Source organism: Miscanthus floridulus, chromosome 14, assembly GCF_019320115.1.
Source record: "Miscanthus floridulus cultivar M001 chromosome 14, ASM1932011v1, whole genome shotgun sequence".
Taxonomy (NCBI): domain Eukaryota; kingdom Viridiplantae; phylum Streptophyta; class Magnoliopsida; order Poales; family Poaceae; genus Miscanthus; species Miscanthus floridulus.
Window position 1 is genome coordinate 5,739,851 of NC_089593.1, and position 71,389 is coordinate 5,811,239.

Genomic DNA, 71,389 nt, shown 5'->3' on the forward strand with positions numbered 1-71,389 from the left:
CAGTACTTAATTAAGCCACCTAGAGTCCTTAACTGGGCATAAAGGATCTGATCACTGGCACACTTTATAGTTTTAAAATCACGTTTTCCAATGCCTTTTTGTTTTAAATACACTTGTGAACAGTAACACGCTAAACCATGCTCTGATACCAGCTGTAACAGAACCGACCAATTATACGAAATTAAGTAAGAAAATCATCCGCCAGCGCAGACGCTTTAGCAAACTTAAGCCCGTATAACCCGGTAGTCCGTGAAATCACGAAGGATTTCAAACCAACTCATGTCCCAGCCATGATCGTAATAAGTTTAGTGGTCACCATCACATATTACATAAAAGTTTGCGATCTCAAATACATCAGAGTTTAAACATAGTTATTACAAAACAAGTTCGAATAAAAAGTAGCGGAAGTCATTTGTTTAAAACCACACACACTCACACGGAGTTCAAATATAGTGCCAGCAAATGATCATCTCCAACAAAAGCATCAGATGAGACGTAAGGAATGACCATGCCCATGGTCCTAAGCATCACCCATCGCAGGATACAGGCAGTTGATACAGTAGCCATAGTACATCTGCCCATCTGCAACAAGTGGGAATAAAACCCTGAGTACGAGAAGGTACTCAGCCAGACTTACCCGACATAACCGAAAATAAATGACACCAAGGATCATGAAGGGCTTTATAGTAGGGTAGCTGACTCATTTGCAAAAGAAGCATTTTTAGCATTTCAAGAACCTTTCTAAAAGCATTATTGCCAAGTTAATTATTATTAACCTGTCCACTAGATTTGCACCTAAACTAGAGTAAACATGTGATTAAGCAGATAATGATAACCAATGATCATTAAGCAACTTCCATACCATCATATTCATTATAACTGTCCAAGTGTTCCATAACATTTACTACGATGAAGTCACTCAAGTCAAGTGCTCACTATCCAGGAGCGATGGCGATTCGAATCGATTCCTAACCAGCTGGTGATTTATTCCTTACACAAACCTCACTCACCCGCTAAAGTGAGATATTGATCACCGAGCCAACTTTCCAGGTATCTCGAGTTTGCCAGGAACCACATGTACCCGGGGGCCGACCGACTGCACTTTGGTCTTATCATCTCGCCCCCGTGTCCTACCACACCTGCTCCGGCACAGTGCGCTGCGGGCAATCTACTCGGCCCGAAAAATCTCCCAGCTTCGCGGTCGGAAGGTACTTTATCCGGCCAGCTAAATGTAAGGCATGCGTTCAACATGACTCGAGGCCCAACAACGGTCGGTCCTTAATCGACACAGACGGAAACACTACAGTCCAAAACTCTGTAAGTCTCCGTCCGGTCTCAACTTCATTTAACACTTAGTTATACCATGACTTCATAGTCATCCAAGCAGATCCAGGTAACCACCTATAGCTCGCAGGTGACAGGAAATCACCCGACTTCTACCGGTCTAAGCCAGCTAAGCATTGACTCGACTGCGGATACCAGGGTAACAAGGATATAGTATAACAAAGGTAAACAAGGTATAATGCAGCAACGGTTGCAAACAACTCCTGAACGTAATGCATCAATTTAAAGTAAAGCATTTAATTAATTAATTGCAAACCGGGAGAAAGATGCTCCGGGGCTTGCCTCTCTCGAAGGAGCTCGGACGGTGATCGGGGCACTCCGGAAGTTCCTCAACGTCCTCCTCGTCGGCTTCTGGCACTTCCTGCTGCTGCGCCTCGAGTTGCTCCTCGGGCTCCTCGGGTATGACGACCGGGTTCTTGGTTTGCGATCCTGTATGATGCAATGCGCGTAAGTGATTTTGCAAACGGTGCATCGAAGGAGATGAATGCAATGGATATGTTTAAATGCAAGGTAGTCAACATCATCCACGAAATTATAATACAAGCACATGTCATCTACTGCATTCTCTTCTACTACTAATAGGTTAAGTTAACCTATCTTATGAAATGCTTCAAAGATACACCAAAGCTTTACTAATTTCTTAATCACACTTAAAGCGACACTTGCTTAAACCCTAATTAATAATAGGTTTGAATAGCAACCTATATTTCTGATGCTCCTAAAAATCTGAGAAAATTACAGTAGCATACTACTACCCTAAACAGACTACCATAAAAATTTCATGGCATTTGGATAAGTAAACTATCCTACACAAAAATGACAAGCTATAGCATGAAAATGAGCATGAAATTACTTTGTACTATGAAAAGTGTCAAACAACAGAAATAATATTTTTCCTAGGTTCTTCATAGTATATAATCACTGTGCAAAAATTGTCACATGCATGTTTTATACAAAATTTGCTCTCTCGCAAAAATAACAAAAATCAGCCATTTAAGGTACTTGAACTACACCTCAAAATTTTCCCACAGCACATACATGAAATATATTTTTCCTAGGAAGTACATGACATAAGAAGATTAACAAACTTGGAATCATATTTTTCTGAAGCCTATATATTTTTCTACATATTTTTCAAGTTATTAGCAATATTCAAGATTAAATAAAATCCTATAGGAAAGTATATCAAACATGACATGCAATAATTTTCCCAAGTAGATCTGGTAATAAGGAACCTAGAAAAATTTGTTTCAACAAATTTGAAGCAACTTTGAGTATCCAAATATTTTGCAAACCATTTCTGTTTTCAAATAAGAATGAATAAATGGAAATCAATCCTTCAAAACTCTACTGGGCCGGCCCGAAGGGAACAGCTGGCCCACGGCCGCTTTCGGCCTGCGCGGCCCGAGCGAAAAGGAGGAGCGCGGCGGCCCAACAGGCGCCAACCCCCGGCCTGGCTCGGCCTGGCCAGCCGAGGCGAGGTGCCTCGCCGGGGCGCGCGCTGGCGCGGCGGCGCGGCTCGGCCAGCGGCCAGCGGCCGTCTCCGGCCACGGCAACGCCAGCGAGCGAGCACGGGAGACGTGCGAGGAGAAAGCGAGCTCGGCAAGGTAGCTATGCGAGGCTGGAGAGGGAAGGAAAAGGGCGCTCCACGGCGGCCGTGCACGGCGGCGCCATGGACGCCGGTGGCGAGGCGCGGGGAGGTCCGACCTGTGCTCGGAAGGCGGAGCAAGTTCGAGCACGACTTCGAGGAAGGCGAGGCGGAGCTCGGGGCACGAGGAATTGGAGAATGGCGCGGTGGTGCGTGAGTTGGACGCCGGCGGAGCTCGAGCGCGGCGACGGCGGAGCTCGAAGCTCGCGGCTGTGGAGGAGAAGGGGAGGAAGTGCGGGCGTGAGTGAGCGAGCGCGCGGGCATCGGCAGGTCAAGGCGGGCGCGTGGGCGCAGTGCCAGGCCACGGTTGCCGCGCGGCGGTTGACGCCGGCATGCGGTCGCCACGCGGCGGACGCCTTCTGCCGCGGTCGGGACGCGCGGCGCGGCGCGGCGCGGGCAGGCGCGCGGAGGCAGGCCGAGCGCGGCGCGGTGCTGGGCCTGGGCGCGGTGGAAGCGCGAGGCGCGCGGGGGCTCTGCTGGGCCGGCTTGCGGGGCTGGGCCGGAAAGGAGGCGGCGGCCCGGGAAAAAGGAAATGAAGATTTTCAATTTATTTTCAAGAAATTTTTAAATGCCACCACTCAAACATTATTTTGAGCAAGAAAATGACCTCTTTTGAAAATGTACCAAAAATGAAAATTGCTTAGAATTCAATTCCCTACAACTTTGCTTTTATGACCAGAGTCCAATCCTATCTAGATTTTAAATTATAGAGTCAAAGTTAAATTTTAACTCAAAACCCTAATTTTGGGAATTTACTTTAGAAGCAAAATTTTGAATTAATTTAAATACAAACCTTGCTCCAAAAATTGTGCTAAACAATTCTAGATGATTTACAAGCCTAACCAACAATTTCTACTCAACTAGCAAGCAAGAATCAGGGCAAAACAACTCTAATAAGTGTATGCATCATTTTCTTTTCACAAACATGTTTCGTATGTTTCGAAGAAATGTTTCAGTTGTTATATGCAAGATCATGCATGTAGGATTAGGATGCTTGATGATGCATGACATGTATGATTTAGCAGTGCCTAGATGCAGGCATAACACCGGGGTGTTACAGAAGCATCTCCATGTAGAATCCAACTCCGTTTGTTCTAATTTATAGGTCATTTTGGCTTTTTGAGATACAACTTTTATTATATATCTAGACATATGGTATATCTAGGATTCTAGGTGCATAGCAAAAGCTATGTATTTAGGAAAGTCAAAATAACCTATAATTTGGAACAGAGGGTGGTAGTTAGCTAGAGTTGTGCCATTAGATCGACACGATGATATCACAGTATCACACACAGTTCTTCTCCCACACTCTATCATTTTCTGCTGAAATGAGGAGGTAGTGTCCTGTCTGTGTTGGTGCTCTTTTTATTTATTTATCTGTAATGGACTTCAGAATGAAAATAGCTAAATGCCGCTCAATTTTCCAGTTTACTCCATCCATTCAGATGTCAGATTTGTTTTTTTTAAATAGTATCAGGACGGCATATTGAATTAGTTTTGTAGCTAAATTATTCTAAGAAAGTTGTGGCAAAGAGCTGAAGAATTTTTTTGTTCATAGCATAGGTGGTAGGAGCAAGTGAATATATAGGACGAGTAGAATAGAACGACGTGAGAAGGAAAAGAAGAGTGGCTGGGGCTGGGAGACGGTGACTGTCACACTCACACTCGAGCTAGCGCTGGCTCCATGAGGAGGAAGAGGAATCCATCATCCATGGATAGATCACCAGACGGACCGGAGCCCATTCTTCTCCAACACAGGTCGTCTGTGACGTAAGCTCTCACATGTGTATGCAATCGCACACTGACGTTGATTACTGCCACTTCAGGTTCCTCGATCCCAACACACCAGTATAAATTCTGGGACGAACAAGCTCGTGTCACCGAACATTCTGAAGCAGCAGCTGAAGAAGTAGAGAGAGAGAGCAGAAGAACCATACATACCATCTCGGCATCTCATCTCGCCATGGCTGCTGCTGCTCCGGTAGTGTCGCCGCCGGTGGTGGTGCCGCGCATGAAGCTGGGGTCGCAGGGGCTCGAGGTCTCGGCGCTGGGCCTGGGCTGCATGGGCATGTCCTTCGCCTACGGCCCGCCCAAGCCGGAGCCGGACATGGTGAGGTTCATCCACCACGCCGTCGCCGCCGGCGTCACCTTCCTCGACACCTCCGACACACCAACGAGCTCCTCCTGGGCAAGGCGCTGCAGCTGCAGGCCGCCTCCGGCGCCGGCGGCGGGGTTATCAGGGACAAGGTGCAGCTCCTGGCCACCAAGTTCGGCATCTTGTACGTCGACGGCAAGCAGGAGGTCCACGGCGACCCGGCGTACGTGCGGGCGGCGTGCGAGGGCAGCCTCCGGCGGCTCGGCGTCGACTGCATCGATCTCTACTACCAACACCGCGTCGACACCAGGGTACCCATTGAAGTCACTGTGTGTACTGTCCTCCTGCTCCTGTCTTTCGTTCGTTCTAACAAGAGAATACTAAACTTAGTTTTTGAATGCGTTGTTGCTAGATTTCTGAGCTCAAGAAGCTAGTTGAAGAAGGGAAGATAAAATACATAGGTTTATCTGAAGCCTCTGCTTCCACAATCAGAAGAGCTCACCGCGGTGCAGGCGTGCAGCTGGAGTGGTCAATAATATGGTCTATAGACGTGGAAGAAGATATAGTCCCTACTTGCAGGTATTTCATTTCATTTAATTCCGTGCTCATTTTACTACCGTAATACTTGAATTAATCACCAGTGACAGTGACATTGCTAGTAGTAAGCTTATTTTCGATTGATTTATTTATTTATTTATGACGTTATTACCCTGATCATGTCATCAGAGAACTTGGAATCGGGATAGTGGCTTAGGGGCCGTTTGGTATGGATTCTTCGACGGCTCCTGGAGCTGTTTTTCGGCTCTCTCTACCAAACGGCAAAAATGAAAGGGCTCCTTGCGTGAAGCTCCGGAAATCGCGCTCAGACAGACGGCAGGCGCGAGGTGAAGCTGGAAATAGCAACTTCCGCCGGCTCCCTCTGACACCACGCGGGCCCGGACTCTTCTGCCCCGGTGCGGGGCGGCGAGGCTGCACCGGCGATGGTGAGGCGAAGCGCAGATGCGACGTCGAGGTGGAGGCAGAGCGTGTGTGCGCTGGCGCGTCGGTGAGGCGGCCGTGCACGTGCACGCCAGCGAAGAGTGCGGGCCGCGCGAGCGTGCCGAAGAGGAGGGGCCCGGCAGCCGGCGCAGCTTGGGAGGAGCCATGGAGGAGGAGGGCCGACGACAGCCAGCGCAGGTGCTGAGCTTGCATATGTGCTTTCCGGTTCCGGCGATGGAAAGTCGAGAGGATAAGGAAGATTGGAAGAGTGCAGAGGATGGAAAGCGAGAGGATAAGAACGACGCCACGCTTCTGTTGGGTGGAGAGAGAAATACTAATAAGTGATATAAGGGAGGAGAAAATAAAATAAAGGAAGAAACAAATGAAAAGAAAAAAGAAATAAGGGTATAATGGACATTTTTCCTTTTTTTACTGTCGAGTGAAGCTGTTTTGCCAAATGGTCAACAAATCTGCTTCAGCTCTCCGAATGAATCTGCTCTACAGATGAAGCCACAACTAAAACTGTTTTGGTCGGAGCCGGAGCTCTACCAAACGGACCCTTACAGTCCGCTAGGCAGAGGCTTCTTGTCTGGTGGGGCAAAGCTGATTGACTCGCTATCAGAACAGGATGCCCGGAAGGTGACGTCGCATTACTGCTACCTATATATACAACTTTGCTTGTAAATTCTCCTTTTGAGGTTGATTTGAGCTGGAAATTTCCTTAAGGGCCGTTTGGATCTCTTCATTTTGGAATAATTGAAATCTACTTAATGGATTATGCTATTTGACTTAGATTTTGACATTTCATAACTTTCCCAAGCTTACAAATAAGCCTATCTCAAATTCAGAGAGTGAGAGATAAAAATGGATTCTATAGATCACTATGCTATAATTCTACTCTCCAACTTATAGCAAACTCTTAAACTCACTTTCCTACAATAGAAATGCAACATATAAGTATGTCCCTTGTATGCCTAATAATAAATATACAAATATATTCCATATACAACTATATTAGCTTAATTAATCTATATCTAAATTGTAATTATTAGAATAAATTCAATTCCAAAGATCCAAACGGGCCCTAACTGTATCTTGATTGCAAGCTAACTAACCATAATCTCCAGAATAATTTATTCATCTTTTGATTTACATCTAGAGTAATTTTGGTGCAATTTAGGGGTTTTTTAGATTATCAATCATAATGGTAGGGTGGGTAATTTAGATGTAAATTTAGGCGTTTACTTTAGATTGACTCATAATGGTAAAGGTGTGTAATTTAGACATAGATTTAGGGATTAAATGGCAAATGAGGGTAATTTTGTTTAGGAAACAAAGTAGATCGTATTGCTCTTATTATCGAGTCTAATGTAGTGTTGGCCAAATCTTTTTGTTGAGAGGTCTCTAATTAGTAATAGTAATATGCATGATTAGTTGTATCTTTTCATTGAGAATTTTATTGTTCAGTAGATTTTCCTGAGATTTCAACCGGAGAATCTTGACAAGAATGCCCAAATATTTGAACGAGTTAATTCAATGGCGACAAGAAAAGGATGTACGCCATCACAACTTGCATTAGCTTGGGTTTGCCACCAAGGCAGCGATGTTTGTCCCATACCTGGCACAACAAAAGTCGAAAATTTCAACCAGAATATTGGAGCATTATCTGTGAAGCTCACACCAGAGGAAAAGAACGAACTCGAGTCATATGCTGCTGCTAGTAATGTCCAGGGAGACCGATATCTTCAGATAGGCAACACCTGGAAGTATTCTGAGACTCCTCCACTGTCGTCCTTGAAATCTGAGTAGCTTGATGTCCAACTTTTGTATCTTCGTATACAAGCAATTTCTGGTATCTTCAACTATGTCTGATGTAATGGTTCCATATACTTTGCTTGCAGAAGGCACTGCTTAGAGGTTATCAGATTAACATAGCAATCATGTCCTTTAGATCCGCTTGGTGTTGTTACCTACACCAGCATGCCTATGACTAGTACTCATCGTAGCAATAAATAAAGTTATGTAAGTAAGAGCAATATGTGTTGAATTGAAACTAGGGTAATAGTATTGTTGCATCACTCCTTGGTAGTGGCGTGCTCTTAAGAAATAATGTTTCTCTCCCAAATCCACCTTTTTTGTTCAAGAAAACACTTAGGTAATGCAAATGGATGGTTTCTTCTCTATTCATTTTATTTGCATAACATCCCAAAAATTAGGGCAGTTGTTAGCATCAAAAAAGGAAACATCATACCGCTCTATTCAGTTTGTTCCTTTTCAAACCATACTAGTTATTTCACACAAACTGTGGGTGCCTATGTGTAATTATGGAGAACTATCTATTTTATATGCATGGCAATGAGCAAAAGAGCTTTAGGGGTGTCAGTGTTTTTGACCTCTGACGATTAATCCAATGAATCACACGCCATAGGTTAGATGGGTTTCACACAACACACGAGTGCATACTGGTTTAGATACAGAGTACCCTACATCCGGTCTATGATGAAAGCTTTATTAAATTGCTTGTGTGTTGCGTGCATGGGTTTGCAGGGGCATTGGTGTTGTGTGTTCATGTTACCACACTCTCTACCCCTCTTTATATAGTTCGGGAGCATAGGGTTACAAATTAGTTTCCATGATCGGATACAGATGTCGATGACAAGGAAATTTAGTCAGATAAGATTACATGCATGCATTGTTTTTATCTACATCTTGCATGCCTTGTTCGCTAAGTAAAATGAGGCACCCCAGGCCGTTTCCTCCGTTGATCGGTCGACCCAGTCCACACCTACTGGGGGGGTGTCAGTTTAGGCCGTGATGAGGGTACTTGCGGCTCGTGTAGTCGACAGGGGAGGCCCATGTAGATAAAAAAATCACTTTTGCTACTTTTTATTTTTTTTTAATTTTCATGGCCATTACATTCTCAATTCATTGAGGACCAGCACAATCCAAAAAAGTTCAATCTAATCGAAAAGAGTGGACGATTCACTTATATTTCAACACTCTGTGGGTGTCTAACAATTGCGAAGTATAGGCTGACCCCCTAGTTGTTTGGAAATATCTATGAAGACTCCAGTGTCAAATTGAGTACCATTGTCAACCTTTAGTGCTTTAGGGAACTGAATGGCATATAACTTGTTGCGAGAACTATTTTTAATTGATATCGAGGTGATAGTTCACAATGCTTTGGCATCAATCCATTTGGTGAAATATTCTACCGCTACCATTACAGAGCGAAGGTCTCCGACCACTGTTTGGAGGGGTCCAACACCATGCCCCATCATTTCAAGGGCATGTGTGACAAATCAACATTGTATGATGCTCTAGGGATTGAAGTTGCATCTGCTATCATCTGGCAACCTTCACATGTTTGAACAATTTGCATAACATCTGCTATGGTTGTTGGCCAATAAAATTCTTGCCTTCCTGACTAGTGCTCTAGGACAACTATGAGATCCACACGCTCCACTATGGATCTGGTAGATAAATACCTTCTTGATGAGCGATGCATTTGAGGAGTGGTGTGCAGACCCGTACCTCGTAAAGGTCTTTGACAATGAATCATATACCCTCTAGCTCTCTATTGCATATGCTTCGGTTGTGTAAATGATTAAAAGAGGCATACATTTTCCTGAGACCCGCGCGTGACCATTTATAGAGGTTGCTCCCAAAAATGCATGCCTCTATTAATCAGGGGACATGTCTCCTAAAATTATTTTTTTAGTAATGTTCAAAACAGATATAAGAACACAAGAGCTCCAATATTGAACGCATGATACTAATTCACAATACTTTATCTTCCACATACATGTACAATACATCACTCTTGCTTTTGGTTTTTTGATACGCATTCATGTGTAGCAACTGTACAAAGTTGTAAACTCATGGTTCAGTTCGATCAGTAGACTGGAATGTTTGCATTGCGCTGGTCTCTTCTCCAGTCCCATGGCTTCTCAGGGTTCTCTGATGCAAAAAGCCCTCGATGTGCAGCTCTTGCCTCTCTCTCCCACTGCAAAATATCATAGTGCTAGTGAAAAACTTCTAGGAGCAGCAAATTTGGATTACTGCAAATAGCTATAGTTCAGATCAACACATGTGCCCTTAAAATTAAATGACAAATGACATAGCTCAAGGATGTTCACATAAAAAAGGATACTCTAGGCTTTCTGAGATTGCAATTTGGGATGTTTCATAAATGCACTTTAGGTACAATGGAATTTCTTACCTGCGCAAACTCTGGGCGCTTATCGTAAGTCTTGAAATGCCATACATGACCACTCTTTAGCATTTGCTCCTGAAAGACTCGAGAGTCCAGAGACACATTGATCATGTCATAATTGAAGCCATAAAACAATAGGTTGTGTGAACATAGTTTATTTTTCACCTGGATGAACACATTATCACGATATATGTCACCCACATAACGCCCAAACTGGTCCTGTCCATACACGTAAATTGTGACCCTTTTCCCTCCAATTAGCTTCACCAATGCATTCCTCGATTCCTTCCCACTAGCCATTTTAAGCTCTGGTGCATCGATGCCCCTTCAAGTCATGAAGAACATGCACTTGAGGACAATATTCCTAGTTATTATTGAATGCACAAGTTCAATTTGGAGAAACACTCACCTCATTCTGATTCTGTATTTCTTTGCAAGTATCTCTTCTCCTAAAATGGTTATTATCCTACTCATCAAAATTCTTAGTAAGTTTTGCTTTTGGTGATACCATAAAAAAGCAATTATATCAAAATTTATTTTCCCATGAGATATGTTAATGATATTTTCCCGATTACTTAACAAACTCCTGCATTGCTAAAACATCACAACATTTCCAAATTTTCAACTAATGAGATCTAGTTTATTATCCAAGTAACTGAGTATATCTAAACTTTAAATCATAAATATATTTCAAATAATATATGCATTTATGACATGTAAAGGATTGTGAAGGTTCAGTTTGAGTACTTATATCCTGCTTCATTGAGGCTCCTAAGAAGTGCATCGGCCGTCTGGTAATCCCTATCAATGCGTGCTTGAGTCCTTTCAATCACCATCTCATGGACTTCTAGTGGCACATTCGCAGACTCCCTCGGGTCTGCTGTGTCAACATAGGCAGTAAATCCATCGCCATCTCCAATGCACTTGTTGTGAACCTAATAGTAGTTGAGGTAACACATTGTTCAAAATGTGACATCGTTGGTTAAGGGTTTTGTTTGCAATGGTTTATCATATCTGACCGGCAAAGTGTTCAGCACAAACTGTATGCCCTCTGGTAGTGAGGATGGTTGGTGGTCCGAGGATGTTGATGCTGAAGAGAATGATGGGATCGGGAGGTTGTAAAATGCAAGAATACCCTGAGAAGAAAACATTGTTTTTGGATAGGATGAGTTGAACATAACCATTAGTAATACTAATAGTGTAATGCAAATTGTAGTAAATTTCCTAGGGTTTCTAATCTTTGTCCAATGTTACTCCATTCTTTTATAAGGTATAGTTTCACTACGCAAAATCAATCTTTGGCTGTAATTTTCTTGTCATATTTTATTAGTAGTTATAAATAATAATCATTAGCAAGTGCTTGTAAATGCGAATCCAATTGTACTGATTTTATGGTATATAACTCATATACTACTGGACTAATTATTGGTCAAAGGTTAACTCAAACAGTTAAACTACACCTTGTACGAATGAGCTGAGGACTAGGATGCGCAGACAAACCCGCTTGCATCCATACTACTCTAGTTTATAAAATAGGTTTGTTAGTTTACATGTTCAAGCATTTTAAATATATATCATTGCTAATCTATACATTCGTCTTGTACGGTCCCTACAATTATTTAAGTAAAAAGGCAGGAAAAATAAGGTTACCTCCAAATCAGCTCTCTGAATCCTGCTTAGAGCAGCTGCAACTAGTCGGGCGGCCTCGGCTGGTGTTTTTGGTGGGGGACTGGAGTTCTTATATGCCTCCAAAATATTCCGGTACCTAGCATTGTGTAAATTAGAAGATCAAAATAGTCATAAGTTTTGTTTGTCTAAAAGACATTCAGGTTCTTCAATGTGTTTGTTATGCTTATTTTACTTCTCCATGTCGAAGCATGGCTTGTTCTATGTTTGGATAAGTATGGACAAACAACATTTCATTGAGGGCCCCTTTTCCTTTTGTACTACTCCTACAGTCCTACTGTCATATGCCTTTAGTCCTTGACTCTATTGAACTAGGGGAGGAATTAAAGCAACATTGACATCATTAGGTACACCAAATGTACTGATTATTAAAAAAAATCATCAAGTGTACAAGTTTTTTGAAAGGTATCCCTACCATTTAACCTGGGCTTTCTTGGACGATGTAACATTATTTCTGAGCGCTTCAGGTACCTGAAAGTGTAACAAATAAAATTTATTTATTGTATCTCATCACTGCAAAACATGTCGCGGAATTTTGGGAAAAGAAGGCTGTGAAACTGACATGATAAATCATCACAATCTTATTAATATCTGCAAGTGTTTTCATAAAATATGCCAGTAGTTGCAATGTCGCTTTACTGCTGCAGTTCAGCATTGCTAATGTACATGTCCATCCAAGTGCTAAAAGAATCAGAGATCAAATGGGTCGTTGGAGGTAAGTTGATTAGCAATTAATTTGTTCCTACCAAAAAAAAAACCCCCGCATCATGCGAATGAAGCTGAATACAGCGATGCAAGTGAAGATAAATCTTGAACTAGTGAACTCAGTAAAAAACATATTTGTCCAGGAGAGGCTTTATAGAGCACAAGCATATTTCATCAAGACATAATTTAATTGCTTATAGTACAGAGCTTTATCTCCTTTTGTTTCATTTGGCGAAATATAACACATGCTCAACTTGTCAGAAGATGATTATGCGTGCGCGCTGATAGAGATTGCATTGCTATACTTACTCTCACGGATATACTAGTTAATTAACCTTAGATCTTCAGAAGCTGAACTTTTAATGGATAAATGTGAATTTTGCTTGTGCAATTATTCATAGGTTGTCAGGGACTTTCTACAAAAGAAATTACTGTCAAGGACTTACAGTAACTGAATAGATGGCAAAATGAAGACAAACAAGCAGACACAATGGAATCAGCGACGGAAGGGAGAGGATAGCAGTTTACCATGGATGTGGATTCGAAGTTGAGGAGGTCCTGAACCAAGGAGGCGACGCCGCCATGGGGACATAGCTGGTGATGATCAGGCTGGAAACGAGGCGGAGAGCCCCAGCCGCCCTGTAGTACGATGCCAGGCTCGGAGGTTGGATGATAGTGGGGACGATAGTGATCATCACCATGGTTGTCTCCCCCCGTTAAGCACCTGAGGATGTTTCCCATGGATCCCTGCCTTCTTCAACCTCTCTCCGATCCTCTTCTTCGTGGTCACTCTCTGCAAAGCTGCTGCTGCTGCTGCTTCGTCCACTTCACTTCTAAAGTTAAAGCTGGCTGAGGCGAGGGAAGGTGAAGAGGAAGTTGGTGTGGTGGCCGGTGGGACCGGCGTAGCACAAGACTACAAGTGGACAAGAAAAAGAAGCAAGACTAGGCCGTAGACCATCATCTAGGAGAGTGACCGGATTGACTTGAGAGTTGAGACGACCATTCAGTCTTGTGTGCTTTTTTCAGGAAACACTCTGTCATTATGTTCCGCACCTCCGCATCCAACTCGTGTTGTCTCCTATGTCACCCCTAGCGTGGCTCCCTTCCCTAGCGACCTCCCTCCCCCCTCCTCATGGCGGCCTCTGGCGTGGCTCCCCTGACACGGCCCCTTGGGTCGGCAATGGCTCCTCTCTCCCCAACCCCTCTTCTCTCGACAAACCCATCCTCGGTGAAGCCCTCGTCCCTGGCAAACCCCTTCTCCATGAGACCCTCCACACTGGCGCAGCTCCCCTCCCTGTTCCTTCTCCGACGACCGGCCATAGCTCACGAGATTGGGCGACTGTAAATATGGGTTGTTGGAAGAGAATGACAAGTGGCCTGGGTCCAGTGTGTCATTGTCTACCGGAATACATTTGAGGGTTGCTAACGCTGGAGTAGATGAAAAATAATTAGACCCTTAAAAATAGGAGGAGTCCTCAAATAAAAAAAAATAGAGGCCATGATTTGAGCGTTCTTGCTGAAGTTACTCTCAATGCGGATAGCGCTCCATCGACATGATATTCCATAGCCTTAATAAGAAACATTATACAATAAATCTAAGAGCACAAATTTGTGTGTTTGAATCTGTGTATAAAAAATTAAGTACTGATGATTAAGGTAAACGAGGAATTTACCACAACGATCATAAATGAGTTTATATATACTTGTGATAACATAAAGTGCCCTGCTTAGATAAATTTAACATTATTATTTTTATCCAACCAGTAGATGTTCAAATTAGTAGCATTCTACACTTTTGTAGACGGCTAAAACGTGTTTGGTACCGAGCCAACATGGCGTGAATCTCAAGTGGAGAGAAAGTTTAGCCGCTGCACAGTCAATCAAGCAAGCCACACTGAGAGTGACAAACAAAACAAAGAAGTGTGCAACTTGTTGGCGCCAAGCAGAGTTGTTCGACGAGTGCCGCGCGCTAACGTGTTCTTCGTTGTGCTTTGTTTTGCCTTTAAAAGCATCAGGAAACTAATCCCTCCTAGCTGACGACCTAATTACAAGAGAATGCTTGACAAAATTAAATTAACAAAAAATCAGCCATGGATGGATCCTTCTAATCATTGACGGAGCTTCCGGCGGCGACGGTTTTCTTGGGCGGCTGCTGCTGGATGACGAGGATGGAGACCTTGGACGCGAACTCCGCGGAGGCGAGCATGTCCCCCAGCACGCCCAGCTCCGGGAACTCGCTCCACTCCGACAGCCCGCTGGTGAGCGCCGTCGACTCCTCCGGGTCGCCTTCGCTCTCCCCGCCGCGGCGCCCCACGATGAGCAGGTCGAACTTCTCGCTCATGGCGCGCACCGCCGACGCGGTGCCCTCCGCGTCCTCCACCGTCTTCTCCACGTACACCACCCGCTCGTTGTCCCTGTGCCTGGCCCAGAACTCCTGCAGCAGCTCCTCGTCCCGCGCCTCGTCTTGCCCGCCCATCCCGACCCAGTCCCGGAGCTTGAACCGCACCACCGTCAGCGACATGGTCCCGGCCTCCGGCATCCGCGCCGCGTACGCCAGCGCCTCGCGGTCGTCGGTGCGGCCAAGGAAGTAGAGCGCCGCCCGCTGGAGCAGGCTGTTGGCGGCGGTGGCGCACGCCGACCCTGACGCGAGGCCGTGGTCCACGAGGATGGCAACGGAGCAGGGCGCGTACTGCAGCACGCTCCGGTTGATGGAGCGGATGGCGTTGTTCGCAGTGCTGCGCGCGCCGTCGGAGGACTTGTGGAAGGGGAGCAGGATGAGGTTGGCCTTCCGGCTGTGCGCCAGCGAGCACACGTCGTGGTGCATCGAGCTGAAGGGCGCCTGCGCCACGTACGGGCTCACCGTCACCGCCTGCTGCTCGAAGTATCGGAACGAGTTCACGATGCGGTCCGACGGCGTCGGGTTGCCGCCGCTGTTGGACGACCTCGTGCTCTTCCGGTGGGGCTTCAGCACGGACGCGGCGCGGCCGACGAGCTCCGTGAGGTGGAGCACGATGAGAGACATGGGCGAGTCGCGGGACGAACCCGACGCCTCCAGCAGGTCGATCAGCGGCGCCGCGTGGTCCTCGCTGTAGAGGCAGGTGAGCACGCGGAGGTCGGCGCTCAGCCGCGCGTGCTCCAGCGATCGCCGCTTCGCCCGCGCGAACTGCCCCGACGGGTCGTACAGCAGCTTGATCAGCGGCGTGGACACGGCGGTGATGAGCCCCATGGACATGGTCAGCCGTCAGCGTCGAGTAGTGCTCCGCCGTGGCCTTCATGGTGTCGCCCCAGTTGTTGATGGCGGCCACCTCCACGATGCCCCGGATGTTGACCAAGAGCGCCAGCACGATGGCGTCCCGGAACGGCATGGTGAAGAAGAGCCCCGCGGCGACGCAGCTGACGAGCTTGCCCGACACGCAGAGCGCCACGAACAGCTCCAGCGCGCACCACTTTTCCGACGCCTCGGACTTGGTGAACTCGGTGAGGTCGGTGCGGTAGCCGGAGAGCGCCATGTAGACGGGCAGGAAGAGCGCGATGAAGGAGTCGAGGCGCTCCGTCATGGTGGCGCCGATGGGCATGCCGCCGGGGAGCGCCAGCCCCAGCATCATGGGCCCGATCATGTACTTGAACCCGATGGCGTCCGTCACCAGCGCCGCCAACAGCGCGGCGATGACCACCACCACGAAGGAGCCCTCGGAGAGGAGCGCCCCCGTCGGGGTGCGCTTGTACGCGATGTACCAGCCGGCGAGGCGCGCCACGAAGCCGACGAAGAGCACGAACGTGACGAAGGAGGCGAGGATCTTGGCCGTGAAGGCCGGCGACCTGGCATCGCCGATGAGGATGACCGCCGCGGTGCAGGCGCGGATGAACCAGGAGGTGACGTCGGTGATGAGCGACTCCGTGAGCGCGATGCGGCCGAGGTCGGTGTTGAGGAGGTCGAGGTCGGAGAGCGCGTCGGCGATGACGGGGAAGGAGGAGAGGGAGAGGCGGACGGCGAGCTCGGTGACGAGCGAGGAGCCCCGCAGGTCCTCTGGCAGCGTGGGCTGGAGAGCGTGGAAGACGGGCAGGGTGACGGCGAGCGGCACGACGGCGCCCATGCGCGGCCGCTGGGCCGGCGGAGGAGGCTGAGGTCGATCTTGACTGCTTCTCCATTAAAGAACGTCACTAGCTGCTGGTTACCAGTCAGGAAGACAGAGTTTTGTATGTCCATCCCAGCGACCACGGAAGCCGCTAACGCCATGGCCGCAGCTTCAGCCACTAGAACAGAGGTGGTGTTGGCCATGGATGCTTTGATGTAGATCGCAGAACGGTGACGGGGGTTGACCTGCACGCTGGGGGACCTGTTGGGGCCGATCCGGTTATGTTGATGCGTCTGTGTAGCATCTTGTGCCAGGCAACAGCAGGCGGGCCAGGCATTGCCGAACACAACAGAGGGTGACCTTCAGCAGCATTGTGGCCAGTGGCTTCACTTGGTGGTCCTGCAATGGGGAGACTGTTACCTGGCATGGACGAATCATCATTTTGTTCTTCATTCTCATGCACCTGTTATTCATTTCTGCCATTGGAGAGCGAGGTGTTGTTGATGTTCGCAGCCACCGCGTTATGTACCTGCCAAACAGTCCAAGTTTTCCTTTGGAAGCAATGGTCGTTCTTGGCTTTCCAAATGTACCAGAGGGTGGTTAACATCTTTTCGATCTGTTCATCCTATGTGTTATGGTTGATAACATGGGCAAGAATATCCTGTATTCCATCATGTTCAAGAGTGTCATGGTCCTAAGGGACCCCCCCTCAGAGTGGGCCAAGCGGGCCGGCGGGAGCCCGCAACCCGGCGACAGCGAGGGCCGCTGGGCGCGCGCGAGGCCAGGAGGAGCCACGGCAGGTGGGTGTGTGTGGTGGATGGGGGGGGGGGGGGGGGGGGGGGGGGGGGGGGGGGCTCCACCTCCCAATTACCCCAAGATTTAGATAGTTTGGGAAAATAAAAGATATCTAGGAAAAAAATAGATAATTGTTTAGGGAAATAGAGTCAAGATTTGTTAGGAAAGTAGAAGTTTGTTTTAGGAAAGGTAAATCCAAACTTATAACTTATAAGGATTACCTCTAGATTGCTTGGTGTGCAAGTTTCGTAGGACTATAAATACACGGGCATTTATATATTCCAATCAAGAATGAAATAGAGCTCTGCTCTTTAAACAAAAGTTCCCTCGGTCTCCCGTTCCCCTAGCGCCGTCGCCCCCACCCATGCCGCACGCCGCCGCCACCTGCCGCTCGCCCAACCCGCCGCCGCAAGTGGACAACAGCTAGCTCTCATCGCTCGTATAATCAATGAACGAGCTGCTATCTGACTTGTCAAAGGAATCCAGATCTGTATTGCTTGAGGGGTCTTCTTCAGTTCTGAGCTTCAAACTATTGCTTGAATCATCTTCTTCCGGTTTGAGCTTCGAATTATTGCTTGAGTCATCTTCTTCAGTTGTGGTTTTCTTTTCTTACGATGAAAATTTGGCAGAGTCCAGAGTCTGTAATAATTGTGGTTAATTTGATTTATGTTCTTACTTCTTAGAGAGGACTCAAGCCAGCCAGAGCTATTTCTATTATGTAAACATAATAAACCTTAGTGAAAGAAATCTGTTACTTGTGCTACAGAGTACAGTGCACGGTGACCTTAAAAGCAGCTGCATTGTATTGTAGATGAGGTTTGAAACGTCAATCCATTGCCACGTGAGCAGCGGTGCTTCAGCATTCAGATGCAGCATGGGCCTGCATTCAATAAAATACAACAGCTCAACTTAACTGCCATCTAACAAATACTCCCTCAGTCCCGAATATATTGAATCCTAGAATCCGTGCCAAGTTTGACAAGCTTTATAGAAAATATTAACAACATTTATGATATAAAATGAATATATATTCTATGGTAAATGCAATGATACTAATTTGATGCCATAAATCTTAATGCTTTTTTTTTCTAAAAATTCGGTCAAAGTTTAAAAAGTTTGATTTAAGACAACTCTAGAAATCTATTTATTCAGAGACAGACGGAGGGGGTAAATAACATTCTATTTATCTATCAATTGAAGCTTCGATGTCTGCTTTCTCCAAATTAGCATCGGTAGCTGCAGTGCAGAAAACGATGCTCCAAACATTGATATGAAAAAGAAAAAACCAAGGATCGTTCCATTTCCAGCGCCAAGGTACTCCGGGTTAGGCTTCAAAATCGAACGCCTGTCTGGCTTTTGGCCCAAGCCCAACAAATAAGATACGGCCCAGTGCACAGTGCAGCCCAACAACAGAGCAAAGCATGCATCTCCAGGAGACTACGTTTTTTGTGCTTCTTCATCCACGGAAAAAAAATTCTATGCGGCGGTGCCGCACGGAGTCACAGCATGCGGCACCGCCTTATCGTCGTCCACCATCGATGAGTGTTTTATTTTAAAACTGTGGTTATTATATTATTATACTGCTAAAAAATACCAGTGTTAAAAATGGATGCATGCGTGTCCCATGTTTTTTTTATAATGCAAAATATCCGGTTGCCACCCCACCATGCATCACGCAATGATTTGATCATTAAATTTAAGAATGAGTAACCACTCGAAAGGTCGATCATGCTTGTTCATACAAAAAAGTCTACTCCACCCCCTAATTACGGGGGTTGGTCTATATAACCCTCTCAACTATGAAACGGTCTGATTTACCCCCTGAACTTTCCAAAATCGTCTATTTTACCTCTAGGCGGTTTTCAGCGACGGTTTTGCTACAGTGGCAGGGGTTTTGCTACAATATCGGCGGTTTGCTACAGTGGCAGGGGTTTTGCCTTTTTCCTTATTTCCGCTGAATCTTTAAAAAATCATAGTAAATCACAGAAAAATCATAAAATGGAAAATCTAATTTTGTTGGACTCCACATGAGTAGATTTACACAGTGAACATATAATATAGTACGCTTTAGTACAAAGTTTTTGCTGTAGCTTTAGATTAATTGGAAAATCCAATTTCGTTTGTAATTAATTAGAATAATTCATAGCTGCAGCTTCTATGGTCCAATTGTGGTGAAATTTTTATGGTAGGTTAATTATTATATGCTTAAACTATAGTAAAAATTTCGTACTCATTGGACCATGTATAACTTAGTTATAGATAAATTCCAATTAATTACAGACAAAATTAGATTTTCTAATTAATATAAATCTACAGTAAAAGTTTTGTGCTAAAGTGTACCATATTATATGTTGACTGTGTAGATCTACTCATGTGGAGTCCAACAAAATTAGATTTTCCATTTTATGATTTTTCTGTGATTTACTATGATTTTTCAAAGATTCAGCGAAAATAAGGGAAAAAAGACAAAATCTTGCACTGTATCAAAAACGGCGTTACTGTAGCAACCTCTGTTACTGTACCAAACCGCTTGGGGGTAAAATAGACGGTTTTGAAAAGTTCAGGGGGTAAATCAGACCTTTTCATAGTTGAGGGGGTTATGTAGACTACCCCATAGTTGGTGGGTGGGGGGGGGGGGGGGGGGGGGGGGTTTGAAGTAGACTTTTTCCCTTGTTCATATGGTGTCAGAAATTAATCTCACCAACAAATTACAGTTACAGCAAACACAAACGGTAAACCCTTTACGGTTCACGGCTTCACGCAACCAGTCACGCAATGTTAAGTAGCAGTAATATATCGGTCTGAAGTCACATGCGAGCAGGACGAGCAACCATTCAGATTCAGCCAAGGAACGATGAAATGCTACTCCTGTCCATGTCACCTCATCCGTTTCAACAACCTGAATGCGACAGGCCATTACGCCAATCAAATCCTAGAATTCTTTTTCAGTTTGGCTGCCTCGCGTCCGTCCATCGGTCCATGCACGGATGAAATTTACGTGTACCGCCCATGAAAACGATGGCCTCCCTTCAATTTCGCCAGAGGGACTGATGATCAATCCCGCTCCTCGCCGTCGTCTTCGTCCAGCGAGCTCGACCGCCTCCGCCAGCTCAGCACGCGCCCCATGCGCGGCAGCCTGATCACGGAGTTGGCCCGCGCCACCCTCTCCAGCGCCCTCCACACCACCGTCCCCTCCTCTGACGACGCCTCGCCGCCGCCGCCGTTACTCAGAGCCCTGCGGAAGCTGCTGCCCGTGAACGGCACGGCCAGCGGCTTCACGTCCCCTCCTGTGCCTGGGACTCCGAGGTTCTCGTCAGGACCAGGAGAGGACCGCTGGTTCAGGTAGAGGCACACGACGGCGCAGTCGTCCACCATGGACGTCGGGTACTTGCGCCGCCACGCTCGTACCGCCCGGTCGATCAGCTGCCTCGCCGCCTTGGATGGGTCGCTGGCAGATGACACCAGCTTGACCACCTCCTTGTTCGACAACACGTCCCAAATCTGCAACAGGTTTCGGCAGCAAAAGATATTCAGACTTCTCATGCTACCGTAAAACCATATCATCTGAGAATTTTGTCTATTTTGATTTGAAAACAAATCATTATCAGCTACAACTATCACTTTTTAGATAAAGGAATTTTATTCCGGCCTCTGCAAGAGTTTTGCACTCAACCATTCATTATTACATCGTTTTAGCCACCAGCTGACGTAGAAAAGCTCACAAAAAGCGTCAAAAATATGGGAGACTGTTTAAATAAATTAAGCTCTAAGCCTATTAGAAAGCAACCATCCATTGGCAATAATAAATAGATGACAGCAATATGCATGTATGGTTTTGGTTAACAGTTTCTTTTGTGGGTCTTATCTGAAAGGGATTTATGCTATATTCTGTACCCAGATCATTCGGAATAGAACTGCATGCAAGCCTTTCTGATTAAAGAAACTTGGACTGAAAGTGACAGGAATCTGAAACTGCCAATCAAATAAATGATCACATTTTTTTATTACCCCGTCAGTAGCAAGCACCAGGAACTCATCTTTCTCAGACAGTTTCCTGCAGTAGACTTCAGGTGTGCAGATAAGGCCATGGTTCTTCAGGCAGAAGTCCCCGAATGCCCTTGCCATGGCAAGGCCGGGCGCATCCTGATCCGGCAGCCACATCCTAGGCACGTCTGGCTCGTCGTCCATGGCAAACACTCTTCCGTTGCAGTTCAGAATCCTTGCGAGCTCGCCTGTTGCATGCACACAGGAATGCAAAATGCAGTCAAGATGTGTATTTATTCGTGCATGCGCCGATAACCATGAACTGATAAGTTTTGATACTCACTTGGAAGATCTGGTTTCAAGTCAGTGGTCAGCTGGACTGGGATCAGACGGTCCTTGCTGTCCCGGGTGCAAAGGACAGCGCGTGAATCTCCCAAATTGGCAACGATCAAGTGATTACCCTGTGCATACGAATGAAAATTGGGCAACATAATAAGTGATATGTATGCTTTACATATGTTGAAGTAACCTTTAAGGTGTAGTTTTCAGAATTTGTATCTACAACAACTGAAACATGATTTCCAATACAGCTAGTAGTTACAGTACAAGTAAAACACTAAGCCACTATCTGACTTGCCAAGGAATCCAAATCACCGAAACAAGATTTCCAGTTCAGCTAGTAGTTACAGTTCAGAATTAGTACCTGTCTAACAGCGGCGACTGCAGTTGTGCCGCTACAAATGCAGTCAATTTCTGAATGTTGCCTAAGCTCCTCATCCACCTGCTCAAATGTCTTCACGAATATGTTCTTCCAAGTGGACAACAGCTGGCTCTCATCGCTCGTGTCATCACTGGACGAGCTGCTATCTGACTTGTCAAAGGAATCCAAATCCGTGTTGCTTGAGGGATCTTCTTCAGTTCTGAGCTTCAAACTATTGCTTGAGTCATCTTCTTCAGGTTTGAGCTTCAAATTACTGCTTGATTCATCTTCTTCAGGTTTGAGCTTCAAATTACTGCTTGAATCATCTTCTTCAGGTTTGAGCTTCGAATTACTGTTTGAATCATCTTCTTGAGGTTTAAGCTTCAAAGTATCGCTTGATGAATCTTCATCTCCAGTTTTCGGTTTCAAAGCAGAGGCTAGTTTCACTGGAAGGGTGTCGCGGACATGGCGAGCGACTTCCCGGCCAAGAGGGCCATGGCCGTCAAACACTCCGCAGAAGATGTGGCTTTTGTGGCCAGCAAAGTCCTAAGCATCTTGACACAATTGCCACACATCAAGATCAAGCAAATCGCGTGTGTGAATGAGGAAAAAAAAACGATGTACTTGCATTGGAGATGCTAATAATAAGGTACAAAGATATGGATGTGCCAACATAGTTTTAAATGTTGCGGCCCAGGCAGGTTCATGTACAATGCAAGCTCTCAGGACACTGGTGGTGTGGCCAATAAGGATGGGGAAGTACATAATTTCAGGTTGCTAGTTTTTTCTTTCTACTAACATCTCAGGTTGAACGGATTCAATTCTTAGCAGCTATAGTAGACAGATCCAGTGCACTTTGCTCAAACTAAGTTGGTAAATACAACTCGCATTGCAAGTTGCAATAACATCGTGGACAGCTTGCATATTGCGAAAACACACACACGCAATATCTCAGATATTTTCATTTTTCTTAATTGCTATCGTTCTTCCTGGTTTGACAAAATCAACTGTGCAAGGAGCTGTCAAGTGCCACGAACGAACTAGTAGGCAGAGGCGCTGCAACCAATCCAAGGTGAAAGCAGAGAAGAGACAGAGTGGAGGGAGGGTGAGGTCATGCACCTGGGAGACGGTCATGGCGTCCTGGTTGGCGCCCTTCCATCCCTGCTTGGTGTGCACGGAGACGCCGGCGCTGGCCCACAGGTGGCTGTGGAACAGGTCGTCGTGCATCCATGGGAAGCCCAAGCCCTCGTCGTCGTCCAGCTCCCCTGCTGCCGCCTTGCTGCAGCAGATCCCCATTGCTGCTTATGCTTTGCTTGCTTGCGCCGCGTGAGCTCCGTCCTGCCCTGCCCACCCCTCTCCTCTCCTCTTCTTGGATTGCCAAGCAGGAGCAGGAGCAGGAGGAGCACTGGAGCAGGAGTAGCAGGAACGGTGGGTTAAATTTATGTCCCTAGGTTCATTGGTTGGTTCGTAGGTGTGGTGAGGGGCATTAATGACAGGATCGCTAGCGGTAGGGTAGGGCAGCGTATGACGTTTCTGTATACAGGAATCCGTCACGCATGTGAAGAATTGAAGCTTCAGCCTGTTCCAGCTTCAGCCTTCAGGAGAAGGAAAAGGGCTCGAGCAATGCAGCAGCAGGTGGCAGCAGCTGCGCTCTGCCCTGGACGCAACGGCGAGCCATGGCGGAGGGGCGACGCAACCCGGCAGCAGCAGATGGAGATGCCATGCATTTTTTACTCATCAAGGGACAAGGGGTGAAGCAAGGGATCACGGACGGGAGCATCGGCCAGCTGCCCGTGGTTGGCAACGGCAATGGCGGCGCCAACGTGATGCCTGCGCCGGCCCATGTCGCCTCGCTCTCGCTCCTGCCAGCGGCTTCTTCAATGCTACTAGCTAGCTGCCCGTGGCCATGGCCACCTGCCTCAACGCTAGCTGCCTCGCTCTCTTCAATGGTCCCGTCCGATGCCCGTCCAACACTGACTCACATCGGACTTGACCAAACTCCAGCACCCTCAAACTTTAAGCGTCAATCATCTCCGTCTACTATCGTCTCCTCGTTTGTTTGAGAGAGGATACGATACCTGCACCAGATCGTGATATGGCGTATGCAACTGGCAAGCCACTTCATTCAAGCACTATAAACAGGCAGATATCACCACTATCCTTCATTCTGTTCTTGCATCCCAAACAGGACACAGATGCAATGCAAGCCACTTCATTCCAGCTAGTCACAAATATAAATGCAACAGCCAACAAACACAGGCCATCCTATTCGCTGATGCTGAAATTTGGCTTATGTTGATGCTTATACTAAAATATTGTGAGAGACAAACAGTTCTATAGCTGAAAAGTAGTTCTGAATAAGCTCGAGCTAACAGAGATATCCCATATCTATGGCACTAAATTCTAAAATCCATTTTCATATCAACCAAAACCATCTCTTCCATGTTAATATTCTATACAGCAACTTCCTGACTCTGCTCCACTGTTCACCTCACCAAACAAAGGTGGGATTGGGACTGAAACTGGGACTGGATCTACTCATCTAGACATCTAGTATACAACATCAAGATATACACCTCAGCGGTACCGCACCGATTATAGTACAAAATTTTGAGCTCGTTCTTCAGCCATCACTTCTGGATGCCAGTCAACAAACCCATCCATCCACAAGATGCATGCCCTGCCTACGGCGATTGCTACACTTGAGGTCTTCTCACCGTACAAGCACATCCTGTGACTGTTGCTTCCATACATCACAAGGTTCCACCTCAATCTGCACAAGGCCACACCTGTTATTAGACACTTTTGACTTTTGCAGGGTTGTATTTTTTTTTTTGAACTTATTTGCAGGGTTGTAATTCTAGTAAGAACAAATCCACTCAACAGTCAACAGATATAAGACAACTGTGCTATGCTCTTAGGCTTTTTTTTTTAAACACCATCCATAAGATCATGATTTGTGTGTTTTGAAGCATAGACAAAATATTGAAAGTTAAAAAAAAAATCATTGCACAGCACAAACATACTTAATAGAACCACAACTGTACTGAAGCAAATAGTATGTAGTGTTTTCAAGTAGCAAATCAGGCAAGACACCTAAATGAGTTGGTGAGCACAAGGGTTCAACGCTGTGTAAAGCAACCAGGGGAGTAGTAGAATACCTTGAATGGTTTATCGATCCACTGGAAAACACAGCCGCGTGCCTCAACATTTTTTATCATATGAGCAGGCATCATGGATTTGAATGCTTCATGAAGCTTCACTTTTGTCAAACAACCACAAACCATAAGAGTAGCCGTCAAGCCATTGGGCGTTATACCCACTAAATGGACGATGGTCATGTTCTGCAAACCGGATATGCTAGAAAGGGAAAGAAGCCCAATATCGGTGACTGAACAATACGACAAGTTTATCTGCGATGAGACATAGATGGTATTAGTACAATTGTGGAACATACTGGTACCATCAGATTCCAGTTACAGTTCAGGATAAAAGGGTAATACCTGACGGAGGCTATGAGAGAACTGGGAAAGGTAAAGCATTCCAACATCATTGATCTCGAAGCATTTCTTAATATCAAGCTTGGAAAGTAGCCTGCACCCCATTGCTATTTCTGAGAGCCCAATGGATGAAACCCTGGGGCAGCCACGAATCTCCAGAGTATTCAGCTTTGCGCATTTTGAGAGTGAAATCAGTGAACGATCTGTTATTTCTGTACAGTAGGATAGATTGATAGACTCTAGCATCGGACAACCCTGCGCAATTTGAATAATTCCATCATCGCTAAGGCCTCCACACCTGAAACAGAAAATATAAGTTAGTTTGCTGACAAAGAACCAAACAAGGAAAACCACAAGGCATTTCTAATAATGACCTGTACAGATCAATGTTGCGGAGTTTTGGGCAAGACCTTCCAATGTGAGTAAGACCTTCATCGCTTATCTTCAAGCAAATGCCAATTTTTAGACCCAAAAGTTCGCTGCATCTAGCAAGAGCTTTCAATCCTGCACAAAAACAAAAACATTCAGTCAACTCTATGTCCCATTTGGCAAAGGATAATTCAGTACCCATTTCAGTATTAAGTACCTTCGTCATCCAAATCACTGTCAGTAAGGTCCAACTCTTCCAAGTGAGAACAGTGCTTCCCGATCAGTTGGAGTGCTCCACTGGAAACACGGCTACAAGACTCCATCCTCAGAGAGATGAGGGAAGTGCATGAACTAGTTAGGGCCGCTAGTGAAACATCAGTGATATTGCGACAACAAGTAATGTCCAGCTTCAGCAGGTTCTTTAGCCTTGACACGGCAAAAGACAGTTCTGTATCCGTCACTCCAGAGCACTTGCTCAAGCTTAACTCCCTTAAAGAAACACAAGAGGTTCCAATAGCTTTTAGTCCATCAGTCATGAATTTGCAGCCTTCCAGCTTCAGGGTCCGCAGTTTAGGAATCTTTTGTAAGCTTCTCACCATAGAAGGAGTAACCTGATACATGAAGAATGTAAATTAAGCTGTGAGGGCTCAAGTTACGCCCAGGTGATACAATAATACGAGTAGATGATTAGCTGCTTACAGGACAGCAGTATGAAAGATCCAGTTCCAATAGATTGGGTACCGACTTCAGCATGGATGAAACTCCCACGTCAGTGATGTTCTGACACTGAGACATATCAAGCACCTGCAATGGTGCAAGCATGTGAGTTCAGTAATAAGCAGAGCTTTGTGCTACTATGAACACTGTTTTTTTTAATTATCAAAAATACATATTTTAGTACCAGTGACTAGTTCAGACAAGGCATCTGCAGAGTTCAGAACCTAACAGTGTAAGATCAAGCGAAATAATACCACTATAGTGTTTGAAACAAAGCTGATGTGTGATTGCTAGTAACAAGCAAGTCAATAAAAATGGCAAATTACCATGAGCACCTCACCTGTAGTGATTTACTGCATTCTTTGTCAAGACTACCAAGAGCATCATCATCAATTCCAATACACCCCACCAGTGTCAACTGTTGAAGATTGGGTAGCTTCATGATGGCAGGAAAACTATCCTTTGTGATCTGCAACACAAGATACGTTTCCATTTTATTATTACTCCAGCACAATATGATTAGTGGGCCGGTAGGCACTAGGCACAGAGCTGCAAGAGAAACTAGTCGGCTACTAGTACCGCTCTGCTGATCCATTGTTGCAAAGATGATTTGCCATGTTTATAGATAAGAACGCCTGCAGATCGAGAATACTATACTACCTATACACTGAAGCGGTCCAATGCCCTAAGCACTAACTGAATAAATTAGATTGAGCAAATGATGTACTAGTAACTGATGAAGGTAGATTTCTAGCAAGGGAAATAACTGAAACCCATTTCTCTCCGGTGAATTAAAGAAATCAAATCAAGAAACGTACAAGACGGAAACAAAAGACAGAATCATCCGTCGCCTTTTGTCAAGAAACAAACAGAGAAACTCTCAGCGCTCACCATGGTGTAGGAGAGATCCAGTCTGGTGAGCTTCCGGCACTTGAGGGCCAGGAGCTGGATCCTCAGATCCGAGACCCCAAGGCACCACTTGAGCGAGAGCTCCCTCAGCTCCGCGCACTCGACGGCGACGCACCCGACGCCCATGTCGGTGAGCGGCTTCCACCTTGCCAGCGAGAGCCTCCGTAGGCCCTTCGCCCGCGCGACCTCGGCCGCGGCGGCGTCCCCGAGGTCGACCCCGTTGGAGAGGTCGAGGTCGGCGAGGCCCGGGCACGACGGGGCGAGCGCGGCCACGCCCGCGGCGCCGAACCCGCGGGAGCGGGAGAGGTCGACGGCGCGGAGCGCGGACGGGCAGGAGGAGGAGGGTCCGGAGACGAGGGCGGAGGCGAGGGCGGCGTCGGGGACGCGCGCGCAGAGGGAGAGATCGAGGCGGGTGGCGCACGGGTACCGCGCCAGCGCGGCGGGCAGGAGGTCCGCGCGGAGCGGGCGGAGCGTCCGGCGGTGCCGGGACTCCGCGGCGTGGCAGGCGCGGGAGGCCAAAGCGAAGGACTTGAGCGCCCGCGGGTCGGCCTGGGCCACGCGGTCCAGGACCAGGAAGAGCAGCTCGTCGGCTAGCGTGTCGAGCGGCAGCGCGGCGTCGGGGGCGGGGGATGGGGAGGAGAGGGAGAGGGAGAGGGCGAGGCGGCGGCGCTTGGGGTGCCGGTGCTGCTGCTGGTGGGATGCCGCCGCGGCCATGGGGAAGGAGGGAGGGGTGGGATGGTCTTGGTGGCTTCTTGACACGGACGGCGGACGGCGGCGGCGGTCTCGGTGGCTTCTTGATCCAGCGGTGGTTGCAGGGAGTCGAGCAAATGGGCAAGCGGCCGGCGATGGATGTGGGCAACAAGAAGTCAAGAATAATGACGAGGCTACCCCTGGAGCGTGTCGTACTGGGGAATACTACCTCCGTTTTCGTTTACTTGTCACAAAATTTTTACTGTAGCAATTTTGACCATACGTTTTTTCTGCAAAAGATTTTTAGATACATCAAGTTTTCACATATATGATTCTTTATTGAACATAATTCATTAGTGTTATATACATTGATGTATCTAAAATTTTTTAGAAGAAAAAACAGATGGTCAAATTTGCTACAGTAAAAAGTTGCTGACAAGTAAACATAAACGGTGGGGAGTACGACGGTAGAATCTGTGGCCGTACTCGGCGGGGGCAGAACGGGGAAAGGGAAGGTTGGGTGGGGAGGACGCCAAGGACTGCAGATCGTACAGCCTGGTGGTGCGGACGGGTACGTCAAGTCGAAGCGAAGCGTACCGGACGCTTAGCCGGCCCGTGACACAGACGTGTGGCCCCGCTCCCCCACTTTGGCCTCTCGCGAGAGAGGGTGAGAGACGGACGAGTAGTTGCTGACTGTCCTGTTCCGTTCTGTCAGCGACAACGCATTCCCTTGCGTCGTCTTTGTGTGGGCCCCATTTCCATGCACTGTACGGATACCGTTAGCGCCCACGATTAAGGCCCTGTTTCCTAAAAAAAAAAATTTCATCCAAAGTGTCACGTCGAATCTTGCGGCACATGTATGGAGTACTAAATGTAGATGAAAAAAAAATTAATTGCACAGTTGGGTGAGAAATCGCGAAACGAAACTGTCGAACCTAATTAGTCCATAATTAAACATTAATTATCAAATACAAACGAAAGTGCTACAGTAGCCAAAACCAAAAAATTTCGTCAGCTCAACGCGCCCTAACTAACACCCGGAGGGTATTGAAAAGCACATGGACGACAGTTGCAAATACACTTTGAACCGTTCTCACAAAACATGCCAAGAAAAGAGAAAAATAACCCGAGTGGTATGGTACTATAAAACATGTGGCAGAGTTGCGGATATAAATAAATCTTGCCGTCATGTTCAGTTGGGAACCTAAGATTTTTTTTTTCTTTTTTGTATATAGGATATAATGCGGTATCGAAAAATTCACATGCAATTCGTTAAATTTCATTTACAAACTGGTAAAAAAAATTGCCTGACAATTAGGTTAGCAAGTACTTCCTCCGTTTGAAATTATAAGACGGTTTTTTTAGTTTTTTTGGGTATATAACTTTTAATATACACTTAGATAAATACTATGTGTAAATACATAGTAAAAATGTATTAAAAAGTAAAGACGCGTTGTAATTTGAAAACATACTACAAACGGCTTTAATGTTGGCGAGCGATGATGTCCGGCAGTCCGTAACGAGTGGTAACCTTGGATCGGTCTTTGCTTCTTGCATCACTGTCATCTTGCCGGACAAAGCCGATGTTGATGCTGGAACACTGTTTATGCTAGAAAACACTGTTTATACTGGTTTATTGTGAGAGAAAAAAACTGTTCCAGCTAGAAAAACAAGCCGAACAAGCCGGCTTCTTGCTCAGCCGAACAAGCTCTATGTAAGAGGGGTGGTGGAGGGGACGCGTGCATAGATAGTTCATTTTCTTTCTTTTATTAATTGATACATGGGCTATTGAGCTTTCTTATGGTACGCGGGCCATAATATACTTTCTTCTTTTAGAAACAAAATGATATGTTGTCAATTATGTACTTTTACGACTATTTTCAACAATTCTAACAGACTCCAAAAACATAAATGGACTATAAATCCAATAAAACTAAGTTTTGATGTAGCCCTATCTTTAATGATCATTTTGTTGTATACTATAAAAATAAGCCCCGATGAATTGTGTGAAGTAAATATTATTGGTGATATGTTGCACTTGATTTCAAAAAAAAGTTGTTCATACATGAGGAACAAAAATATCGGCATCTCAGTGTGTAACAAGTCATATACCGGTATATTTAGAGTTGGGACACTTAATTGCTGAAGATGTGGACACATGAAGAGAATGTTAGGTATTTGTCAATTGGAGACCTAACTAGAGATGATTCCACTTCCATAAAAGATGGACAACACCTATGTGACCTCTGGGCCATTCTATTGGGTTGAGCGTCTACCAAAAAAAAAACTTTCTCATGCACATACCTAATTACCTAAATCATTGCGATTTATCCTTCTTTTCACCTTATCAATTTAGGCTACGTCTATTTCACTCTTTTTCATATTAGACTTAATATCATGAACTAAAAGAATGATAAGGAGATGTATGGTGTATATATATGAACCTAACACAAGTATTGATACTCATAAAGAGATGACGGGGGAAAGAAGCAAAAAAAAAAGAACAATTTTACTTTTTTGTATTCCTTTAATTCCAAATCGTTATGGTGTTTTGGCTTTTCAAAATACGTAGTTCTTGTTATACAACTAGATACATTATATCTAGACACATAGTAAAAATTATATATGTATCTAGAAAAGCCAGGATGACTCATAATTTGGAATGGAAAAATTATTTAAGTATTGGAGGATCATTGATTCAGATCCGTAAACAAATAAACCTAGAAGTAATCATTTCAGAACCGCAAACAACAACAACAACAACAAAAACTTGAATAAACAAAAGCTGTAGCTGTCTACTTGACGTTGGTGCGGTGCGTCGTCGTGCCTTTGGACTTTGGTGGTGCGGTGCGGGTGCCGTACCTAAAAAAGGACGGAGGGACGCACGGGGTGGACCTGGACCAGTTCCATTCCACTGTCCAAATAAAAATAAAGCTGTCCACACAAAGACTAATTCTATGCTGCTATTTATTTATATCTAGTTCTTGAATGGAAATTTTGATTTAGGGTACATTTTTTTGCTAGGGGATTAGATTCTCACCCTCCTGGTGGTTTCCTAAATATTTTGAAGAGCACACCACAAGCTGCCAGTAATGGGAGTTCATCACAAGCAATACATATTGATGTTGACAGCAATAATGGCACTTGCTCTAGGACTGAAAAACGCTTGACATGGACAAAAAAAAAGGAGGATCTTAGATTGGCAAGTTCTTTTTTTTTGGTTAATGGGCTCCATGTGTTACATTGTTAGCGCATCAGTTAACATCTTTTGACAATTCGACAATGTTTTAGGTGTAGGTTTGGAAATAGCCATCAGAACTAGTCATGGTAGAATTCTGAAATCTGCTTGTTTCTGTTATTTTTTCCCTTCCTAGTGAGAACTAACATGATGTCTTACATGTATCTTTTCAGGAATCAGGACTGGGCATGGCGTGCTGAATGCTGCAGATGCTACTTGCAAGTATCCACTCTAAAATTCTGAACATGTTCTCTTCAACATATTTGATCCACACTTGTCCACAAACAGAAACTTTTCTAGCTAATTTCCAGGACCCATATGTTTGACCTTCGCACTATTTATGCTTCCAGTGTTGTCACTTCTGATGCAAATGGGCTGGCTGAGTTCAGATATCAACTATGGCTTCATGCTTCTATCACCGTCGTCTAGATCAATAAATAATGGCCTGTGTGCCAGTGATCTTATTTAGTACTGTTTTTAGTTAATGGCTTGTGTGCCAACGAACTTATTTAGTATTGTTTTTAGTTAATGGTCTATGTGCCAGCGAACTGTTGCTTGAAATTTGTCATCTATCTGGTATTGTTGCTAGAAATTTGCCATCTATCTGCCAATGGCCTTCCATTTTATTATGTTGTTTGGTAAAATGGTTCATCTCAGATTTCGTTTGGTAAAATGGTATGGATGAGCATATTTGTTTTCTAGTTGAATGAACACATATATATGGCCACAAAGATGTGATCACAGCTGATGGTTTGTAGATTGTTTGTCCATTTGAGCATTAAATGATTACAGTCAGTGCTGCAGCCAGCCAAATAGCTCATCTATTACATGAGTTGGCGATATAACTGACTCTGTGTGACATGGCATTTTCTTGCAGCCAGCAGTTGGCTAAATTATTAGCCTTGCTCTAAGATCATTCATTACAAGCTTTTTCTTTATTAAATGCTGTTTCCATAGTATCGTTTCACTTTTCTATATTGTATTATATAAAAGGTTAAGGTGGTCAAAATATGTTTTGGAGACCGCCTCAACGTGCTCCACAGTCCACATACAGTACCCCTGACTTATAGGAAGTACGAGACAGAAAAGCTAGTATAAATAAATTTAAGAAACAAGTCCAAACTACCTCCAAAATTTGGCCTATGTCCAGATGGATCTTTTTTTAGAGATCCAGATGACTAATTGTCATGTACTAGGTGGGCTAGTCCGCTATTACGGGCCAGCACTAGCGCCAAATACTGAGAGGGGCTGATAAAAAATGGGCCGTGCTCGCCCGTGCACCCACGTGCTGCTATGTCTGTCCGCGTGCTTCAACGCCCTCTGCTGGGTCCGCGCATGCTGCTGCCATCTGCTGACTTGCTGCGCTCTGAGCGTGCTGCTGCTGCTGATGCGCCTGCCTGCTTGCTTCGCCCCTAAAGATGGCGACGTGTAAAATCCGCGCAGATACGAGGTTCAAATATTCATATCCGCGAGCTAAAATCCACGCACGCGCCCACGCCCGCAATCCGCGGATAGCGCATGCCTGTGTACCTACTGTAGACATGTGCTCCAATACTCAGGTGCTTCCAGACTTCACTCATATATCATACATGTGAATCATATGCAGGGCTGCTCACTGATAAGATTGCTCCAAATACCTACGTCTTCAGCAGCCTAATGAATGTGAATGCCCATAGCTTGAGCTACAACTTTTCAGTCTACAAGCATATGCAAGTAATGCATCTTCTACCTTATTGTTGATGTTCATAGGTAGGTTGTTTTAGGTTATGCAAATTAATTCATAGATACAGATGTACAGATTTTGAACATACATATGCTTCATTCTCTAAGTAAAAAAATTGATCCATACTACATGACCCATGAGCCTTCAAGCAAATGCACAAGAAGTCAAGAACGGAGCAATACCTGCAGGGGGGCGGATGGGGCGACGGGCGGAGTTGCGGTCTTGCGGACGACGGATCCGATCCTTCGGTGGCGGCGGGCGCGGGAAGGGATGGCGCTGGCGGGCGGCGGCACTGGGGGAGATGGGGGCAGCGCTGGCGGGCGGCGTCACTGGGGGAGATGGGGGCAGCGCTGGCGGGCGGCGTCACTAGGGGAAGATGGGGGCGGCGCTGGGGGGAGATGGGGGCGGGCCAGGCGGCGTTGGGGGGAGATGGCCAGCGGCGGGAAGGGGCGGCGCGGCGGCGGCAAGGGGCTCGGCCACCACAGGAGTCGGAGTGTCGGACGGGGGAGAGGGAGAAATGAAACCCTAGACTCTGAGTATATATACATGGTATTGGGTTGGGGCCACATGTCAGATATTGGAGCGGGTCTGGCGGGTTTTCGGGTGCGGATATCATTTTTCACGCCCGTGAGCAAATATCCATTGGGTTTAGGGTCATGCCCGCGCCCGTGCCCGCGAGCACATACTTAGACCCATATCCGTGCCCATCGGGTTTCATATCCGCGGGTTTGCGGGTATTTTCTACCCGTTGCCAACTTTATTCGCGCCCCGCACTTGTTGCTACTAGGTTCGCGCGTGCTACCGTTGCGCCTGCACTGGAGAGTATGTGCGTGGGACTCGCACAGCTGCATGTAAGAGAGAGGGTGGGAGCACAGCGGTGCCCTTGTTGACCCGGGTTGCATGCTCCATCGTGGGAGATCAAACCTGATGGTGCAGGAGCGCCTGGTTATGCGTTCGTTTGGTGCTGACCCGCTTTCACACTCTACATGCGCGCATGCACTTTGATCAGGGAGTGCTCGCATCTAGATTTTTTTAATAATGAACCGATCGGACCTCATCCGTAGGCTCAACCAAAACGTGCATCCGGCTAGCCGGACGCATTGCCGATAGAAAAGGAAAAGTTGGGTGGCAGATGAAACAAGCATGGAACAGAATACCTGCTCGTCTTGTACCTCGGCTCTGAAGCTCTATCCAAGAACCTCCCTTCCTGTTCTTGCTTCCTACCCTGACTCTCTCCAAATTCTATCATACTGTATACTGAATTGAGTGAATTTTAGGTGGTATTTAAATTCAGGAGTAAGGTTTGGGGATGTCACATTGGAATGTTCGGATAGTAATAATAAAATAAAATACAGATCCTCAGTAATCCGCGAGACGGATTTATTAAGCTTAATTAACCCGTCATTAGCACATGTTTACTGTAGCACCACAGTGTCAAATCATCGACTAATTAGGCTTAAAAATTTCGTCTCGCAAATTAGTCGTAATCTGTACAATTAGTTATTTTTAGTCTATATTTAATACTCCATGTATATGTCAAACATCCAATATGATAAGATATAAAATTTAGGAGGAGAAACTAAACAAGGCCTTAGTGTATTGTCGAGCGATTCTTATCTCGACATCAAGGTCCGTAACACTAATGTTATTTTGTGTGAATCTTAATGCTTATTTCTACCATTCAAACTAACAGCCTGTTCACTTGGTCGTATTTGGCTTATAAGCTATGGCTTATCAGCCAACGAATAGTATTTTTCACTCACAATAAACCAGCTAACAGTACTTTCAGCCATGGCTTATCAGCTAAACAAGCTCAAACGAACAGGACGTAAGTATGTATATCCAATTCTTCCTTCCGTACGTATTTAATTTGACTTTGACTTGTTGGCATGCCAAAAATAATGTGAATAGGGGCGAGCAGAGAATCGATGATGACACCATGGCCTTGATTGACTTGGAATTTTAGATGAATCAATCAAATGATGGTGCCGTACGAACGTGCTACGGATCAAGGCCAGCAAGGCTGAATGGTAGCTAAGCTGACTTATCATCAGATAACGACGATGACAAGCAAGCAGGCAACTTGTTCACTTCATGTGCGGTGTTGTTTCGTTCCCTTGCTGATCGAACCTCTCTCCTACTAGTCCTCCTCAACGTCATGGCCATCGACATCAGCTAACTGTTCCATCCGTTCCAAATTATAAGTTGTTTTAATTTTTTTAATATATTTATTTTATTATGAATTTAGATAAATAATATATCTAAATATATAATAAAATAGATGAAAAAAATTAAACCGACTTCTAATTTAAAATGGAGGAAGTAGCTAACAGTCGAGGCGGACGGACAGTGACCCCAACGAATGAACTGAATCCATCGATCGATTTCAACCAGACAAGAGAGAGTCCTTAGGAAGGCGTCTTCTCGTCTCGTCGGCCCGTCGTCGTGCATGGGCATCCCGGGGAGGCTCCACCGCACCGGCACCAGTCTGGTGTACTCACTGTCCGGCGCCGCACCACCCAGACCGGCCCTGTCCTTTTGTCTCCTTGCATATACATATTGCCCATTTGTCCTCTCCCCTCTCTCGTCACAAGTGAATGAATTAGCTCACCAAAAATATCTCTAATAAGATGGTATTGGTGGTCACCCATACCATCTTTTGATATTACGGAAAGAGATGCTGCAGCAGATCCCACATGTTGGATCATAATTTTTCCTTTCTTCTCTCTACCATCGTCTCCTCCCCCTCCCTCCCCCCCTCCCGCGTGGGACATATTGAGCGGGCGCTCGGCCATGGTGCCTCTTCTCATCTCCTCTGCCCTCATCCATGGCCCCCCTTCCCTTCTTCGTCTCCTTCTCTCCTCTTGCTCAGCCACCTTCCTTTCATTTGCCACCAACCACCTCCACTGAGCTTGAGTGAGTGCAAGCTCATATCCAATTCTGCCATGGCCACCACCTAAAAGCTGCTCCTCTGATCCTGGCCATGGCGTCCAAGCGCCGCCTACCTACTATCGCACGCTCGTGACAACGATGACGGCGAGCAATTCCTTTATTTGAGGGGAGATGGAGAGTTTTTTTTTGTGATCACACTAAAAGGAGAGAGCTATTTGGAAACTGCTGGAGCAAGAGAAATGAGCTATCTCCCCCAATATGACAGATTTATGGGATGAGGAATGCTATTGAGGAGCTGCAGGAGACGCTCTTACCTTTCTGCAGAAAAAGGGCTTTCATGTGCTCCTCCCGAATATCACCGACCATAGGTTTTAATTTCAGCATCTATGTACTTAGGGTCATTTTAGTGGGAGACTAAGAGCATTTTCAAGAGTACCCAATATTCCTTTCTAATTTAAGATTTTTTTGAAAGAATAAACAAAATTCATCTCAAACAACTTCTAAATCCACCCTCCAATCTTTTATCACTCGGAGAAAAAACCTCCTCTTGGGCATAAAGTTGCGCGGACTCCAAAGAGGCGTGTATCGTAGTTTCCTGCGCGGTTTCCTCCTTCGCCCGTGAGTTTGCCGCGATCGGATTCATTCGTGCCAAAGCTCGACGTCCTTCCAGCGGCTTTCACCCCTAGCGGCGGCGCCCTACCAGCACCCCACGCCCCGGCGGTGCCCCTCCCGGCTGCTCGGCCAACCGCGCCCCTCGCGGCGGCAGGGACGACCACGCCGAGCGCGACGAAGACGAGCCAGGAGACCGCGGGGCTAGCGGCGTCCGAGTGGTCGACGCACATCCACGGCAGGCCGGAGCGGAAGCTGCTGAGCTCGTCGCACGCGTGCGACATGGACCGCGTGTAGGAGCCCTGCTGCAGCAGCTGCGGCGTTGACGCGGACCCCGGCACCGCTAGCCGCAGTTTCTTTGACGACCTCTCGTTCCTTGTCGCTGCCTCCTATCCTCGAATGGCTCTCGCGTTTCGATGGCTCAAATGGCTCCCGCGCCTGGCTCGGCGGCGACGGCGGCTGCGGCGTCTCCGGCGTCGTGCCCCACTGCATCAGCGTCCCCGGCATCGGCACCACATGGAGGCAGCCGCGTCCGCGACGTCCCTAGCGGCCGCGTCCCACGGCATCCGGCGTCGGCGCCCTACACGTACATCACCCCGGCCTGCGCGAGCAGCATCCCGGCGGTCGGCGCGGCGAGCACGAGCAGCAGCGACCAGGGGTGCTGGCCTGGGAGAGGCAGCAGCGACTAGGGGTGCCGGCAGCGGCGGCCTGGGACTGGGAAAGGTGGCGGCGACGGATGTGCGACTCTGACGCGCGGAAACCGATTTCGCGCGGAAACAAAAGAAATTCGGTGAAAAATTGCGTGTGGGACCCACATTTTTATGTTTTCGGAGTAAATTATTAGAAACTCTTAGAGATGGTCTTATTTATTTCTTCCAATATTTTTATAAGAGTTAGAAAATATTTTATTTTTGGAAAGAAAATATTGGGTACTCTATGCTCTAAGGTCGGATAGGACGTGTATCTATGAACAATTCTAGAGATATGATGGTTTTATCTTCATGTTTGATTTGAGAGATGGAATTGTTCTTTTGTACATCCTTAAGAGCTGCTTTAAATACTTTTGTGACACATGTTCTGCGTAATGAGCTTTGTTCACAACGACGACCTACGCGGCGAACCCAATGCTATAGGCTAACGCCATCAATGGCTAACTCCCTATGAACGGCAACTATAGTCTAGACGGCAAAGTGCATAACACAACGAACAACTCATAAAGGAAAAAATTAGCACATGCCTTATTTCATGCTAATTTTATTTGGACTACCGAATAAGTACTCACCGATCTCGTCCTCATGTTTTAGGACGATGTACATCGACAAGTTGAACCGGCTAAGACCATTCGAGTACGCCCTCAATGGGCTACCTCAAGTTGGTCACGCCATCCTCGACAACATCATCGGCTATGAACGGGCTACCTCAAGCTGGCCACGCTGCCCTCGACAATGTCACATCGGCAATGACCATTCGAGTATTCCCTCGATGGGCTACCTCAAGCTGATCACGCCGCCTACTACCTTAAGTCGGTTATGCCGCCTTCAACAAGTTACATCATCAACTCCAACCGCTCGAGTTCGCCTACTCGAGTTCGCCTTCAATAGGCTATCTCGAGCAGGTCACACCGTCGTCGACCTCGACCACTTGAGTTCTTTGACACCACCTATATCGAGCGCTCGGTGTGGACCTCGATGGCTCACCACCTTCCCGCATCATCACTGATTAGATGCTTTCGGTCGGTTCAAATGATTGGACTACTTCAACTGGCCTGATCGACATATAGAGTGAGGGGAGTATACTGAGGTGGTTGACATCAACTCTAAAACTACGGTACTCAACATACCCAGAAAAGACCTCTACAGGAGAGCGGGCTTCTAAGTCGATCCTGTGAGCATGCTCTCCAGGGAACTCAGAAAGCAGTCGATTGATTTGCACAAGTACGGGGCTCGGCAATTGACTAGGGGTTTATGTCGTACCCAAGCTTGGATTTGGAGCGCCACTCATTCATCCCGTTCATAGCTCAAAGAGTAGAAGACGTTACTCCATGAGGCAAGATGTCGACTACTCACTTGGTGGGATCCCATGTGGAGAACCACTCGAACAAAGGCCTAAATGGTCTAACTCTTCAACCGAAGCATTTGGCAGTCTGAAAGATACAAGTGGAAGGTTTGAACGCACAGGGCAGTCCATCTGTCTTCTTATGGCTGCACCCATATGATAAGAGACCCACCTGGTCTGGGTACTCAATACTTGGATTAAGTAGAGAATAGACTCGATACTCGAATCGAGTCGAATACACTACAAGTAAGTATTCCATTAAAATAAATTATTTATTGATAACTTTCGTTATATTCGAAAGGTGTACAATAACAACAACCATTCGAATATGCCCTTTCAAGTTGGTCACACTGCCTTCGCATACGTCATCAGCAACGACCATTCGAGTATGCCCTCTACAATATACCTCAAGCTGGTCATGCCACCCTCAACAACATCATTAGTAATGACCATTCGAGTTCGCCCTTGATAGGCTACCTCAAGCTGATCACACCACCTCTAATTATGTCATCAGCGATGACTGTTCGAATACGCCCTTGACGGGCTACCTCAAGCCGAACACATCGCCTCTGACTACGTCATCGGCAACAACCGTTCGAGTACACCCTTGACGGGCTACCTAATGTCGGTCACATCACCTCCGACTATGTTGTCGGGAATAGCCATTTTATTACGCCCTCGATGGGCTACTTCAAGTCGGTCATGCTGCCTCCGACTACATCATTGACAATGACCGTTTTAGTACGCCCTTGATGGGCTACCTCAGGTAGGCCACGCAGCCTCCGACTATGTCTTTGGCAACGACCGTTCGAGTACACCCTCGATGGGCTACCTCAAGTCGGTCACGCTGCCTCCAACTACGTCGTTGGCAATGACCACTCGAGTATGCCTTCGACAAGATATCTCGAGCCAACCATGCCATCATCCACCTTGTTGTCGACCTCGACCACTAGAGTACACCTTCGATAGGCTATCTCGAGCCAGTCACATTGTCATCGACTACGAGCACTCAAGCACGCCGCCATCAGGCTCCCACGATGGTCACACTGTTTTCAACTATGTCGTCGACTGTGACCGCTCGGGCATGCCACTAGTGAACTCCCTCGAGCCAATCGCATCGCCATCGACAACGTCCTCGACCATGACTATTCGAACATGCCATGATCAGGCTTCACTTGAATTGTCACTAGGTATGCTCGACGCATGCTTATTAGGGTTAGAAAAAGATAGCAACTTCAAGATCATCCTCCGACCAATTCATCAAATCGCTTGGAGGCTTGGGGGCTAGACCCACCGGGTCCACTATGTGGCCCTAGTCAACTACGACAACAAGAGAGCATTCCAATGCAAAGTGTTCTCATATTCAAACATCAATCGAGACTAACCCCTCTACCCGATTCTATGAATTGCATGATGGCTCAGGGGCTACTATCGGTGATATGTACCCAGGGTACCTCACCGCATGGACAACAACCCAAATGGGACAGGGTACACCAAGCAGGCTACACAAGAAGACTAACTCGGGTAGGGTACCTCATCTACTTGGTGGACAGGGCATGGCAAGGTGTACTTAGAAACCAACACTATCTTGTAGATTTTCTTGTAACGAACTAGGAAACCCATATATAAACCAATCGGGACTCTATTTTTAACACCACTCCCTGTTCTATATAATGAGTGGTGTGGAGCCCCTGATAGATATCTCCTACATTGCATAGCAATCCTAGGCAACTAGTCATCAGCAGCCCATTCTAAACTCGAGCATACGAGATAAGAGATCTACTCCAAACTAGACAACCACGTACTTGAACTAGTATAAATTTGTGTCCAGTGTGCTACCCTTTTGATTCCTTGTGCGCATTATTCGCCTAAAAGGCAATTTAACCCGTTTAAACACTGTTTAAAATGATACACAGTGGTACACCATTTTTGTTTAATCGGTTGTTTTGACCGTTTAAACAGTTGTTTTACCCATTTAAACACCTATTTTACCCGAATAATGGCTAAATGGCAGCTGACCTACTGTTTACCGCTTAGCATTAGGATAACACTGTGATATATATGTTGATCTTGATTGCCGGAGCTGAAACTTCTAACAATTTGCATCATGCATTTTACTATAGAGAATTATATTTTACAATAAAAACTACCTACTTTGAACTTTGTCCTTTTAAGCGTTGTTTGGTAAGACAAAACCTGGTTGCATATGTGACCTTCTCTCTCAGAAGAGTCCTTAGATTCTTGGATACAAGACACAGTAACCCAATGTCTTTCTAGATCTTGACCAATGTATTCAGTGCAGGATGTTCTTTTGAAAGAACCGCAAGTCTTTTGTTCTAGTCGGAGATTTGTCTTTCCAATTCTGCGAACACAGGAGCATATCCCAATAGAAGTTCACAAACATCTACATGTTTTTACAACCCCATTAAGCCATGACATCTCAATGTTAAATCAACCAAACTAATCTTAGTTTTAAGATACAAGAGTAGCCGCCTTTTTTGAGATTGCCATATTCCTTTTAAGAACATTTTTCACTTAATGTAATAAAGAATTACCAATTATATTTCATATAGTCTATCCTTCATATCTTTCAATACCTTATCATTTGTTACAGGCAAAGTCTTCAACTCATGAATAACATAACCTGCACTAACAAGATAATGTTTTTTGTAATATCACTCAACTATTTTTCAAACAAATCAAGTTGGCATTCAGGAGATAAGGATATTTGCATTGCTGACTTTTCAACTAAAAAAGCTCTTTCTACATTTGTATAGATATTTGAACATGATATCATGAGAGCATATTTTAATATTTTATAGCTGACGCAGGACTACAAATATTCCTTGTAAAATGAGATTTTCTAAGAACTTCAAATTTTTTTAATAGCTTGCTGGTGTGTTTTTCTATATCTGGAGAATCACATTAAATGAGATACTCTATAATCATCTCTCGAACTTGCTTATCAAGATTCTAGCATCACTATCAATGATTCAAACAAACGATGGCATAAATATTTTCTATAGTTGTACCAAAACATTATTTTAGCATGAACTAAAATTGCAATTAATATGCATATGGTGGAGCACAACAAATCTAGTCAAATAAAAATGAAGCGAGGGGTATTAGTTTACATGCATGCAAGGAAGAATGTAGCGAAGTGACATGAATTTCTAGAAAAGACATTGTTGGAACTAGGGTTCGAAACAGACTAAGGGAGAGAGTAGAGAGAAGAGATTCGGTGGTGGTGAGGGGACACATTAGGGTTTTGAGACAAGCAAATGAATAGTGATAAGGTGAAAGTCCCTTGTCCTTATGCAGTTGGGCACTATATATAGGCAATGGATGCTTACAAGTGGCCCCTTGGTATGGTGGGCTTTACATGCCATTACACTAGCACTAGTTGAGCTTCTTCTATGGTAGACTTGGTCCATATACCATATGAGCTCCCAATTGTAGCCCCTCAGCTACTAGGTTATGGCTGGTACTACATGACCTGGTAGATGCTCATAACAGAAGAGGCATAAATACAATTCAAAACCTAGTCATGAGGATCGCCCTTTGCAACCTACACGTGCGCGCCTCACTAAGAACTCCATTTGAAAAAAAAACTGTGGGAAAAAGGGAATGAGAAAAGAGCATGCACACAACTCTAGCCAATACATGTTGTAACTCCTGAGGCTTCTAGCTCAAGTGCCTTGACGTTGATTTCCCGATGTCTTCATCTTTGGACTTCGGTTCCTTCTGCCACTTCTATGACATGGTTCATCAGCTTCGCTCAGTGCGCAACTCTCTCCTCTAGGACCTTCTCGGCACGTAGATCATCGTCTTTGGGACCTCCTTGCCAGATGAAGCTTCGCTTGATGATGCATCATGGTTGAAGTAGTTGATGTAGTCGAAGTTGAAGGTTGCTATGAGGCCTCCAAATCTTTCCTCATAAGCGATGGACAAAATACTTGACCCTCCAGAGTGGTTAGTCCTTTGGTATGCTCACCTAGCCCCTCTTGGCCAACACTCATGATCAAATCCTCAGCCATGCTTGGTTTAGTCAACATAGCCGCAGTGGTGGAAGTAGATGTCCAGACCTTAGTTGTCAGTGGGCCCCTTGAGGCGAAGTGGTAGACGATGGTGTAGTAGACCTCGGTGTGGAAGGAGTTGATGTAGCCCCTTGACCTCAGCGATGGAGGTAAGTCATTGTGGGCGTTGATGCCGAAGGTGTCGACAAAGTCTCTCAAACCATTGTAGTGGGTGAAGATGATGGCGAAGCCACTCTTGTTGAAGTGTTGGTGGAGGCGAGTCATAGAGGTTCACCGAAGATGTTGGTGAAGAACCTGTTGCCGAAGTGTTGGAGGAGGCATGTTGTTGTGGTTCACCGAACATATTTGTGAAGATCCTCCTGGAAAGGTGTTTGGCAGAGGTGATGTTAGTGTAGACGCCGAAGGTGTTGGCGAAGCCCCTCGTACCGAAGTTTTGGCGGAGGTGGTGTTGGTGTAGACAACGAAGGTGTCAGTGAAGTTTCTTCTGTCGAAGGACGGAGAGGTCACGTGAAAATGCACCTGAGTTGATAGGGTGCATTTTTTAGAGACTTTAGTCGAGCGTTGCAGCTTTGTCGAATATCAACATGCTGGCAAGTTTTTTGACACTTAAAATGACACTGGCTTTCTATTTGCTGCAAAAGATGGTTAGTCATTTCATTTAATATGCGAGAGTAGTGTGAAGGTTTGAACTTTGCGTCCTGGTGCCCGGATAGGTTTGAGACTTTTCTAGGTTTCTGTTAAGCCCCGGTGCCTGTGTAATTTTGGGACTTCTTCCTGGTGGCCTGGGCCATGTTGTGGAATGCATTTATGTAATGTATGTATGTGATGATGCAAATGAATGCATTTGCATGAAAATATTAAAAGTGGTAAACATATCATGCACCCTACAAAAATGATGGTTGTGTTTGAGCAAATGTAGCTCTGCACATAAAAAATAATACCCTCGAATGAGAGGGTCATAGGTTCAGATATCTAGCGAATGCTGCCATTTGAAAACCTGCATGAGTATAGATATGACTTGTAGTATAGAATATGAAAAGTATTTGTTTTCTGCGAAGGTTAGCTTAATTCTTAATAAGTTTCGACCAATTACGTACTATAAAAGTGTAAAATTATTAAACAATATGTCCTACAAGAAAGAGACAAAGCGTTAGAGGGTTGGGAGGTTTGATACCTGTCGAAAGTCGATAGTTGATGGAGTCTGATGGTTGGTGAAGAGCACTGGTGTGTACTGAAGAGCAATGACAGACATATTGTGATAATTTCTAATAACTTGGCATTTGATGAAACCCTAATACGAAAGCCAATATTTGTGAAATCTGAATAATGTATTGTTTACGTGTGTGTGCATCCCAGAAAGGATAGTTTCTTTTGTTCACACGTCAATATAGCTCAATAATACATTGTTTGTCAATACAAAACCTGTAGCACCTAAAAAACAAAAACAAAAACAAAAATAAAAACAAAGGCTGCACTGTACTTATTTGGTAGACTTCTGGCCCCTTTTGCACAGCAAGCTTTCGAGAGGTCCCATCTGTATCGCAAGTGCTGATGCATATACATGCAAAATTAACCAACCTGCAACCTCCCCATCCATCTTATTAAATATGCAAATGTTGGGGGAATGCCCAACAACACCCCCGCTATTTATAGAGGACGCCTCCTAGGTTGCCTTCCACGGCCGCCACGCCTACACGCTCACGACCCTCGAAAAACCGACCCTAGAACCCGAGGACACATATATCGTGCTTTTCACGCCCTACGTGCCACCCCAAACTAACCCTAAAAATACCTATCTTGAATTCCAGTCCCACACTCATCTCGACACCATGAGAATCCAGCTCAATCGAATGAAGACAACCAGAGTGTCGCTTGGATAAAGAACCCTAGGGCTCAAGCCTCGCTTGTCATCTCTTTTCGCTGCTTCATCCCATTGAGCTGGCACAAAGCCCCAAGGGGCTACTATTGGGGAACGCCCTCTTAGCGACACCCCCTTCTCCCTTCGTGCCCTCGAGTCTAGACCCTCGCAAAGATCTAGCTTCGCTGAACCCCTCTTCACAAGGCCGCACTGGCAAGGATGTCGCGAATGAGGTACCCTTGCGGATCGATGCACCATTGGTCATTCTAACCTCGATGATTGGGCGCTCATGCGGCCTCGCGCGGTGACTCGGCGACTGCGAGGGTAGCAAGCACCAAGCACCGTCGCAAGCAACATCCTTAACATTCCCTCCCGGTTCTCCCGAAGAATGTATCAGTTTCACAGGGCCAAAGACCCTTGTTTCTCAAGGCCAAAGACCGTTGACGAGGGGAGACCAGATGAGGTCGACAACGAGTGGATGTCTGAAGGTGGTCCCTTGAAACGGTGATCCTCACGGCATCACGACAGGCAGTTGAGGACAAGGGGCCAAATGACCGAGTCACCCTCGACTGTTCTAAAAATATCTCTATCCCTACTACTAAAAAGACCCAAATGGTATCGTTTTCGCCCCACTAACCGCGCTGATCATCAGGCCACGCTCCCGTCCTTTGCGCGACAGTTTTCATATGTCGTTGTTCGTCCCGTCCCCCTCCCCTCGTGTAGCCCACGTCGCACGACTCCCGCACCTCCCGCCCACGCCGCCTGCCTCCTGAAACGATCCTGATTTTCCATGAAGGGAAAATCCACAGATACAAATTATAATGTGATAGTCCAGGAGATCAAGCCATCACATTATCAAATAACAGTTGATACCACAATTCATACATAGCGGAAGTACAAGTTTACAAGGTATTACAACACTTGGTTACACACCTAAATACATCGTTATACTAGCGGAAACGCACACAGTGCTTCATCAGAGTAGACATAGGCATCGGTGGGTGAAGGCTCCTCCTTCACGGACTATCATCAGAGTTGACGTAGAGCATCGACGGGTGAAGGCTCCTCCTTCACGGGCAATCATTAGAGTAGGCGTAGTACATCAGCGGGCGTAGACTTCATCTTCATCTCCTCAACCAAACTTGAGTGCAGGAACGAGACCATCTAATCCTTCTATTCTTCATTGTCGTCGTCGTAGATGACACCCAAAACCTGCCAAATATCTTTCAGTATGATTTGTACTGGCCACTGGCTCCCACCCTATGCTTTGCGTATGCTTTGTGGTACGTGGAATGCAAGGGTAGAGTAAAAGGCCTATATATGGTTGTAGGTTTCCTATGCAAGTTCGTCCATATTTTATAATAGTTCATCAAGTTTTAACTCATCTCATCCACACATTCACCATCCCATTACACACATCTCACCACACTCTCTATCACACATCTTCAGCTCATATCCAATTCTGCCATGGCCACCACCTAAAAGCTGCTCCTCCGATACTGGCCATGGCATCCAAGCACCGCCTACCTACTATCGCACGCTCGTGACAACGATGACGACCAGCAATTCCTTTATTTGAGGGGAGATGGAGAGTTTTTTTTGTGATCACCATAAAAAGGGAGAGCTAATAGGAAACTGCTGGAGCAAGAGAAATGAGTTATCTCCCCCAATATGACAGATTTATGGGATGAGGGATGCTATTGAGGAGCTGCGGGAGACGCTCTTCCCTTTCTGCGGAAAAAGGGCTCTCATGTGCTCCTCTCAAATATCACCGACCATATGTTTTAATTTCAGCATCTATGTACTTAGGGTCATTTTGGTGGGAGATGAAGAGCATTTCCAAGAGTACCCAATATTCTTTCCTAATTCAAGATTGTTTTGGAAGAATGAACAAAATTCATCTCCAACAACTTCGTAACCCACCTCTCAATTTTTGGCACTTGGAAAGAAAAAAAAAACTCCTTTTGGGCATAAAGTTGCGCGGACTCCAGGCAGCGCGTATAGTAGTTTCCTGCGCGGTTTCCTCCTTCAGCCCGTGAGTTTGCCGCGATCGGATTCATTCGTGCCAAAGCTCGACGTCCTTCCAGCGGCTTTCACCCCTAGCGGCGGCGCCCTACCAGCGCCCCACGCCCCCGCGGTGCCCCTCCCGGCTGCTCGGCCAACCGCGCCCCTCGCGGCGGCAGGGACGACCACGCCGAGCGCGACGAAGACGAGCCAGGAGACCGCGGGGCTAGCGGCGTCCGAGTGGTCGACGCACATCCACCGCAGGCCGGACCGGAAGCTGCTGAGCTCGTCGCACGCGTGCGACATGGACCGCGTGTAGGAGCCCTGCTGCAGCAGCTGTGGCGTTGACGCGGTCACGCGGACCCCGGCACCGCTAGCCGCACTGCCGCAGTTTCTTTGACGACCTCTCGTTCCTTGTCGCTGCCTCCTATCCTCGAATGGCTCTCGCGTTTCGATGGCTCAAATGGCTCCCGCGCCTGGCTCGGCGGCTGCGGCGTCTCCGGCGTCGTGCCCCACTGCATCAGCGTCCCGGCATCGGCACCACATGGAGGCAGCCGCGTCCGCGACGTCCCTAGCGGCCGCGTCCCACGGCATCCGGCGTCCCCGGCGTCGGCGTCCTACACGTACATCACCCTGGCCGGCGCGGCGAGCACGAGCAGCAGCGACCAGGGGTGCTGGCCTGGGAGAGGCTGCAGCGACTAGGGGTGCCGGCAGCGGCGGCCTGGGACTGGGAAAGGTGGCGGCGACGGATGTGCGACTCTGACGCGCGGAAACCGATTTCGCGCGGAAACAAAATAAATTCGGTGAAAAAATTGTGTGTGGGATCCACATTTTTATGTTTTGGGAGTAAATTATTAGAAACTCTCAGAGATTGTCTTATTATTTATTCCTTCTAATACTTTTTTAAGAGTCGAAAAACATTTTGTTTTTGAAAAGAAAATATTAGGTAATATTGTAGATGCTCTAAGGTTGGATATGATGTGTATATCTATGAACAATTCTAGAGATAGGATGGTTCTATCTTCTTGTTTGATTTGAGAGATAGAATTGTTCTTTTTGTACTCTCTTAAGAGCTGCTTTAAATACTTTTATGACACATGTTCTGTGTAATGAGCTTTGTTCACAATGACGACCTACGCGGCGAACCCAATGCTATAGGCTAACGCCATCAATGGCTAACTCCCTATGAACGGCAGCTATAGTCTAGACGGCAAAGTGCATAACACAACGAACAACTCATAAAGGAAAAAATTAGCACATGCCTTATTTCATGCTAATTTTATTTGGACTACCGAATAAGTACTCACCGATCTCGTCCTCATGTTTAGGATGTACATCGACAAGTTGAACCGGCTAAGACCATTCGAGTACGCCCTCAATGGGCTACCTCAAGCTGGTCACGCCATCTCCTCGACAACATCATCTGTTATGAATGGGCTACCTCAAGCTGGCCACGCTGCCCTCGACAATGTCACATCGGCAATGACCATTCGAGTATTCCCTCGATGGGCTACCTCAAGCTGATCACGCCGCCTACTACCTTAAGTCGGTTACGCCGCCTTCAACAAGTTATATCATCAACTTCAACCGCTCGAGTTCGCCTACTCGAGTTTGCCTTCAATAGGCTATCTCGAGCCGGTCACACCATCGTCGAGCTCGACCACTTGAGTTTTTGACATCACCTATATCGAGCGCTCGGTGTGGACCTCGATGGTGGTTCACCACCTTCCCGCATCATCACCGATTAGATGCTTTCGGCCGGTTCAAATGATTGGACTACTTCAACTGGTCTGATCGACATATAGAGTGATGGGAGTATATTGAGGTGGTTGACATCAACTCTAAAACTGCAGTACTCGACATACCCAGAAAAGACCTCTAAAGTAGAGCGGGCTTCTAAGTCGATCCTGTGAGCATGCTCTCAAGGGAACTCAGAAAGCAATCAATTGATTTGCACAAGTACGGTGCTCGGCAATTGACTAGGGGTTTATGTCGTACCCAAGCTTGGATTTTGGAGCGCCACTCATTCATCCTGTTCATAGCTCAAAGAGTAGAAGACGTTACTCCATGAGGCAAGATGTCGACTACTCACTTGGTGGGATCCCATGTGGAGAACCACTCGAACAAAGGCCATCTAAATGGTCTAACTCTTCAACCGAAGCATTTGGCAGTCGAAAGATACCAGTGGAAGGTTTGAACGCATAGGGCAGTCCATCTGTCTTCTTATGTCTACACCCATCTGATAAGAGACCCACCTGGTCTGGGTACTCAACAAATGCGCAAAAAACGCTCGGATTAAATAGAGAATAGACTCGATACTCGAATCGAGTCGAATACACTACAAGTAAGTATTCCATTAAAATAAATTATTTATTGATAACTTTCGTTATATTGGAATGGTGTACAATAACAACAACCATTCAGAGTATGCCCTCGATGAACTACCTCAAGTTGGTCACGCTGCCTTCGCATACGTCATCAGCAACGACCATTCGAGTATGCCCTCCATAATCTACCTCAAGCTGGTCATGCCACCCTCGACAACGTCATTAGCAATGACCATTCGAGTTTGCCCTTGATAGGCCACCTCAAGCTGATCACACCACCTCTAATTATGTCATCAGCGATGACTATTCGAATACGCCCTTGACGGGCTACCTCAAGCCGGACACGTCGCCTCTGACTACGTCATCGGCAATGACCGTTCGAGTACACCCTTGACGGGCTACCTAATGTCGGTCACATCACCTCCGACTATGTTGTCGGGAATAGCCGTTTGATTACGCCCTCGATGGGCTACCTCAAGTTGGTCATGCCGCCTCCGACTACATCATTGACAACAACCGTTCGAGTACGCCCTCGATGGGCTACCTCAGGTCGGCCACGCAGCCTCCGACTATGTCATCGGCAACGACCGTTCATGTACACCCTCGATGGGCTACCTCAAGTCGGTCACGCTGCCTCCAACTACGTCGATGGCAATGACCACTCGAGTATGCCTTCGACAAGATATCTCGAGCCGACCATGCCGTCATCCACCTTGTTGTCGACCTCGACCACTGGAGTACACCTTCGATAGGCTATCTCGAGCCAGTCACATTGTCATCGACTACGAGCACTCAAGCACGCCGCCGTCAGGCTCCCACGATGGTCACACTGTTTTCAACTATGTCATCGACTATGACCGCTCGGGCATGCCACTGGTGAACTCCCTCGAGCCAATCGCATCGCCATCGACAACGTCCTCGACCATGACTATTCGAACATGCCATGATCAGGCTTCACTTGAATTGTCACCGTTTGATGGATTTTTGTCAGAATAAAGTCCATGTGTACACCCTTGTCCATGTGTACTACCAAGCATATAAATAAAAGGAAATACCTATGGAGATACATATGCGCTGTCACGTACATGCAGCCAAAGAAGCTAGCAGGCTTCTTCATGAATTTAGAAGGAGAGAAGCTAATATGCCGCAGCGCCATGCATGCATGTATGCACCTCGACGTGCAGGCAAAGGAGCTAGCAAGCTAACAAGTATGTATACGTTCGATCAAAGAAGCTAGCAACCATATTTGCACCGGCTTATACGTAGCACAGTGCCATGCATGCGCGTAAATGCGCCTCGACGTGTAAATGGAAAAAAGCTAGCAGGTGCCAGTCATATGATAAGTATGAAACTGGCTGTAGGACGCGTGCGTACGCCGGTCCATGGTTTGTATATTTCTGCAAAGGTGTACACCAACAGGATGGTGTAGCCTGGCGCGACTCGATCGGTACGTGATCTGGCTAGAATATCCCAGAACCCTCGGTATATACGGCTAGCATGTACGGGATTTCCAGGCGACGTATGTCTATCGGCTGCAAATCGTTGAGTCAGATATATGTGCATATATATCTTGTTCCTTCAGATTATTCAATAGCACTCCATCTTGCTGGGCCCACATGTCATGGGCTGCATAGGAGAGATGCTAGTGTTGATCCCGGTGTTTGGATGGAATACAATCGCCATGTACACGTCCACGCAGCCAGCAAATATCTCAACTGGCCTTCTAGAAACTTGATCACGAAGGATAATTATCACGTGGAGATAAGTACGCAAGCTGCCAGCGCCGGATATCTCGCTTTGCTAACGAACTCCGGCAGCGCGTGCATCTGGCGCAACAGGCCAGCTGCTACCCTAATTGCCTGCCTATATAAAGGAGCCTCAGGACGGGAGAGGCCAATCGCACTTTCCCTCCACAAAGCAACTAGCGCCGCCGGGCTCTCCTGCCGCAAGCGCGTATTCACAATCCGCCAACACCGACGTCCGGCCGCGAGGGAGCCCATCGGCGATCAGGGTCTTCATCCAGAAGGCCGCACGCCCGTTCGTGGAACCGGGGGCTACAAGCAAGGTCATGAGGAGGCGGAGCATCGCCGGTGGGCTTCGGCTTGTTGGTGTCAGACATGCCCGCGGCGTGGAGCTGGAGGCTGAGATCCGAACGCGGCCGCCAGGACCAGAACCTGAAGATACAAGTACTACACCAAGATGCAAGTACTACTACAAGAGGCATGCGAAGCTTAGATGTACATGCATATACGTGCACGTACAGGCCATGCATGCACATGCCGTCTACGTGTGCCGAGAACACGAGCAAGGCGACGTACAAGTCTTCATCAACAACTTCAACAACTCCAGATGAAAGTTCCACGACGTACCACGACGACATTGCCAAGGAAGTCCGAAGCAGTCCGAGCTACACCAACCATGCAAGTGCTACTACCACTACAACACCATGTGCCGATCGACACCGACGAGGCGAACGACGCAGGCGGGCATGGCTGATGTTCCAGCCATGTTGTACCGGCTCATGGACTGATGAGGCCATGGACACGCCGATGCCACCCACATCTACACCAACACCATGCATGGAGAAGTGAAGCGAAGATTGAAGACGACGACCACAGCAGCAGAATCGGAGGTACTCCATGAGCTAGCTCACGGGGGTAATTAACTGAGAGCCTTTCAAGGCCCCAGGAACCATGAAGACCACGATCGCCCATGTCAGATCGCCGCTAGCAGGCCATGTAGCGCGCGCATCATTAGGAACTTGTATTTGTTATCTTGTGATGATTAATAAAATGCATGTTCCCGTCTTTTTATTTTGTGTACCTTAGTACACTGGCACGCCCGCACTTTTTCCCACATGAGAAGCCGCTTGAGGCGGGTTTTTTGGTGTCCAAACAGTCACTAGGTATGCTCGACGCATGCTTAGGGTTAGAAAAAGATAGCAGCTTCAAGATCATCTGCCGACCAATTCTCGCTTGGAGGCTCGGGGGCTAGACCCACCGGGTCCACTGTGTGGCCCTGGTCGACTACGACAACAAGAGAGCATTCCAATGCAAAGAGTTCTCATATTCAAACATCAATCGAGACTAACCCCTCTGCCCGATTCTGCGAATTGCATGAAGGCTCAGGGGCTACTATCGGTGATATGTACCCAGGGTACCTCACCGCATGGACAACAACCCAAATAGGACAGGGTACACCAAGCAGGCTACACAAGAAGACTAACTCAGATAGGGTACCTCATCTACTTGGTGGACAAAGCATGGCAAGGTGTACTTAGAAACCAACACTATCTTGTAGATTTTCTTGTAACGAACTAGGAAACCCATATGTAAACCAATCGGGACTCTATTTATAACACCACTCCCTGGACTATATAATGAGTGGTGTGGAGCCCCTGATCGGTATCTCCTACATTGCATAGCAATCCTAGGCAACTAGTCATCAGCAGCCCATTCTAAACTTGAGCATACGAGATAAGAGATCTACTCCAAACTAGACAACCACGTACTTGAACTAGTATAAATTTGTGTCCAGTGTGCTACCCTTTTGATTCCTTGTGCGCACTATTCGCCTAAAAGGCTGTTTAAACACCGTTTAAAATGCTACACAATGGTACACCGTTTTTGTTTAATCGGTTGTTTTGACCGTTTAAACGGTCGTTTTGCCCGAATAATGGTTAAATGGCAGGTGACCTACTGTTTACCGCTTAGCATTTAGGATAACACTGTGATATATATGTTGATCTTGATTGCTGGAGTTGAAACTTCTGACAATTTGCATCTTGCATTTTACTATAGAGAATTATATTTTACAATAAAAACTACCTACTTTGAACTTTGTCCTTTTAAGCGTTGTTCAGTAAGACAAAACCTGGTTGCATATGTGACCTCTCTCAGAAGAGTCCTTAGAATCTTGGATACAAGACACAATAACCCAATGTCTTTCTAGATCTTGACCAATGTATTCAGTGCAGGATGTTCTTTTGAAAGAACTACAACTCTTTTGTTCTGGTCATAGATTTGCCTTTCCAATTGTGCCAACACAGGAGCATATCCCAATAGAAGTTCATAAACATCTTCAACTGTTTTTGCAACCCCATTAAGCCATGACATCTCAATGTTCAATCAACAAAAGTAATCTTAGTTTTAAGATACAAGAGTAGCCGCCTTTTTTGAGATTGTCCTATTCCTATTAAGAACATCTTTCACTTGATGTAATAAAGCATCACCAATTATATTTCATATAGTCTATCCTTCATATCTTTCAATACCTTATCATTTGTTACAGGCAAAGTCTTCAACTCATGAATAACATAACCTGCACTAACAAGATAATATTTTTTGTAATACCACTAAACTATTTTTCAAACAGATCAAGTTGGCATTCAGGAGATAAGGATATTTGCATTGCTCGCTTTTCAACTAAAAAAGCTCTTTCTACATTTGTATAGATATTTGAACATGAGATCATGAGAGCATATTTTAATATTTTATTGCTGACGCAGGACTACAAATATACCTTGAAAAATGAGATTTTCTAAGAACTTCAAATTTTTTAATAGCTTGCTAGTGTGTTTTTCTATATCTGAAGAATCACATTAAATGAGATACTCTATAATCATCTCTCGAACTTGCTTATCAAGATTCTAGCATCACTATCAATGATTCAAAGAAACGATGACATAAATATTTTTCTATAGTTGTACCAAAACATTATTTCAGCATGAACTAAAATTGCAATTAACATGCATATGGTGGAGCACAACAAATCTAGTCAGATAAAAATGAAGCGAGGGGTATTAGTTTACATGCATGCAAGGAAGAATGTAGCGAAGTGATATGAATTTCTAGAAAAGACATTGTTGGAACTAGGGTTCGAAATAGGCTAAGGGAGAGAGTAGAGAGGAGAGATTCGGTGGTGGTGAGGGGACACATTAGGGTTTTGAGACAAGCAAATGAATAGTGAGAAGGTGAAAGTCTCTTGTCCTTATGCAGTTGGGCACTATATATAGGCAATGGACGCTTACAAGTGGCCCCTTGGTATGGTGGGCTTTACATGCCATTACACTAGCACTAGTTGGGCTTCTTTTATGGTAGACTTGGTGAAAGGTCCTTGTTTGGTTTTGGTAATTGAGTGACAACCTAGGTGAACTAATTGTGTTTATGTGAGATACACAGGTGATTAGTCCACAGGTACATGTGTGTGAGCAACATATGCCATGGAGGTGAAAATGGCTTGGAGATGTTGCAAAGCTCACACATGTGATGATGAAGGAGCTTATTGCACATGAGACATGACATTGAGTCATGTGATCAAGGTGGAGAAGATCAAGACAAGACTTGGCTTGATGGACCGGTTGCAAGCGTGAAGGGCAAGTCAAAGGCTTTGGAGTGATGGACCGTATGGCGGTGAAGCTTAAGCAAGACTTGGCGCCGATGGACGATGGCAACGGTGAAGAGCAAGTGAAGTCAAGATCGATGGACCAATATGATCACGTGATGATATGAAGTGGATCATATCATTGTTGATCGTGTTGGTGCATGTGTTGCATCGACATTGAAGGAGATGGAATGGAATGCGCAAGGCAAAGGTATAACCTAGGGCATTTCATTTCACCAGTCATAGGTGTGTAGAGAAGTTTATGACCGGGTTTAGGATAGATGGTTGTACTATCAAGAGGGGCAAACTTGTTTGCATATCGGTCATCTAGTGCCACTCGAGTGATCTAACTTTGCATTGTCGCTAGGATCGAGTGGCGTGGCTAGTTGAGTGGCTAACATCCTTTGGGAAATGATTGTGAAAATGCTAACACACATACACATGGTGGTGTACACTTGGTGGTGTTGGCACATTTACAAAGGAGGTGGTGTTTGCAGGGGTAAGATGGGTTTGGGCGCTTTTGGGAAAATGGAATGCCTATTTTCTATTGCGCCGGATGCAAATTCTTGGTGGTTAGCACATTGGAGCAAGGGTGAAGAAGTTAGAAGTGAAAACAAGTTGATCGCGAAGATGCTGGCGTCGGTCAACTGACCGGACGCTGGCAGGCTGCGTCCGGTCAGGCTGACGTACAGTGACACAGAAGCTGGAGTGTGACCGGACGCTGGCTGTGTCCGATCAAGTGTGACCGGACGCGTCCGATCAAGGTCGGTATCTTACTGGAAACGATCGGACGCTGGGGGTTCAGCGTCCGGTCAGTTGAAAGCTGCTGCATCCGGTCAAGTCTAGTGACCGTTGGAACCGGGACATGTGGCCATCTGCGGGCGACCGGACGCTGAGGTCCAGCGTCCGGTCAACACGACCGGAGCGTCCGGTCGGCCCGACCGTTGCCCAGTGAAGGGGTAACGGCTAGTTTAGCCCTTGGGGCTATAAATAGAAGTGGCCCTCGGCCATGGCTGGAGTGGAGCACCTCAAGGGACTTAGTGTCCATGCTTGTGAGTGCTTGGGAGCCCTCCATCTCACACATACTTGATAGCGATCATCCGATTGTGTGAGTGAGCGATTCTAGTGCGATTGCATCGTGAGGTTGCATCGAGTGGCACTAGGTGATCGAGTTGCAAGCCGGTGGTGCTTGTTACTCTTGGAGGTTGCCACCTCCTAGACGGCTTGGTGGTGGTCTCCGTCGAAGCCCGCAAGAAGCTTGTGCGGCGCTCCAGAGAAGTGCTTGTGAGGGGCATTGTGCTCGCCCCGCGGGAGCCGCGAAGAGCAACTCTAGTAAAGCGTGTCATTGAGCTACCCTCACTCAAGGGGTAGGTTCTTGCGGCGCCCGATGTGCGGGCTTAGCGGGTGATGCTAATTAGCCGCCGAACCACCAAGTGAGCGGTCGACACAACGGGGGACTAGCGTGTTGGCAAACACGTGAACCTCGGGAGAAAAATCATCGTGTCAACCTTATTCTTCCCGTTGGTTTGCATCCCCGTTACACAAGCTTGCAATTACTTTTATACATATTAAGCTTGTGTAGTTGCTCTTGTAATTAGATAGCTTGTGTAGCTTGCTAATTACCTTCTTGCTTGTGTAGCATAGAAGTAGCTCCCTTGCGTGGCTAATTTGGTTTTAGTAACCTTGTTAGTCACATTGCTTAGTTTGTGTAGCTAAGTATTTGCGCTCTCTAATTAGGCATTGGTTGCCTTGTTATTGAGCTTTGCTAGTGAGCTTAGTTGGCTTTGTGCTTTAGCTTACTAGCATGTGTAGGAGCTCCCTTGTTGCTTAAAGTACTAGTGGCATAGGTTTGTGTGACCTTGCTCCTAGAATTGGTTAGGAGAGCTCTAGCTAGCCTGACACCTTTGTTGCATAATTGTTATCTTTGCAAGGTGCTAGTGAACATATATAGTGGGGTATAGTCTTGGCTAGACCGATGGTTTTAATTCCGCATTTGTATCGGTTAGTCGACGCGATTAAGTTTTAGAAAAGACTATTCACCCCCCCTCTAGTCGCCATCTCGACCCTTCACTTGGTCCATATACCATGTGGGCTCTCAATTGTAGCCCCTCAGCTACTAGGTTATGGCTGGTACTACATGACCTAGTAGATGCTCATAATAGAAGAGGCATAAATACAATTCGAAACCTAGTCATGAGGATCGCCCTTCGCAACCTACACGTGCGCGCCTCACTAAGAACTCCATTTGAAAAAAAACCTGTGGGAAAAAAGAGAATGAGAAAAGAGCATGCACACAACTCTAGCCAATACATGTTGTAACTCTTGAGGGTTCTAGCTCCAAGTGCCTTGATGTTGATTTCCCGATGTCTTCATCTTTGGACTTCGGTTCCTTCTGCCACTTCTATGACATGGTTCATCAGCTTCGCTTAGTGCACAACTCTCTCCTCTAGGACCTTCTCGGCACGTAGATCATCGTCTCCAGGACCTCCTTGCTAGATGAAGCTTCGCTTGATGATGCATCATGGTTGAAGTAGTCGATGTAGTCAAAGTTGAAGGTTGCTATGAGGCCTCCAAATGTTTCCTCATAAGCAACGGACAAAATACTTCACCCTCCGGAGTGGTTGTTCCTTTGGTATGCTCGCCTAGCCCCTCTTGGCCAACGCTCATGGTCAAATCCTCAGCCACGCTTGGTTTAGTCGACATAGCCATAGTGGTGGAAGTAGATGTCTAGACCTTAGTTGTCAGTGGGCCCCTTGAGGCGAAGTGGTAGACGATGGTGTAGTAGACCTCGGTGCGGAAGAAGTTGATGTAGCCCCTTGACCTCAGCAATGGAGGTAAGTCATTGTGGGCATTGACACTGAAGGTGTCGACAAAGTCTCTCAAACCGTTGTAGTGGGTGAAGATGATGGTGAAGCCCCTCTTGTTGAAGTGTTGGCGGAGGCGAGTCATAGATGTTCACAGAAGATGTTGGTGAAGAACCTGTTGCCGATGTGTTGGTGGAGGCATGTTGTTGTGGTTCACCGAACATATTTATGAAGATCCTCCTAGAAAGGTGTTTGGCGGAGGTGATGTTAGTGTAGACGCCGAAGGTGTTGGCGAAGCCCCTTGTACTGAAGTTTTGGCGGAGGTGGTGTTGGTGTAGACAACGAAGGTGTTGGTGAAGTTTCTTCTGTCAAAGGATGGAGAAGTCACATGAAAATGCACCTGAGTTGATAGGGTGCATTTTTAGAGACTTAAGTCGAGCGTTGTAGCTTTGTCGAATATCAACATGCTGGCAAGTTTTTTTACACTTAAAATGACACTGGCTTTCTATTTGCTGCAAAAGATGGTTAGTCATTTCGTATAATATGCGAGAGTAGTGTGAAGGTTTGAAGTTTGCGTCCTAGTGCCCATGTAGGTTTGAGACTTTTCTAGGTTTCTGTTAAGCCCTGGTGCCTGTGTAATCTTGGGACTTCTTCCTGGTGCCCCGGACCATGTTGTGGAATGCATTTATGTAATGTATGTATGTGATGATGCAAATGAATGCATTTGCATAAAAATATTAAAAGTGGTAAACATATCATGCACCCTACAAAAATGATGGTTGTGTTTGAGCAAATGTAGCTCTGCACATAAAAAATAATACCCTCGAATGAGAGGGTCATAGGTTCAGATATCTAGCGAATGCCGCCATTTGAAAATCTGCATGAGTATAGATATGACTTGTAGTATAGAATGTGAAAAGTATTTGTTTCCTGCGAATTCTTAATAAGTTTTGACTAATTGCGTACTATAAAAGTGTAAAATTATTAAACAATATGTCCTACAAGAAAGAGACAAAGCGTTAGAGGGTTGGGAGGTTTGATACCTGTCAAAGGTCGATAGTTGCTAGAGTCTGATGGTTGGTGAAGAGCACTGGTGTGTACTGAAGAGCAATGACAGACATATTGTGATAATTTCTAATAACTTGGCATTTGCTGAAACTAATGGAGATGGGGATCCCGATCTTCCGTCAGGTGATGGTAACTATCGTTGTGGCGGAGAATGACACACCGATCCGGCTTCAGATCGAAAGATCGAACCCTGCAATCTTAGCACCACAGCTCCTCTGGTTATCAACCAAGTCACGAACCAGGTTGACCTCGCCAAGAAGGCTAATCCCTGCCTGCGCAACGAAGAACACAAGCAAGAACAAGAAAGAACGCAACTAAATTGCAGATGAATGATTATCTCACAAAGTTGGGGTCTCACAAACCGATGAACGGCGAAACTATTCTTGACAGAATAATCTAAGCAAAACCTAAACCCTAATAGAGGAGCGGTGGCTGTTTATGAAGACTCTAGGGTCGTGCAAGATCCCTGGACGCACCCCTAATGGGCCCAAATACGATACATGGTCCAACGGACCAAAAGACGGTGTCGCAGCACCCTGGCAGATTTTGGACACTGTCTTATGACCACGATTCCCATTGATTCGGAACAGGTTTTGATGTGAGACCATTTGGATTGGCTTCCTTATCAAATTAGCTTTTCATCCATATGTGTATCGTCGAAAATGGAGTCTGGATGCGTCCTGGGTGACCAGTTTAAGGCAGACTGGTCCTGGAGGCCGAGGCAGACTCGAATTCATGTTGGACTGGGCCTCCAGTTTGTGTTGAACGTCCTTGCTGGTCATCATCACCTCCACCACTTCCTCTAAGTCCTTCATGACCCTCTCCAATGTTCCTAAGCAAAATAATATCATTATGTAGTAGTCTATTCTCAAAAGTATGAAAAGGATCGCTTAAGAACGAGCTCAACTCTAAATTGAGTTGACGCATTCGAGCTCGGGTCATTGGACCTTGCATAATGGTTGGAGGATCAGCAGGTGCATCTGAAGGAGTGATGTCCTCCTCATCCTCCCCCTCTTGAATTGGAGTCGTCCTCGACTCAAGCTCATCTTCTTCTCCCAAATAAGGTTTCAAATCTACAATGTTAAAGGTGGGACTAACCCCAAACTCGGGTGGCAACTCAAGTTTGTATGCATTATCATTTATTTTCTCAATAATCTTATAAGGACCTGCTACTCTTGGCATTAATTTAGACTTATGCAGCTTAGGAAATCTATCTTTTCTCAAATGTAACCAAACCAAATCACCAGGTTTAAGTTTAATCTCTTTTCTACCTTTACTACCAGCAATTCTATATTTTTCATTCATTCTTTCAATATTTGCTTTAGTTGTTTCATGCAACTTACGAATAAAATCAACACGCTCTCTAGCATCACTATGTATTCTCTCAGTGGTAGGTAAAGGCAAAAGATCAATAGGAGCACGGGGGTTAAAACCATACACTACCTGAAAAGGACTTACCTTGGTGGTGGAATGTTCCGCCCTGTTATATGCAAACTCCACATGCGGCAAACACTCTTCCCACATCTTCAAATTGCGCTTCAAAATGGCTCTCAACATGGTGGACAATGTTTGATTCACAACCTTAGTTTGCCCATCAGTTTGGGGATGACATGTTGTAGAAAACGGCAGCTTGGTCCCCAATTTATTCCACAACGTGCGCCAAAAATGACTCAAGAATTTTGCATCGCGATCTGAAACAATAGTAGAAGGCATACCATTCAAGCGAACGATTTCTTGAAAGAAAAGGTCAGCAATATGAACAGCATCGTCGCTCTTATGACAAGGAATAAAATGTGCCATCTTAGAAAAACGATCAACCACCACAAAAATACTATCCCCCCTCCTAGTCCTTGGCAATTCCAACACAAAATCCGTAGATATATCTGCCTAAGGAGTAGAAGGAACAGGAAGAGGCATATACAAACCATGTGGCACACCGAGCCACGTACCGCTCTACATCTCTCCTTATCCTTGGCCAAAAGAAGTGTGTGGACAGCACCTCCTCCGTCTTCTTGGCACCAAAATGTTCCATCAATCCGCCTCTATGTGCCTCCTGCAACAACAAAAGACGAACGGAACCAACTGAAATGCATAGGCGGTTAGCTCTAAACAAAAACCCATCATTAATCATAAACTTATTCCATGTGCGTCCCTCTCTACAATTAAGCAACACATCCTTAAAATCAAGATCAAGCGCATATTGTTCTTTAATGAATTGAAGACCAAAAATCTGACAATCAAGTTGGGACAGCAATGTATATCTTCTAGACAAAGCATCAGCAATCACATTATCCTTCCCTTTCTTGTGTTTGATAATATAAGGAAAAGATTCAATAAATTCAACCCATTTAGCATGCCTACGATTCAGATTATTTTGAGAGCGAAGATACTTAAGCGATTCATGATCAGAATGAATAACAAATTCTTTAGGCCACAAATAATGATGCCACGTCTCAAAAGAACGAACAAGTGCATACAATTCTTTATCATACATAGAATAATTAAGAACAGAACCATGCAATTTTTCACTAAAATAAGCAACAGGTTTACCATCTTGCATCAAAATACCACCAATGCCAACTCCACTAGCATCACATTCTAGCTCAAAAGTCTTACCAAAATTTAGAAGTTGCAGCAATGGTGCGTGTGTGAGCTTGTCCTTCAAAGTGTCAAAGGACTCCTCTTGTGCCTCTCCCCAATGAAACACCACCCCTTTCTTCGTTAACTCATGCAATGGGGCAGCAATGGTACTAAAATCTTTGATGAAGCGGCGGTAGAATCCTGCAAGACCAAGAAAACTCCTCACCTGTGTGACGGTTTGGGGAACCGGCCAGCTCTTTATGGCTTCAATTTTCATCTCGTCCACCTCAATTCCCTGTGGAGTTACAACATAGCCAAGAAAAGAAACTCGATCCGTGCAAAAGATGCACTTCTTAAGGTTACCAAATAAACGTGCGTCACGTAAAGCATTAAAAACAGCACGTAAGTGATCCATATGTTCATTAAAAGACTTGTTGTAAATCAATATATCATCAAAGTAAACTACCATAAAATGACCAATAAAGGCTCTTAAAACCTCATTCATTAAGCGCATGAAAGTACTAGGTGCATTTGTCAAACCAAAAGGCATTACTAACCACTCATACAACCCGAATTTGGTTTTAAACGTAGTTTTTCATTCATCTCCAAGTTTCATTCTAATTTGGTGGTAGCCACTTCGCAAGTCAATCTTAGTGAAAATTATAGAACCACACAACTCATCAAGCATGTCGTCTAGCCTAGGAATAGGATGACGATACCGAATAGTAATATTATTGATGGCTCTACAATCAACACACATACGCCAAGTTCCATCTTTCTTATGAACCAAAAGTACAGGAACAGCACAAGGACTAAGGCTTTCACGTATATACCTGCAGTCCAAAAGATCTTGGACTTACCGCTGAATTTCCTTAGTCTCCTCAGGATAGGTTCGATAGGCAGCTTGGTTGGGCAAGGTCGCTCCCGGAATCAAATCAATTTGATGCTCTATCCCTCTCATAGGTGGCAGCCCCGGGGGTATCTCAGCTGGAAAAATGTCCTCATACTCCTGCAAAAGGTTAGTGACAGCAGGAGATACCGAGCTAACAATATCATCAAGCGAAAACATAGCTCGTTTGCATACCAAAGCATAGCAAATATCATCATCAGAAATTTCAGCAAAGTCACATTTTATTGCAAGCATAACACCACCCTTCAATTTAATCCCCTCAGCCTTAGAAATAGATGTAGACTTATCCTTTTTAGGTGGGAAAATAGAATTAACAACTTGCTGATTTTCAGATTGAACATCATTCAAACTAACAGCGTGTTCTCTATCAGCTTGTACAATTTGAGCAGGGGTCAAAGGTACCAAAGTAATTTTCTTTCCTTTATGCACAAAAGTGTATTTATTACTTCTACCATGGTGTGTAGCATCATTATCATGTTCCCAAGAACGACCCAATAAGAGTGAACAAGCTTGCATAGGTACCACATCACAATCAACAGAATCAGCATAAGAACCAATGAAAAATGAAACTCTGCAAGTTTGTGTTACCTTTGCTTTACCAAAATTATTTAGCCACTGAATATGGTATGGACGTGGATGTGGGCGTGTGGTCAAGCCAAGCTTCTTGACCAAATCAGAACTCACCAAATTGTTGCAGCTACCTCCATCAATAATGACACATGCTCGACGGTCGCTGATAATGAAGAAAATCTAGAACAAGTTATGGTGTTGTAGCTTCTCAGGTTGCTGGACTTGTGAGCTGAGCACCTGCTGTACAATGATGCTCCTATAGGACGCCGTTGCCTCGTCACCAAGGACTTCGCCGTCCTCCTCATCTACATCTTGGTCTTCCTCATCCTCAATGTCAGAGGTGCTGATGTAACCATCTTCTATAGCAATATATGCCCGCTGACTTGGGCAGTCCTTTTGCACATGGCCAATGCCATGGCAGTGGTGGCACTGAATACCCGAAGTGCGTCCTATCGATGCAACGGATGAGGAACTCTTGGTAGGCACCTGTAAAGAATTTTTATCTGAATCTGAAGGTCGTGCGGGAGGTGCCTTAGGTGTAGCGGAAACTCCAGAGGCTGCTGGTCGCTTGCTCGCTGGTGGAGGCGCCCGAAAAGTGGTTGGCTTGGTCAGCCCGAAGATGGTGCCAAGCGTGGCGTGTATGTGCTGGTGCTGACCTTGCTCTTGCCTTGCTGTTCACGCCCCTGCAATTCCTTTTCTGCAAGCATAGCAAACTGAAACAACTGATTGACAGTGTTAAATTTTTTATAATCAACAATGTCCTGAATCTCACGCCTCAAACCCGAATAAAAACGACAAATGGCATCTTCGTTTCCCTCCACAACACTACAGCGCATCAATCCCTTTTGTAGCTCACCATAGTAATCATGTACAGATTTATCGCCTTGTTCTAAACGCATCAATTTCTTACGCAAGTCTCTATGATAAGGAGGAACAAAACGATCACGCATAGCTACCTTAAGTTCTTCCCACGTACCAGGTAAAACATTCTGTGCAGCTAGCCCATTCCACCAAATAATGGCAAAATCCTTAAACTCACTAGTAGCTTGTCTAACTCTATGCTGCTCAGTACAAGGTGGGCACTAAACTTTTGTTGTACCGTCATTTCCCAATCAAGACATCCCTCAGCATCATAATGACCCAAAAAAGATGTAATTGTGAACTTAATCTTAGCATAAGGATCATCGGGCACACGGTGATTATTACCTTGACAGTGGTGGTGATGGACACCACCCATACCTATCGTGTTGCGGCGAAGATGTTGTCGTAATCTCTCTTGTCGGAAGGCTGCTCGACCTATGTTCCCATTGGCATCATACACCATGTCTTGACCATCGGTGTTGTACCGGAGACGTCGTTGTTACCCGCCACAAAGGTTTCCAACTCAGTAACCTTGTCGGTTAGCGTGGAAATTCACTTGTCTAATCTCTTCATGCTGTTGTCAATGTTGAGTTCAATGAGTGCGTCAGTGACGGCCTTCCTGATGGCCTCATTCATCCTTTTTTGGGCATCCTCTACAACAACTTGTAGTTGCTCTTGACTGACACACTCGTTGAAACCCTTAGGATTATTATCAGCAGTCTGTTCACCTCCTGCCATTGAAAACACAAAAACAGGAACAAACGATGAAAGTTATCCCTACCAAATGACTACGTGGTTGTAGTGGTGTCACTTTTTATAGCAAGTGGAAGCGTCTTACCAAGCTCTTACAAAGTTCTTACCAACACAAGCAGTGGGCGGTACAACCGGCGGCTGGTTCGTGATACCTGTGAGGCAGTGGTACCGAGATTGCAAGACCCTTTGTCTGTACTAATCTGAAGAGTTTGTGGAGCTTGGAAGGCACACAAAGAGTAATATATATATCTGGCACACAAGTCAGTAACATAAAGTAATGCTGAATTATAGTCCAAAGTACTTGTTCTCGTTGCTGGTCTAAAATGTTCCAAGTACCAGGTGTGTGACAAAAGTATGGTGGATATCAAGGTGACAGGTGTATGAAAAACATGGTGGATGGAAACAGCAATACAAACAAGGAAACAGACAGCACATGCTAACATAGCTCACTTTGGTCTTCTCTATGTGCTCCTCTAAATATTATTTCTCTTTTACCCCTCTCTTTTTTTCTATTTTTTTGGTTGTCGTTGTTTTTTGGGAAATTTCGACTTTTTTATTCTACTTTTTTGATATTTTTCCTTTACTTAGGAGCACAAAAGAAGTAACCACAGAAAATATGAGCTGAAACAAGTGAAAGATGTGGCCTGTGGAATTTTCAGAAAACTTGCTCAAAATCGACAAAAACCTTATGACCACGAAAAGAGGATCTTGTGACCACTTTTTGACCAATTCAAAATTTCCGAACCTCGGTAAAGCTGGGGATGGATGGATCCGAAATTTTTTTCTGATCGATTTTGATATATGGAACGTCGAAATCGGAGTTCGTATGCGAAAACTAGACCAGTTTTAAGAATTGGCTCCGAATTAGAGGACAAAACGGGAACAATGTGCACAAAACTGGTCACAACAGCAAAGATTTGATGGAAACGATGGGGGAAAACACACGAACTGGACTCTAACACGACCTAACTAGCAACAAGATCTCGACCAAGACACAAACTCAATACGACGGACTCTGAAACTGAAATATGCAAAGGTTATGGCGTGGAAGGTTTTAGGACAGGAAAAACGAGTATGGCACTGGACTATGGGACGAATGCGAAACACTCAAAACTAGGGAATAAAAGTGAACCTAACGGTATACCTTAGCTCTGATTATCACTTAATGGAGACGGGGATCCCGATCTTCCGTCAGGTGATGGTAACTATCATTGTGGCGGAGAATAACACACCGATCCGGCTTCAGATCGAAAGATCGAACCTTGCAATCTTAGCACCACAACTCCTCTGGTTATCTACCAAGTCACGGACCAGGTTGACCTCACCAAGAAGGCTAATCCCTGCCTACGCAACGAAGAACACAAGCAAGAACAAGAAAGAACGCAACCAAATTGCAGATGAATGATTATCTCACGAAGTTGGGGTCTCACAAACCGATAAACGGCGAAACTGTTCTTGACAGAATAATCTAAGCAAAACCCGAATCCTAATAGAGGAGTGGCGGCTTTTTATGAAGACTCTAGGGTCGTGCAAGACCCCTGGACGTATCCCTAATGGGCCCAAATACGATACATGGTCCAACAGACCAAAAGACGGTGTCGCAGCACCCTGGCAGATTCTGGACGCTGTCTTGTGACCACGATTTTTGTTGATTCCGAATAGGTTTTGACATGAGACCACTTGGATTGGCTTCCTTATCAAATTAGCTTTCCATCCATATGTGGATCGTCGAAAACGGAGTCCGTATGCATCCTGGATGACCAGTTTAAGGCAGACTGGTCCTGGAGGCCGAGGCAGACTCGAATTCATGTTGGACTGGGCCTTCGGCTTGTGTTGGACGTCCTTGCTGGTCATCATCACCTCCACCACTTCCTCTAAGTCCTTCATGACCCTCTCCAATGTTCCTAAGAAAAACAACATCATTAGGTAGTAGTCTATTCTCAAAAGTATGAAAAGGATCTCTTAAGAACGAGTTCACCTCTAAATTGAGTTGACGCATTCGAGCTCGGGTCATTGGACCTTGCATAATGGTTGGAGGATCAGCAGGTGCATCTGAAGGAGTGATGTCCTCATCAGAAACCCTAATATGAAAGCCAATATTTGTGAAATCTGAATAATGTATTGTTTACGTGTGCGTGCATCCCAGAAAGGATAGTTTCTTCTGTTCACACGTCAATATAGCTCAATAATACATTGTTTGTCAATACAAAACCTGCAGCACCTAAAAAAACAAAAACAAAAACAAAGGCTGCACTGTACTTATTTGGTAAACTCCTGGCCCCTTTTGCACAGCAAGCTTTCGGGAGGTCCCATCTGTATCGCAAGTGCCGATGCATATACATGCAAAATTAACCAACCTGCAACCTCCCTATCCGTCTTATTAAATATGCAAATGTTGGGGGAACACCCAACAACACTCCCGCTATTTATAGAGGATGCCTCCTAGGCTGCCTTCCACGGCCGCCACGCCTACACGCTCACGACACTCGAAAAACTGACCCTAGAACCTAAGGACACATATATCATGCTTTTCACGCCCTACGTGCCACCCCAAACTAACCCTAAAAATACATGTCTCAAATTCCAGTCCCACACTTACTCAGCTAGACATCATGAGAATCTAGCTCAATCGAATGAAGACAACCGGAGTGTCGCTTGGATAAAGAACCCTAGGGCTCAAGCCTCGCTTGTCATCTCTTTTCGCTGCTTCGTCCCATCGAGCTGGCACAAAGCCCCAAGGGGCTACTATTGGGGAACGCCCTCTTAGCGACACCCCCTTCTCCCTTCGTGCCCTCGAGTCTAGAACCTCGCAAAGATCTAGCTTCGTCGAACCCCTCTTCACAAGGCCGCGCTGGCAAGGATGTCGCGAATGAGGTACCCTTGCGGATCGATGCACCATTGGTCATTCTAACCTCGACGATTGGGCGCTCATGCGGCCTCACCGGCGACTCGGCGACCACGAGGGTAGCAAGCACCGAGCACCGTCGCAAGCAACATCCTTAACATTCCCTCCCGGTTCTCCCAAAGAAAGTATCACAAAGCTTGTTTCATAGGGCCAAAGACCCTTGTTTCGCAAGGCCAAAGACTGTTGACGAGGGGAGACCAGATGAGGTCGACAACGAGGGGATGTCTGAAGGTGGTCCCTTGAAACAGAGATCCTCACGGCATCACGACAGGCAGTTGAGGGCAAGGGGCCAAATGATTGAGTCGCCCTCAACTGTTCTAAAAATATCTATATCTCTACTACTAAAAAGACCCAAATGGTATCGTTTTCGCCCCACTAACCGCGCTAATCATCAGGCCACGCTCCCGTCCTTTGCGCAACAGTTTTCGTACGTCGTTGTCTGTCCCGTCCCCCCTCCCCTCGTGCAGCCCACGTCGCACGACTCCCGCACCTCCCGCCCATGCCGCCTGCCTCCTGAAACGATCCCGATTTTCCAGGAAGGAAAAATCCACAGCTATGAATTATAATGTGATAGTCCAGGACATCAAGCCATCACATTATCAAATAACAGTTGTGTCGGGTTCATAAACCCAGGGTCCCTAATGGACCTGCTTCCCAGCAAAAGCTCGCCCCAGCAGACGACATTGCGAACGACGCGCAACTCCTGGGCCGGCCCAAATACCTAACGATAGGCCAGAAGGGCGACCTAGTCTCCGACTGGAAGGCCTACCAAGGAGGAACATCGCTCGCTTCCTATCCTGGCCCCCCTCTTGCTTCCGACCCGGCCCGCCTCTCTGGCCGGAAGGCCTGGCCAAGGAGGAACGGATCTCGCTTTCGACCCCGGCCCGCCTATCCGACCGGAAGGCCTACCAAGGAGGAACGGCGCTCGCTTCCGATCCTGGCCCCCCTCTCGCTTCCGACCCTGGCCTGCCTCTCTGGCCGGAAGGCCTGGCCAAGGAGGAACAGATCTCGCTTTTGACCCCGGCCCGCCTCTCCGACCGGAAGGCCTGGCCAAGGAGGAACGGCGCTCGCCTCTGACTCCGACCCGCCTCTACTTAAAGCTCTTCTCCAACCAGGCAGAGCAAGTAAGGCAGTGCTCTCAAGTCAACCGTAATACCGAGACTGTACCCTGCAAACCTGCAGGATAGTACTGGCAGGCCATGTCAGAAGGGTACTTTGCAACCTTCTGACATGGCAGGACACAAACAGTGTTGTGGGCACCGACATTTGTTCTACAGTATGGTAGGCGCCGACATTGGCCATACCAGAAGAATACGATGGAGCCTACCACATGCATCTGGGCGTCAACAGTATTGTGGGCGCCGACAAACCACCTTGTACCCGACGGCGTGGGCAACAAGAATAGGTAGCACACACACTCTCTTTCTCGCATGCTCTCTCTCTCTTATAAAGCCATCCCCTTCATCTATAAAAGGGGATGGGCTCTCTCCAAAAGGAGGATGATTCAGACAACTGACTCCGATTCTCTCTGCTTGGCTCTAGAACTCTAAGCCAGACGGAGCATACGTTCGAACACTTAGCACACGTTGGAGCTCCCGTCACTCTTGGCCCCTTAGGCTCCAGAGTTCGACCGGACCTCTGATACCCCCCATCTTACTCCCTCTCGTTTGTAACCCCATAGCAAACTTTGAGCATCTGGGCTCAGGAATAAAGTCACCGACCGACTCAAACTGGACGTAGGGCACGTTGCCTAAACCAGTATAAACCCTGTGTCATTGAGTGCTAGGCCACGTCCGATCACAATGTACGGCAAAAATAACAAATATTTACTAGTTGGTCACTTTTCGCACTAACAGTTGGCGCCGTCCGTGGGGAAGACGCCGTACGTTCACGCTTTTGGTCATCGGATGGCTCACCTTTCCACCGTCTTCGGCATGGCGGGCTCAAGCGATACGACTCGCTTCGGCTCGCTGGAGTTTCCCGCACTCCCACCTTTTGGGATGTGGCTTCCTCCTGTCTTCGAGCCGTCCCAGACCTTCCTCTTTAGAAGCCTGGACTTCATCGCCGACTGGCTCGGCATGCTTCATCTCCATGAGGAGGCACTTGTCCCGGCGCCCGTCGGAGGAGGAGCGCCCTACGTCGGCTCTGGGACACCCGGCGACTTCAACGACGAGGCGTCTACATCTACGCCTCGCTCCGAGCCTACGCTAGACTCAAACCCCGCTGTGAGTAACGTACATATTGTTCTTTACTCGCTATTACATTTCCGCCGACTCTCCGGAGGGACCCCGTTGCCCCCGCTGCGACCGCCATGCGACCGGTTCCCCTATGGCCTCATGGCCCCCATGGATGCATTCGCACGGGGGCTCCAAAAGATGCTGGCGCCACCCCCTCACACATCTGAATTCGTGGGGATGGCGAGCTAGGCTCCTGCCTCTTTCCACAGCCTCATGGATGACGAGGTTGAGAGCGATGGCTCTAGCATCGACGACGTCATGGCACCTAGCCACCCTCTGTCCTAGGAGTGCGCTATGGCGGATGCTCCGAGATAGCTACCGGTGGTAGCGGAGTCTCTACAGACCCACACCCCTCTGGACCCTCGCGCGGAGGCCCTCGCGTGTGCGCAAGAGCACGGCGAGGAGCTATGACAAAGGCAGCAGAACCAACCGCCACCTGCGCCGATGCGCTCGGCGCAGCACGCTGCGCCACATGCGCGTAACCCGGCAAGCGGTGCCTGGGGTCGCGCCCGCTAGGTTCAGCGCAACATCATCGACGGGGGGAACAATCCCCCATAGTTCGCTCGGGCTGGCTAGAACATCGCCGCGCGGCGATGCTTCTGCGTGGCCTTCCCGAGCCTATCGACCCACAGGAGCAGGCGGTCCACCGAAACCTTTGGGAGCTGGTGGAGACCGCCGTTGTTCAACAGGCGAAGATCTCTGCGTCGCGCCACCGACTCACGGCCTCTTACCTTACCGGGGGAATGGGGGCATGCCAGTCCAACCGCTCCATCCACTCACCACTACGGCCGTCGGGCGTGGAACAGGAGGATGCAGCTGTGCCACGGCCTGACACGGCGCCTGCTCCACATCGGCCACCTATGCGTGAACGCCTCGGGCCAAACTGAGATGCTCACAGCGTCATCAGCAACCGGCGTCAGGCCCGGCATGATGATGACATCCATCGAGCGATGGTGAGAGCAGGCGGCATGGGTCCCGACCGGACCATCAAGGGGAGCGGTGAAACGCGCCCTAGGCATGGTCGCCGACCCGACGACCGGAGTCCCAGCCCGGATGGCCCGGGACCACGGGCCTTTGGCCGACGCATCCAAAGAGCGCCCTTCCCGCAGCGCTTCTGACCGCCTACCAACATCGCCAAATATACCGAGGAGACGAATCCTGGTATATGGCTCGAAGACTTCTAGCTCACCTGCCGAGCCGGGGGAGTGGATGATGACCACTTCATCATTCAGTACCTCCCCATCTGCGTGGGGGAACACGTTTGAGCGTGGCTCGAATTCCTCCCACATGACAGCATCCGTGACTGCGAGGATCTCAAGAGGATCTTCATCGGCAATTTTCTAGGGGACATATGTCTGTCCTAGGAATTCCTAGGACCTCAAGAGCTGCCAGCAGGAGCCCAACGAGTCCCTACGGGATTACATCCGTAGGTTCTCGAAACGATGGAACTCCCTTCCTGATGTCGTCGACGCAGACGTCATCAGCACGTTCCTCTCCAGAACAACCTATGAGTCTTTGATTCGCAAGCTTGGCTGTCTGAAGCCCTGAACCACCCATGACCTGCTCGACGTCGCCACGAACCATGCCTCCGGTGAGGAGGTGGTCGGAGCGGTCTTTAATGGAGGCCGGTACAAGGGCAACGCCAAGTGCGAGGATCAAGACGAGGGCCCTGCCACACAGAGGGGCAAAAAGAACAAGAAGGATCAACGCCGACCGGCCAACTCTGCGCTGGTCACCGCAGCTGATCACTTGGGCAAGCAGCCCCAGTAGGGCCTGCCGGACCACTTCGACAAGCTCATGGAGAGCCCGTGGACCAACCACGCCTACCCCGTCAAGCACCTCTACAAGGACTACGAGCTCCTCAAGCGCTTTCTGCGACAGGCCGGCGGTCCAAAAGAGGGAAAGGGCAAGGAGCCAGCAACTAAGAAAGGAGGCACAGCGGGCAAGGATGGGGATGGCTTTCCCGATCCTGAGGAATGCCTCATGATCTTCGGGGGTCCGATGCCATCTACTCCAAGCGCCAGCACAAGCTACGCTACAGAGAAGCATGCGTCGCCGAAACGGCCATCCCCTCCTTCCTTAGCTGGTAGGAATCTCTGATCACTTTCGATTAGAGGGACCATCCCTCCAACGTCGCCAGACCGGGTCGCTACCCGCTCATCGT

The 71,389-nt window shown here is 46.7% G+C and overlaps 3 protein-coding genes and 2 pseudogenes across 5 annotated transcripts; 1 reads left to right on the forward strand and 4 right to left on the reverse strand.

Moving 5' to 3' along the window:
* Positions 1-4,955: 4,955 nt before the first annotated feature.
* LOC136504971 (probable aldo-keto reductase 2) lies at positions 4,956-7,874 on the forward strand (annotated as a pseudogene).
* A 1,948-nt stretch (positions 7,875-9,822) lies between these two features.
* Positions 9,823-13,553, reverse strand: LOC136505628 (probable staphylococcal-like nuclease CAN2). Of its 2 annotated transcripts, XM_066500791.1 has the most exons (9): positions 13,201-13,553; positions 12,383-12,438; positions 11,932-12,046; positions 11,301-11,417; positions 11,029-11,216; positions 10,691-10,747; positions 10,447-10,606; positions 10,288-10,356; positions 9,823-10,071 (listed from the first exon to the last, which is right to left on the reverse strand). In XM_066500791.1, exons 1-9 carry the CDS (start codon positions 13,411-13,413, stop codon positions 9,961-9,963), a joined length of 1,086 nt encoding a protein of 361 aa, XP_066356888.1. In that variant the 5' UTR covers positions 13,414-13,553; the 3' UTR covers positions 9,823-9,960. The 2 variants fall into 2 exon arrangements, with proteins under 2 accessions (XP_066356888.1, XP_066356889.1); XM_066500792.1 differs by lacking the exon at positions 10,691-10,747.
* A 1,081-nt stretch (positions 13,554-14,634) lies between these two features.
* LOC136504970 (cation/H(+) antiporter 15-like) lies at positions 14,635-16,986 on the reverse strand (annotated as a pseudogene).
* Positions 16,987-20,214: 3,228 nt separating this feature from the next.
* LOC136505020 (probable protein phosphatase 2C 73) lies at positions 20,215-23,755 on the reverse strand. Its single transcript, XM_066500086.1, has 5 exons — positions 23,347-23,755; positions 22,231-22,773; positions 21,871-21,988; positions 21,552-21,775; positions 20,215-21,044 (listed from the first exon to the last, which is right to left on the reverse strand). Exons 1-5 carry the CDS (start codon positions 23,521-23,523, stop codon positions 20,598-20,600), a joined length of 1,509 nt encoding a protein of 502 aa, XP_066356183.1. The 5' UTR covers positions 23,524-23,755; the 3' UTR covers positions 20,215-20,597.
* A 695-nt stretch (positions 23,756-24,450) lies between these two features.
* LOC136505019 (F-box/LRR-repeat protein 3-like) lies at positions 24,451-28,517 on the reverse strand. Of its 2 annotated transcripts, none has more exons than XM_066500085.1 (8): positions 27,705-28,517; positions 27,154-27,282; positions 26,796-26,900; positions 26,314-26,707; positions 26,138-26,231; positions 25,731-26,025; positions 25,389-25,640; positions 24,451-25,000 (listed from the first exon to the last, which is right to left on the reverse strand). In XM_066500085.1, the coding sequence occupies exons 1-8, from the start codon at positions 28,434-28,436 to the stop codon at positions 24,941-24,943; spliced, it is 2,061 nt and encodes a 686-aa protein (XP_066356182.1). In that variant the 5' UTR covers positions 28,437-28,517; the 3' UTR covers positions 24,451-24,940. The 2 variants fall into 2 exon arrangements, with proteins under 2 accessions (XP_066356182.1, XP_066356181.1); XM_066500084.1 differs by having other exon boundaries at positions 24,453-25,000; positions 26,102-26,231; positions 27,705-28,516.
* Between the last annotated feature and the right edge of the window lie 42,872 nt (positions 28,518-71,389).

Bases quoted from the DNA above. Each gene is read 5' to 3' on its own strand.
- LOC136505628 (XM_066500791.1), bottom strand. From the start codon at position 13,413: ATGGGAAACATCCTCAGGTGCTTAACGGGGGGAGACAACCATGGTGAT. The intron at 12,047-12,382 runs GTAGGGATACCT...ACACAATGCTAG, and splicing joins AAGAAAGCCCAGGTTAAATG to GTACCGGAATATTTTGGAGG. The intron at 10,072-10,287 runs GTAAGAAATTCC...GATATTTTGCAG, and splicing joins AGCGCCCAGAGTTTGCGCAG to TGGGAGAGAGAGGCAAGAGC.
- LOC136505020 (XM_066500086.1), bottom strand. From the start codon at position 23,523: ATGGGGATCTGCTGCAGCAAGGCGGCAGCAGGGGAGCTGGACGACGAC. The intron at 22,774-23,346 runs GTGCATGACCTC...CAAGATGCTTAG, and splicing joins ACGCCATGACCGTCTCCCAG to GACTTTGCTGGCCACAAAAG. The intron at 21,776-21,870 runs GTGAGTATCAAA...TGCATGCAACAG, and splicing joins CTTGAAACCAGATCTTCCAA to GCGAGCTCGCAAGGATTCTG.
- LOC136505019 (XM_066500084.1), bottom strand. From the start codon at position 28,436: ATGGCCGCGGCGGCATCCCACCAGCAGCAGCACCGGCACCCCAAGCGC. The intron at 27,283-27,704 runs GTGAGCGCTGAG...CTTGTGTTGCAG, and splicing joins TGGATCTCTCCTACACCATG to ATCACAAAGGATAGTTTTCC. The intron at 26,708-26,795 runs GTAAGCAGCTAA...TTCATGTATCAG, and splicing joins ATCTTTCATACTGCTGTCCT to GTTACTCCTTCTATGGTGAG.